General features: G+C 50.5%; 1 protein-coding gene across 1 annotated transcript; it reads right to left on the bottom strand.

Moving 5' to 3' along the window:
* Positions 1 to 1404: 1404 nt before the first annotated feature.
* Positions 1405 to 35205, bottom strand: LOC148139366 (uncharacterized). Its single transcript, XM_087980726.1, has 7 exons — positions 35128 to 35205; positions 34986 to 35031; positions 34674 to 34878; positions 26806 to 26940; positions 6703 to 6862; positions 6519 to 6616; positions 1405 to 1959 (listed from the first exon to the last, which is right to left on the bottom strand). Exons 1-7 carry the CDS (start codon positions 35135 to 35137, stop codon positions 1795 to 1797), a joined length of 819 nt encoding a protein of 272 aa, XP_087836852.1. The 5' UTR covers positions 35138 to 35205; the 3' UTR covers positions 1405 to 1794.
* Positions 35206 to 65285: the final 30080 nt, after the last annotated feature.

Consider the following 65285-nt stretch of genomic DNA (forward strand, 5'->3'; position numbering starts at 1 on the left):
GAGTGCCGCACTGTTGGAAAGTCAGTGCTGAGTGAGCGCCTCACTGTCAGAGGGTCAGTGCTGAGGGAGTACCACACTGTTGGAGGGCCAGTGCTGAGGGAGTGCCAAACTGTCGGAGGGTCAGTGCTGAGGGAGCGCCGCACTGTCGGAGGGTCAGTGCTGAGGGAGTGGGCACTGTCGGAGGGTCAATGCTGAGGGAGTGCTGCACTGTCGGACGGCCAGTGCTGAGGGAGTGCCGCACTGTCGGAGGGTCAGTGCTGAGGGAGTGCCGCACTGTCGGAGGGTCAGTGCTGAGGGAGTGCCGCACTGTCAGAGGGTCAGTGCTGAGGGAGCGCCTCACTGTCGGAGGGTCAGTGCTGAAGGAGTGCCGCACTGTCGGTGGGTCAGTGTTGAGGGAGCGCTGTGCTGTTGGAAGTCTCCTCTTCCATGTGAACCATTTTTCCTAGGTAATTTTTCTCCCTCAGTTATAGAGTCATAGAGGTGTACAGCATGGAAACAGACCCTTCGGTCCAACTCGTCCATGCCAACCAGATTTCCTAACCGAATCTAGTCCCATTTGCCAGCACTTGGCCCATATCCCACTAAATCCTTCCTATTCATAGACCCATCTTGTTGCATTGAGACATGGACTGCTTCAGTAGCTGAAATGTTATGAATGGTGTTGAACGTTGTGGAATTATCAGCAAACATTCACACTTCTGACCTGAAGATGGAGGGAAGGTCATTGATGAAGCAACTGAAGATGGTTGGACTTCAGACACTACCATGAGGAACTCCTGCAGTGATGTCCTGGAACTGAGATGACTGACCTCCAACAAATACCTATCCTCCTTTTCTACCTGCTATGGCTCGAACCACAGAGAGTTCTCATCTTTGATTCCCATTGATTCCAGGTTTGCTAGAACTCCTTTGTGGTGAAGTTGGCCAAATGGGACTTGGATGTTAAGGGCAATCACTCTCACCTCCCCTCCCCTCTGGAATTCAGCTCTTTTGTCCATGATTGAACCAAGGCTGTAATAAGGCAGCAGCTGAGAGACCCTGGTGGAACCCAAATTGTGTCAATGAGCAATGGTAAAAGCCACACAACACCAGGTTACAGTCCAACGTGTTAATCTGAAAACACCAGCTTTCGGAGTACTGCTCCTTCATCAGAATCTGGTATTGTGTGATTTTTGACCTTGTCCAACCCAGTCCAACACTGACACTTCCACATCACAAGCAATGTTAAACTTTGTTCTCTCTCCCTCTCCACAGATGCTGCCTGTAAAATGGAACATTTCCAGCAGTATTAGTTTTCCGACTTCCTGTAAAATTGTTTCCTTTTTAGCTGAGCTGACACAAGTCTTTTTTTTAAATTTAAAAGTTACATTTCATAATGAAAGAAAATAACTCACACAAAAGACAAAGGAGAAAAGCCTATTTATTATATTTGCAATAAGATGAAAATTACAGCACTTTTATGCTCAAGGTGAAGGTGATATTATTCTTGGCAAATCTGGATTACTTTATGAAAACATGGAGGATGCATTGGCAACTGGAATAAATTGAATAGCATTTTCACAGAGCTAGCGCAAGGATGGTGTCCTGAATGGCCTCCTTCTGTACTGTTTGAATCTATCAGTCTTAAACACATACAGAAAACATATATAACTTCTCATTCCAAACACACAAACTGTCGATTTCGAAAACACACTTGACAGTCTATTCAATTTTCAGGTTGACCGGAGTGAGTTAGTCACGGTAAGACTGAACTTGTAATTGTCACGCAGGTCTGTACAAGGTTAGAATTGCTCACTAATGCATCGCTTTGAAAAACAGATCCAGATTTCTGACCATATTATCCAGTACGTACAAGGCAAGAACAGCTTTGGTCATCTCTATGTTTCCACCTTTCAAATCATTCGAAATGGCAAACATGACACGTTTCTCTATCTTGATGTCTTCAGACAACTGTGAAAACTAAGGGAAAAGGGAGAAACAGGGTTTTAAAACAGTACTTATAAACCAGCCAAACTGATTCTACATCACTAACAAGAACAGATCATGTGATCATTTGTCTCTCTGCAAACAGTGGGAAGGTGCGGTGAACAAATTGGCAACCATGTTTCCTATATTACAACAATAACCACATTTCAGTGACCATTAACTGCTCTGAGATATCCTGAGGTTGGAAAATTATATCACACATATTCCATATTTTGGTGTTAGTGGATAAATGTTCACCAGTTTAAAGGGAATCCACCAATTAAACAGCTGCTATGTCACCTTTTATATTTATCTTAGCGAGTAGATAGTTTATGGAAGACTCGAGCAGTGAGGCAATATGGGCAGAGGTCAGAAATAGGAAGGGTACAGTAATAATGTTGGGGCTGTACTACAGGCCTCCCAACAGCCAGTGTGAGATTGAGGTACAAATATGGAAACAGGTTATGGAAAGATGTGGAACAACAGGATGGTGGTGATAGGAGATTTTAATTTTCCCAACATTGACTGAGATTCACTTAGTGTTAGAGGATTAGATGGAGCAGAATTTGTAAGCAGAACCCAGGAGGGATTTCTCAAGCAGTATCTAGATAGTCCACCTTGGGAAGGAGCCATCCTGAACCCGGGTGTTGGGGAACAAGTCTGGCAAGGTGGCTGAAGTTTCAGTCGGGGATTACTTTGGGAATAGTGATCACAATTCCATGAGTTTTAGAATACTCATGGACAAAGATGACAGTGGTCCGAAAGGAAGAGTGTTAAATTGGGGGAAGGCTATAGCAAAATTCACCAGGAGCTGGAAAATCTAGATGAGGAGCAGCTATTTGAAGGGAAATCCACATTCAAAAAAAGGGGGGGGGAGGTTGGGTGCTGTTAAAGAGAGGTTGATTAGAGTACAGGAGAGATATGTTCCTGTGAAAATGAGAGATAGAAATAGCAAGATTAAGGAACCATGGATGACAGGTGAAATTGTGAGACTATCCAAGAGGATAAGGGAAGCATTCATAAGGTCAGCCGACTGAAGACAGACAGAAATTTGAAAGAATATTGGGAACGTAGGATCAATCTGAATTGAGGAATTAAGAGGGCGAAAAGGGGTCATGAGTTATCTTTACAAAACAGGGATAAGGAAAATCCCAAAGCCTTTTATTCATATATCAGAAGCAAGAGGATAACCAGAGAAAGGGTTGGCCCAATCAAGGACAAAGGAGGAAAGATATGCATGGAGTCAGAGAAAATGGGTGAGATTCTTAATGAGAACTTTGCATCGGTATTCGCCGAGGAGAGGGACATGGCAGATGTTCAGGTTAGGGATAGATGTTTGATTAAGAGAAAGTGACGGCTGCAGATCAGAGTCGAGAGTATGGTGCTGGAAAAGTGCAGCAGGTCAAGCCGCATCAGAGGAGCAGGAGAATTGATGTTTCAGGCATAAGCCCTTCATCAGGAATGAGGTTTGTAGGCCATAACCGGGAGGGGTGTGGGCCTGCAGGGAAGTAAGTTGGGAATGCGATAGGTAGATGAAGGTGCTAGGTCAGAGAGGAGGGTAGAGCGTACAGGTGGGACCATTCAAGAGGGTGGTGCCAAGTTGGAAAGTTGGATTTGGATAAGGTGAGGGAAGGGGAAATGAGGAAACTGGTGAAATCCACATTAATCCTGTGTGTTTGGAGGGTCCCAAAGTAGAAGATGAGGTGTTCTTCCTCCAGGCGTCGGGTGGTAAGGGAGTGGTGATGGAGAAGGCCCAGGACCTGCATGTCCTCGGCAGAGTGGGAGGGTGAGTCGCAGTGTTTAGCCATGGGGCAGTGGGGTTGGTTGCTGTGGGTGTCCTGGAAATGTTCTCTTAAGTGCTCTGTGAGAAGGCGTCCGGTCTCCCTAATGTAGAGGAGACCGCACTGGGAGCAACAGATACAGAAAATGACATTGGTGGAAGTGCAGGTGAAACTTTGATGGATGTGGAAGGCTCCTTTGGGGCCTTGGACAAAGTTGAGGGTTGAAGTGTGGGTGCAGGTTTTGCAATTCCTGCAGTGGCAGAGAAAGTGCCTGGAATGGGGTGTGTTTTGGTGGAGGACCTGATGAGGCAGTCGCGGAGGGAATGGTCTTTATGGAACACAGATAGGAGTGGGGAGGGAAATATATCTCTGGTGGTGGAGTCTGTAGATGGCAGAAATAGTGGAGGATGATGCAAATGTATCCGGAGGTTAGTGGGTGGAAGGTGAGGACCAGGCGTTCTGTCCTTGTGGTTGTGGTTGGAGGGGTGGGGTTTGGGGGCAGAGGTGTGGGAAGTGGAGGAGATGTGCTGGAGGGCATCATCAACCACGTAGATGGGGAAATTGTGGTCTTTGAAGAAGGAGGCCATCTTGTGTGTTCTGTGGTGGAACTGGTCCTCCTGGGAGCAGATACGATGCAGGCAGAGGAATTGGGAGTAAGGGATAGCATTTTTACAGGAGATGGTGGTAGGAAGTGTAGTCCAGGTAGCTGTGGGAGTCAGTGGGTTTGTATAAGATGTCTGCGTTGAGTCAGTCACTGTTGATGGAGATAGAAAGGTCCAGGAAGGGGAAGGAGATGTCTGAGATAATCCAGGTGAATTTGAGGTCGGGGTGGAATGTATTGGTGAAATTGATGAACTGTTCAACCTCCTCGTGGGAGCAGGAGGTGGCACCGATACAGTCATCAATGTAGCTGCGGAAGAAGTGGGGAGTGGTGCTGGTGTAACTCTGGAAGATGGACTGTTCCAGGTAACCGATGAAGAGGCAGACATAGCTGGAGTCCATACCTAAACTGATCAGAGAGCAACTGCTGTAGAGAGGGAAACTCAGAGAGCTAATTGCCCATCTAACATTTTGGTCTTAAAGAAATAGAAAACCACTCTCTCTCAAGGGTACCTTTTCATCTGAAACATACACGTTATAAAAAGAAAGACAACAACCCAGGAAAATCAGCAGACAGAAGAGTGAAGACACTGAAGATGACAGATACTGTGTGGTTTTGAAATTATGTTGAAGTAATATTAATAAGTGTTTTATTGGAACAGCATATTGTTATAGAGTTGGAGGCAGATAGAAAGCAATTAAGACTTAGACTCTCCCTATAAGTCAGACTGATTAGTCCTGGCAACATCCTGGTAAATCATCTTCACGGCCTTTCTGGTTTAACTATGTCTTTCCTATAACAGGGTGACCAAAACTGTACACAATATTCCAAGTACGGCCTCACCAACAACTTATACAACTGTAACAAAACGTCCCAACTCCTGTACTCAATGCCTCGATCGATGAAGGCCAGCATGCTAAATGCCTTCTTCATCACCCTGTCTACCTGTGAGGACACTTTCAACAAACTATGTACTTGTATTTCTAGGTCCCTGTGTTCCACAACACTCCTCAGGACTTTACCATCTACTGTATAAGTCCTACCTTGGTTTGACTTTCCAAAGTGCATCACCTCATACTTCTCTGTACTGAATTCCATTCACCAATCCTCAGCCCACTTCCCCATCTGGTCAAGATCCCTCTGTCGTTTTTGATCACCTTCCTCGTTATCAATGATACCTCCTAATTTTGTACCATCCACAACCTTACTGATCATGCCTTGTACATTCACATCTAGATCATTCACGTATATAACAAATAATACAGCTCCCTGCACTGACCGCTGTGACACACCACTAGTCACAGGTCTCCAGTCTGAGAAACAACCTCCAACCATCACCCTCTGCTTCCTACCACTGAGCCAATTTTGAATTCAATTAGCTAGCTCTCCCTGGATCCCATGTGACCTAACCTTCATGGTCAACATGCTGTACAGGACCTTGTCAAAGGCCTTGCTAAAGTCCATATGGACAACATCCACTGCCCTACCCTCTTCTACCCGCTGGATTATCTCTTTGAAAAACTCTAAGAAGTTTGTCAGACATGACTTGCCACGCACAAATCCACACTGACCAGACCTAATCAGACCTTGACTATCCAAATGTTGGTTGGCCCTGTCCCTAAATATCCTCTCCAACAACTTGCCTACCCCTGATGTCAGGCTTACTGGCCTGTAGTTCCCTGGCTTATCTTTGCTACCTTCCTTAAACCATGGGACAACATTAGCCATCCTCCAGTCTTCCGGAATTTCACCTGTGGCTAAAGATGAAGCAGAAATCTCTGCAAGGACTTCTACAATTTTTTCCCTCATTTCCCACAACATCCGAGGATGGAGTTGATCAGCCCCAAGGGATTTATCCACCTTGATGTGCTTTAAGGCTGCAAACACCCCTTCTCTGGTAATATGTACGTGGTCCAAAACACCATCAATTCCAAGCTTCACAAGTTCCTCACTGAGATTGCCATTCCTTCACTGGCACTGAGCCCTTCCCAACAGTATCGAGAGTTTACCTTCAGTGGTTCAAGAAGGCACCTTACCACCACCTTCCCAAGGGCAATGAGAAGCTGGAGTAAATGCTGAACTCACTTCCAATGCCATATCCATGAACAAATGTTAAAATAATAGAATGAATACAATTAACCAGATTTTACAAATTAAAATATTCTTGTTACCTTCGCCTGCAGTTTCTTATATTGATAAATGTAAGCTTCTTCATTCTTTGGTATTCCTATTCGATCAAAATGGGTCCCAATCACAATCCTGTAAAGGTCTGAAGAGATTTGCGATAAGCTTGTGGATATTAAGCAGGGATGGTGACAAAGGTGGCATTGTGAAAAGACAAAAGCAGGGACTTACATTTCTGTCCCACAAGGGTTTGTAGTTTAGTAAACTGATTTTGTACATCAGCAGGAAGATTCTCCACGGTATCCAAATTAAAAACGAATGCAACTCCATGCATTTTATTTTCCTCAATGACTGGATACTTGCATTCCAAATCAGGATCGAGATCTTTTATCTAAGTCAGAAGAATGAATTAGTTATTTTGAAAGCCATGAATGGTATAAATTTTCAAGGTTGTTGGAAGGGTTCCATCTGTCACACCTCACTGGAGTAACACACTGCAAATCAAGCCCTGTTATTCCAAGAGTTGTCATAAATTGAATGATTTTAAATTTGCAAAGTTTAAATTTGCAAAATACCCTTGAGGGAAGGAACCTGCCATCCTTACCCGGTCTGGCCTAAGTGAGACTCTAGACCCACAGCAATGTGGTTGACACTTAACTGCCCTCTGGGCAATTAGGGATGGGCAATAAATCCAGGGCCTGGACAGCAACCCCCTCATCTCGTAAATGAATAAATGAAAAAGGTTTCTCTTCTGGAGTGTTCACTTTGTTGCAATTACTCTGTCGCAATTTTTTATTCCTCACCTGTTCACTAATATCAATAATTTGGATTTGAATATGGGAGGTATGGTGAATACATTTGCAGGTGACACCATAATTGGTGATGTAGTGGACACTGAAGATTATTTCAGAGTACAATGGGACCTCGATCAGATGGACCAATGGGCTAAGGAATGACAGATGGAATTGAATTTCGATAAATTTGAGGTGCCGCATTTTATTAAGGGGCAATCCAGGGCAGAGCTTATACACTTAGGATTCTGGGTAATCCAAGATGGAGGACAGGAAGAATTTTTGGCTGTAACATCTGCTCCTTTTTGGAGGTATTTTAGCTATTGGTGGTGATTTCCTCAAATTCCAGGAGCAGCAATTACTGTTTTATATGCTGTTACATTGTTTTGGAACTTTGGGAAAAAAATCAAAACAACAGCAGTTTTAAAAGGAAGAAGAACAGCCAAAGGAAGCACATGATGAGGTCAGTGCAAGAGAGAGAGAGAGACAGACAGACAGAGACAGAGAGAAAGAAAGAAACTGACACCACAGTTACTGCCTTTGCTGTTTGAACTCATGTATCGCTGGACATCGGAGTGCGTCTGGGAAAATGAACAAACAGTGAAATTTGCAACTGATCTTTGAGGAACTGTTTGGGCGAAGTTCACAGCACAGAATCAGATAAGTTAATTATTTTAAGTGGCCTACAGAAAGTCTGCAATAGTGAGTAGAGTGGGTTCTTTCTTGCTTATATGTTTTTTGAGATATGTCTCTTGATTAAACTTAAAATATAAGCCATAACTATTAATCTAACTTGGGGCTGTGTTTTGTAGAGGAATATGACAGTGTTATTTTCTGAGTCTGTAGATTGTGAAAGAGCAAAAATGGTCTTTAGTAGAGTGATATGTGCTTCTTGTCAGATGTGGGACAGGGTTGGGGGGACGGTGTTGGACAGAGTTGGGGGGCAGTGTTGGATGGAGTTGGGGGGCGGTGTTGGACAGGGTTTGGGGGGCGGTGTTGGACGGGGTTGGGGGGTGCAGTGTTGGACGGGGTTGGGGGGCAGTGGTGGATGGGGTTGGGGGCGGTGATGGACGGGGTTAGGGGAGAGGTTTTGGACGGGTTTGGGGGGCAGTGTTGGACAGAGTTGAGGGGGTGGTGTTGGGTTGGGGGGCGGTGTTGCACGGGGTTGGGGGCGCGGTGTTGGACAGGGCTTGGGGGGCAGTGTTGCACGGGATTTGGGAGGGTGGTGTTGGATGGGGTTGGGGGGGGGCGTGTTGGCCAATTTTGGGGATTCGGTGTTGGAGGGCGGTGTTGGATGGGGTTGGGGGGGCGGTGTTGGACAGGGTTTTGGAGCGGTGTTGGACGGGGTTTCGGGGCAGTGTTGGACAGGGTTTGGGGGTGCGGTGTTGGACGGGGTTTGGGGGTGCGGTGTTGGACGGGGTTTGGGGGCGGTGTTAGACAGGGTTTCGGGGCGGTGTTAGACAGGGTTTGGGGGGGCGGTGTTGGACGGGGTTTGGGGGGGCGGTGTTGGACGGGGGTTGGGGGGGCGGTGTTGGACGGGGGTTGGGGGGGCGGTGTTGGACGGGGGTTGGGGGGGCGGTGTTGGACGGGGGTTGGGGGGGCGGTGTTGGACGGGGGTTGGGGGGCGGTGTTGGACGGGGGTTGGGGGGGCGGTGTTGGACGGGGGTTGGGGGGCGGTGTTGGACGGGGGTTGGGGGGGCGGTGTTGGACGGGGGTTGGGGGGGCGGTGTTGGACGGGGGTTGGGGGGGCGGTGTTGGACGGGGGTTGGGGGGGGCGGTGTTGGACGGGGGTTTGGGGGGGCGGTGTTGGACGGGGGTTGGGGTGGTGGTGTTGGACGGGTTTGAGGGGTGTGGTATTGGATGGGTTTGGGGGCAGTGTTGGACGGGTTTGGGGGGGTGAATTGGACGGGGGCTTGGGACAGTGTTGGACGGGGCTGGAGAGCGGTGTTGGTCGGGGCTGGAGGGCGGTGTTGGACGGGGCTGGGGAGCGGTGTTGGACGGGTTTGGGGGCGGGGTGTTGGAGAGCGGTGTTGGATGGGATTGGGGGCGGTGTTGGATGGGGTTGGGGGGCGGTGTTGGATGGGATTGGGGGCGGTGTTGGATGGGGTTGAGGGGCGGTGTTGGACGATGTTTCGGGGCGGTGTTGATGGGGTTTGGGGGTGTGGTGTTGGACAGGGTGGGGGAGCGTGTTGGATGGGGTTTGGGGGTGCGGTGTTGGACAAGGTTGGGGGGAGCGGTGTTGGATGGGGTTGGGGGTCGGTGTTGGACAGGGTTTCAGGGTGGTGTTGGATGGGTTTTGGGGGTGCGTGTTGGATGGGGTTGGGGTGCGGTGCTGGACAGGGTTGGGAGGCAGTGTTGGACGGGGGTTGGGGGTGCGGTGTTGGATGGGGTGGGGGGGGCGGTGTTGGACGGGGTTGGGGACGGTGGTTGGACGGGTTTGGGGGGTGGTGTTGGATGGGGTTTGGGGGCGGTGTTGGACGGGGTTTGGGGGGCGGTGTTGGACGGGGTTTGGGGGGCGGTGTTGGACGGGGTTTGGGGGGCGGTGTTGGACGGGGTTGGTGGGGCAGTGTTGGGGGTCGGAGTTGGATGGGGTTGGGAGCCAGTGTTGGACGGGGTTGGGGGGCGGTGTTGGACGGGGTTGGGGGGCGGTGTTGGATGGGGTTGGGGGGTGTGGTGTTAGACTGGTTTGGGGGGCGGTGTTGGACAAGGTTAGGGGGAGGTGTTGGATGGGTTTGGGGGCGGTGTTGGATGGGGTTGGGGGCGCGGTGTTGGACAGGGTTTGGGGGGGCTGTGTTGGACGGGGTTGAGGAGCGGTGTTGGACGTGGTTGGGGGGGCGGTGTTGGACCGTGGGCTTGGGACAGTGTTGGACGGGGCTCGAGGGCGGTGTTAGATGGGGCTGGAGGGCGGTGTTGGACGGGGCTGGAGGGCGGTGTTGGACGGGGCTGGAGGGCGGTGTTGGACGGGGCTGGAGGGCGGTGTTGGACGGGTTTGGGGGCGCGGTGTTGGAGGGCGGTGTTGGACTGGGTTGGTGGGGCGGTGTTGGAGAGCGGTGTTGGATGGGATTGGGGGTGGTGTTGGACGATGTTTCAGGGCGGTGTTGGACGGGGCTGGGGGGCGGTGTTGGAGGGTGGTGGTGGACTGGGTTGGTGGGGCGGTGTTGGATGGGATTGAGGGCGGTGTTGGACAGGGTTTGGGGGGGCGGTGTTGGACCGTGGGCTTGGGACAGTGTTGGACGGGGCTCGAGGGCGGTATTAGATGGGGTGGGAGCCAGTGTTGGACGGGGTTGGGGGGCGGTGTTGGATGGGGTTGGGGGGTGTGGTGTTGGACTGGTTTGGGGGTGGTGTTGGACAAGGTTAGGGGGAGGTGTTGGATGGGTTTGGGGGCGCGGTGTTGGACAGGGTTTGGGGGGGCTGTGTTGGACGGGGTTGAGGAGCGGTGTTGGACGTGGTTGGGGGGCGGTGTTGGACCGTGGGCTTGGGACAGTGTTGGACGGGGCTCGAGGGCGGTGTTAGATGGGGCTGGGGGGCGGTGTTGGACGGGGCTGGGGGGCGGTGTTGGACGGGTTTGGGGGCGCGGTGTTGGATGGGATTGGGGGCGGTGTTGGATGGGGTTGGGGGGCGGTGTTGGACGATGTTTCGGGGCGGTGTTGTATGGGGTTTGGGGGTGTGGTGTTGGACGGGGCGGGGGGGGCGTGTTGGATGGGGTTTGGGGGTGCGGTGTTGGACGGGGTTGGGGGGAGCGGTGTTGGACGGGGTTGGGGGGACGGTGTTTCAGGTTGGTGTTGGATGGGTTTTGGGGGGGCGGTGTTGCACGGGGTTGGGGGCGGTGTTGGACAGGGTTTGGGGGGCAGTGTTGCACGGGATTTGGGAGGGTGGTGTTGGATGGGGTTGGGGGCGCGGTGTTGGAGGGCGGTGTTAGATGGGGCTGGAGGGCGGTGTTGGACAGGTCTGGGGGGCGGTGTTGGACGGGGCTGGGGGGCGGTGTTGGACGGGGCTGGGGGGCGGTGTTGGACGGGTTTGGGGGCGCGGTGTTGGACGGGATTGGGGGCAGTGTTGGATGGGGTTGGGGGCGGTGTTGGATGATGTTTCGGGCGGTGTTGTATAGGATTGGGGGCGGTGTTGGATGGGGTTGGGGGGGCGGTGTTGGATGATGTTTCGGGCGGTGTTGTATGGGGTTTGGGGGCGGTGTTGGACGATGTTTCGGGGCGGTGTTGTATGGGGTTTCGGGGCAGTGTTGGACAGGGTTTGGGGGTGCGGTGTTGGAGGGTGGTAGTGGACTGGGTTGGTGGGGCGGTGTTGGAGAGCGGTGTTGGATGGGATTGGGGGCGGTGTTGGACGGAGTTGGGGGGGCGGTGTTGGACCGTGGGCTTGGGACAGTGTTGGTCGGGGCTCGAGGGCGGTGTTAGATGGGGCTGGAGGGCGGTGTTGGACGGGGCTGGGGGGGGCGGTGTTGGACGGGTTTGGGGGCGCGGTGTTGGACTGGGTTGTGGGGCGGTGTTGGAGAGCGTTGTTGGATGGGATTGGGGCGGTGTTGGACGGGGCTGGAGGGCGGTGTTGGACAGGGTTTGGGGGGCAGTGTTGCACGGGATTTGGGAGGGTGGTGTTGGATGGGGTTGGGGGCGCGGTGTTGGAGGGCGGTGTTGGATGGGGTTGCGGGGCGGTATTGGACAGGGTTTCGGGGCGGTGTTGGATGGGGTTTCGGGGCAGTGTTGGACAGGGTTTGGGGGTGCGGTGTTGGACGGAGTTTGGGGGGCGGTGTTGGACTGGGTTGGTGGGCGGTGTTGGAGAGCGGTGTTGGATGGGATTGGGGGCAGTGTTGGACGGGGTTGGGGGGCGGTGTTGGACCGTGGGCTTGGGACAGTGTTGGACGGGGCTGGAGGGCGGTGTTAGATGGGGCTGGAGGGCGGTGTTGGACGGGGCTGGGGGGCGGTGTTGGACGGGTTTGGGGGCGCGGTGTTGGACTGGGTTGGTGGGGCGGTGTTGGAGAGCGGTGTTGGATGGGATTGGGGGCGGTATTGGACGGAGTTGGGGGGTGGTGTTGGACGGGGCTCGAGGGCGGTGTTAGATGGGGCTGGAGGGCGGTGTTGGACAGGTCTGGGGGCGCGGTGTTGGACGGGATTGGGGGCGGTGTTGGATGGGGTTGGGGGGCGGTGTTGGATGGGGTTGGGGGGCGGTGTTGGATGGGGTTGGGGGGCGGTGTTGGACGATGTTTTGGGGAGGTGTTGTATGGGGTTTCGGGGTAGTGTTGGACAGGGTTTGGGGGTGCGGTGTTGGACGGAGTTTGGGGGGGCGGTGTTGGACGGGGTTTGGGGGCGGTGTTAGACAGGGTTTCGGGGCGGTATTGGACGGGGTTTGGGGATGCGGTGTGGGACGGGGATTGGGGGAGCGGTGTTGGACAGAGTTTGGGAGGCGGGGTTTGGGGGGCGTTGTTGGACGGGGCTGGGTGGTAGTATTAGACGGGGGTTGGGGGGCAATGTTGGATGGGGTTGGGGGCGGTGTTGGACAGGGTTGGGGGCGGTGTTGGACAGGGTTGGGGGCAGTGTTGGACAGGGTTGTGGGGCGGTGTTGAGCGGGGTTGGGTGGCAGTGTTGGACGAGGTTGGGTGGGGGGTGTTGGACAAGGGTGGGGGGAGGTGTTGGACGGGTTTGGTGGGTGGGGGGTGTTGGACGGGTTTTGGGGGGGCAGTGTTGGACGGGTTTTGGGGGGGCGGTGTTGGACGGGTTTGGGGCGCGGTGTTGGACAGGGTTTGGGGGGGCAGTGTTGGACGGGGGTTGGGGGGCGGTGTTGGACGGGGGTTGGGGGTGGTGTTGGATGGGTTTTAGGGGGCGGTGTTGGACGGGTTTGGGGGTGCAGTATTGGATGGGGTTTGGGGGTGCAGTGTTGGACGGGGTTGAGGAGCGGTGTTGGACGGGGGCTGGGGACAGTGTTGGATGGGGCTCGAGGGCGGTGTTAGATGGGGCTGGAGGGCGTTGTTGGACGGGGCTGGGGGGCAAAGTTGGACGGGGGCAGGGGGCGGTGTTGGACGGGGGGCAGGAGGCGCGGTGTTGGAGGGCGGTGTTGGACTGGGTTGGTGGGGCGGTGTTGCAGAGCGGTGTTGGATGGGGTTGGGGGGGCGGTGTTGGACGAGGTTTCGGGGCGGTGTTGGTTGGGGTTTGGGGGGGCGGTGTTGGACGGGATTGGGGGGTGTGGTGTTGGATGGGGTTGGGGGGGCCGTGTTGGACGGGGTTTCGGGGCGGTGTTGGACGGGGTTTGGGGGTGTGGTGTTGGACGGGAATTGGGGGAGGTGTTGAGCGGGTTTTGGGTGCGGTGTTGGATGGGGTTGGGGGGGCGGTGTAGGACGGGGTTTGGGGGGGCGGTGTTGGACGGGGTTGGGGGCGGAGTTGCACGGGGTTGGGGGGGCGGTGTTGGACGGGGTTGGGGGCGGAGTTGCACGGGGTTGGGGGGGCGGTGTTGGACGGGGTTGGGGGGGGCGGTGTTGGACGGGGTTGATGGGGTGTTGTAGGAGGGCAGAGTTGGATGGGGTTGGGGGCAGTGTTGGATGGGGTTGGGAGCCGGTGTTGGACGGGGTTGGGGGGCGGTGTTGGATGGGGTTTGGGGGTGTGGTGTTGGACGGGTTTGGGGGCCGGTGTTGGACAAGGTTAGGGGGAGGTGTTGGATGGATTTGGGGGTGGTGTTGGATGGGTTTGGGGGCGCGGTGTTGGACAGGGATTGAGGGGTGGAAATGTGTTGCTGGAAAGGCGCAGCAGGTCAGGCAGCATCCAGGGAACAGGAGAATCAACGTTTCGGGCATAAGCCCTTCTTCAGGGCTTCTTCCTGGAGAAGGGCTGATGCCCGAAACGTTGATTCTCCTGTTCCCTGGATGCTGCCTGACCTGCTGCGCCTTTCCAGCAACACATTTCCAGCTCTGATCTCCAGCATCTGCAGACCTCACTCTCTCCTCAGGGATTGAGGGGGCTGTGTTGGACAGGGTTGAGGAGCGGTGTTGGGCGGGGTTGGGGACAATGTTGGACGGGGCTCAAGGGCGGTGTTAGACGGGGCTGGAGGGTGGTGTTGGACGGGTTTGGGGGCGCGGTGTTCGAGGGCGGTGTTGGACTGGGGTTGGGGGGGCGGTGTTGGACGAGGTTTCGGGGCGGTGTTGGATGGGGTTTGGGCGTGTGGTGTTGGACGGGGTTGGGGGGCGTTGTTGGATGGGGTTTCGGGGTGGTGTTGGACGGGTTTCGGGGGACGGTGTTGGACGGGGTTTCGGGGCGGTGTTGGACGGGGTTTGGGGGTGCAGTGTTGGATAGGGTTTGGGGGTGCGGTGTTGAATGGGGTTGGGGGTGCGGTGTTGGATGGGTTTTGGGGGTGCGGTGTTGGATGGGGTTGAGGTGCGGTGTTGGACAGGGTTGGGAGGCAGTGTTGGACGGGGGTTGGGGGTGCGATGTTGGACAGGGTTGGGGGGCGGTGTTGGACAAGGTTGGGGGCAGTGTTGGACGGGGTTGGTGGCGGAGTTGCATGAGGTTGGGGGGATGGTGTTGGACGGGGGTTGGGGGGCGGTATTGTACGAGGGTTGGGGGGCTGGTGTTGGACGGGGGTTGCTGGGGCGGTGTTGGACGGGTTTGGGGGGTGGTGTTGGACGGGTATGGGGGGCGGTGTTGGATGGGGTTTGGGCGGCGGTGTTGGATGGGTTGGGGGGGCAGTGTTGGACGGGATTGTGGGAGGCGGTGTTGGACGGGGTTGTGGAGTGCGGTGTTAAACGGGTTTCGGGGACAGTGTCGGACGGGTTTGGTGGGGCGGGGTTGGATGGGGTTGGGGGTCGGTGTTGGACGGGGGTTGAGGGGCGGTGTTAGATGGGGCTGGGGGCAACATTGGATGGGGCTGGGGGGCGGTGTTGGACGGGGTGGTGTTGGATGGGTTTGGGGGGGCGGTGTTGGAGGGCGGTGTTGGACGGAGTTGGTGAGGCAGTGTTGGAGAGTGGTATTGGATGGGGTTGGGGGGCGGTGTTGGACAGGGTTTAGGGGTGTGGTTTTGGACGGGATGGGGGAGGTGTTGAGCGGGTTTTGGGGTGCGGTGTTGGAACGGGTGGGGGAGTGCGGTGTTGGGGGGGCGGTGTTGGACGGGGTTTCGGGGTGGTGTTGGATGGGTGTTGGGGGGCGGTGTTGGGTAGGGTTTGGGAGGCGGTGTTGGACGGGGGTGGGGGCGGTGTTGGACGGGGTTTCGGGGTGGTGTTGAACGGGTTTTGGGGGGCGGTGTTGGACGGGGTTTGGGGGTGCAGTGTTGGATGGGGTTTGGGGTGCGGTGCTGAATGGGGTTGGGGGTGCGGTGTTGGACGGGATTGGGGGATGTGGTGTTGGATGGGGTTGGGAGGCAGTGTTGGACAGGGGTTGGGGGTGCGATGTTGGACGGGGTTGGGGGGCAGTGTTGGCCAAGGATGGGGGCAGTGTTGGACAAGGATGGGGGCGGTGTTGGACAGGGTTGGGGGCGGAGTTGCATGGGGTTGGGGGGCGGTGTTGGACGGGGGTTGGGGGGCGGTGTTGGGCGGGGGTTGGGGGCGGTGTTGGACGGGTTTGGGGGAGCAGTGTTGGACGGGTTTGGGGGAGCAATGTTGGACGGGTTTGGGGGAGCAGTGTTGGACGGGGTTTGGGGTGCGGTGTTGGATGGGGTTGGGGGGGTGGTGTTGGACGGGGTTGGGGGAGGCGGTGTTGGACGGGGTTGGGGGAGGCGGTGTTGGACAGGTTTCAGGGACAGTGTCGGGCGGGTTTGGGGTTGCGGTGTTGGATGGGGTTTCGGGGTGGTGTTGGACGTGGTTTGAGGGTGCAGTGTTGGATAGGGTTCGGGGGTGCGGTGTTGAATGGGGTTGGGGGTGCAGTGTTGGATAGGGTTTGGGGGTGCGGTGTTGAATGGGGTTGGGGGTGCGGTGTTGGACGGGTTTTGGGGGTGCGGTGTTGGACGGGTTTTGGGGGTGCGGTGTTGGATGGGTTTTGGGGGTGCGGTGTTGGATCGGGTTGAGGGGCGGTGTTGGACAGGGTTGGGAGGCAGTGTTGGACGGGGGTTGGGGGTGCGATGTTGGACGGGGTTGGACAGGTTTCGGGGACAGTGTCGGACGGGTTTGGGGAGTGGGGTTGGATGGGGTTGGGGGCAGTGTTGGACGGGGGTTGGGGGGTGGTGTTGGACGGGGTTTGGGGGTGGTGTTAGATGGGGCTGGGGGCAACGTTGGACGGGGCTGGGGGGCGGTGTTGGATGGGGCCAGGGGGCGGTGTTGGACGGGGCCAGGGGGCGGTGTTGGACGGGTTTGGGGGCGCGGTGTTGGAGGGCGGTGTTGAACTGGGTTGGTGGGGCGGTGTTGCAGAGCGGTGTTGGATGGGGTTGGGGGGGGCGGTGTTGGACGAGGTTTCGGGGCGGTGTTGGATGGGGTTTGGGGGTGTGGTGTTGGACGGTGTTGGGCACGGTTTTGGATGGGGTTTGGGGGTGCGGTGTTGGACGGGATTGGGGGGTGCGGTGTTGGATGGGGTTTGGGGGGACGGTGTTGGACGGGGTTTTGGGGTGGTGTTGGACAGGTTTTGGGGTGGCGGTGTTGGACGGGGTTTCGGGGCGGTGTTGGACGGGGTTTGGGGGTGCAGTGTTGGATGGGGTTTGAGGGTGCGGTATTGAATGGGGTTGGGGGTGCAGTGTTGGATGGGGGTGCAGTGTTGGATGGGGTTGTGGGGCAGTGTTGGACAGGGTTGGGAAGAGTGTTGGACGGGGGTTGGGGGTGAGATGTTGGACAGGGTTGGGGGGCGGTGTTGGACAGGGTTGGGGGCGGAGTTGCATGGGGTTGGGGGTGCGGTGTTGGACGGGGGTTGGGGGGTGGGGTTGGATGTGGTTGGGGGGCGGTGTTGGACGGGGGTTGGGGGGTGTTAGATGTGGCTGGGGGCAACGTTGGACGGAGCTGGGGGGGGCGGTGTTGGACAAAGCTGCGGGGCGGTGTTGGATGGGTTTGGGGGGGCGGTGTTGGAGAGCGGTGTTGGATGGTGTTGGGGGCAGTGTTGGACGGGGTTTTGGGGCGGTGTTGGATGGGGTTTGGGGGCGTGGTGTTGGACGGGATTGGGGGGAGGTGTTGAGCGGATTTTGGGGTGCGGTGTTGGACGGGGTGGGGAGTGCGGTGTTGGGGGGCGCGGTGTTAGATGGTGTTGGGGGCAGTGTTGGACGGGGTTTCGGGGTGGTGTTGGATGGGTGTTGGGGGGCAGTGTTGGACAGGGTTTGGGGGGCGGTGTTGGACGGGGGTTGGGGGGCGGTGTTGGACGGCGGTTGGGGGGCGGTGTTGGACCGGGTTTGGGGGGCGGTGTTGGACGGGGTTGGGGGCGGAGTTGCACGGGATTGGGGGGCCGGTGTTGGTGGGGTGGTGTTGGAGGGCAGAGTTGGATGGGGTTGGGGGCGGTGTTGGATGGGGTTGGGAGCCGGTGTTGGACAGGGTTGGGGGGGCAGTGTTGGATGGGGCTTGGGGGTGTGGTGTTGGATGGGGCTTGGGGGTGTGGTGTTGGACGGGTTTGGGGGGCGGTGTTGGACAAGGTTAGGGGGAGGTGTTGGATGGGTTTGGGGGTGGTGTTGGATTGGTTTGGGGGCGCGGTGTTGGACAGGGTTTGGGGGAGCTGTGTTGGAGGGGTTGAGGAGCGGTGTTGTACGGGGTTGGGGAGCGGTGTTGGACGGGTCTGGGGACAGTGTTGGACGGGGCTCGAGCGCGGTGTTAGACAGGGCTGGGGGGCGGTGTTGGATGGGGCTGGGGGGCGGTGTTGGATGGGGCTGGGGGGCGTTGTTGGACGGGGCTAGGGGGCGGTGTTGGACGGGGCTAGGGGGCGGTGTTGGACGGGGCTAGGGGGCGGTGTTGGACGGGGCTAGGGGGCGGTGTTGGACGGGGCTAGGGGGCGGTGTTGGACGGGTTTGGGGGCGCGGTGTTGGAGGGCGGTGTTGGACTGGGTTGGTGGGGCGGTGTTGGATGGGGTTGGGGGGACGGTGTTGGACGAGGTTTCGGGCGGTGTTGGACGGGGTTGGGGGGCGGTGTTGGACGGGGTTGAGGGACGGTGTTGGATGGGGTTTCGGGGTGGTGTTGGACGGGTTTTGGGGGGGCGGTGTTGGGCGGGGTTTCGGGGCGGTGTTGGACGAGGTTTGGGGGTGCAGTGTTGGATAGGGTTTGGGGGTGCAGTGTTGGATAGGGTTTGGGGGTGCGGTGTTGAATGGGGTTGGGGGTGCGGTTTTGGGGGTGCGGTGTTGGATCGGGTTGGGGGGGGTGTTGGACAGGGTTGGGAGGCAGTGTTGGATGGGGGTTGGGGGTGCGATGTTGGACGGGGGTTGGGGGTGCGATGTTGGACGGGGTTGGGGGGCGGTGTTGGACAAGGTTGGGGGCGGTGTTGGACAAGGTTGGGGGCGGAGTTGCATGGGGTTGAGGGGGCGGTGTTGGACGGGGATTGGGGGTGGTGTTGGATGGGGTTTGGGGGTGTGGTGTTGGACGGGGTTGGGGGGGCGGTGTTGGATGGGGTTTGGGGAGCGGTGTTGGATGGGGTTTGGGGGGTGGTGTTGGACGGGGTTGGGGGAGGCAGTGTTGGACGGGGTTGGACAGGTTTCGGGGACAGTGTCGGACGGGTTTGGGGAGTGGGGTTGGAGGCAGTGTTGGACGGGGGTTGGGGGGTGGTGTTGGACGGGGTTTGGGGGCGGTGTTAGATGGGGCTGGGGGCAACGTTGGACGGGGCTGGGGGGCGGTGTTGGACGGGGCCAGGGGGCGGTGTTGGACGGGTTTGGGGGCGCGGTGTTGGAGGGCGGTGTTGGACTGGGTTGGTGGGGCGGTGTTGCAGAGCGGTGTTGGATGGGGTTGGGGGGGCGGTGTTGGACGAGGTTTCGGGGCGGTGTTGGATGGGGTTTGGGGGTGTGGTGTTGGACGGGGTTGGGGACGGTGTTGGATGGGGTTTGGGGGTGCGGTGTTGGATGGGGTTGGGGGAGGCGGTGTTGGATGGGGTTGGGGGGACGGTGTTGGACGGGGTTTCGGGGTGGTGTTGGACGGGTTTTGGGGGCGGTGTTGGATGGGGTTGGGGAGACGGTGTTGGACGGGGTTTGGGGGTGCAGTGTTGGATGGGGTTTGGGGGTGCGGTGTTGAATGGGGTTGGGGGTGCAGTGTTGGATGGGGTTGTGGGGCAGTGTTGGATAGGGTTGGGAAGATTGTTGGACGGGGGTTGGGGGTGCGATGTTGGACAGGGTTGGGGGGCGGTGTTGGACAAGGATGGGGGCGGTGTTGGACAGGGTTGGGGGCGGAGTTGCATGGGGTTGGGGGTGCGGTGTTGGACGGGGCTTGGGGGGCGGTGTTGGACGGGGCTTGGGGGGTGGTGTTGGATGGGGTTGGGGGGTGGTGTTGGACGGGTTTGGGGGAGGCGGTGTTGGACGGGGTTGGGGAGTGCGGTGTTGGACAGGTTTCGGGGACAGTGTCGGACGGGTTTGGGGGGGCAGGGTTGGATGGGGTTGGGGGGCCCCCGTGTTGGACGAGGGTTGGGGTGCAGTGTTGGACGGGGTTTGGGGGGGTGTTAGATGTGGCTGGGGGCAACGTTGGATGGGGCTGGGGGGCGGTGTTGGATAGGGCTGCGGGGCGGTGTTGGATGGGTTTGGGGGGCGGTGTTGGACGGGATTGGTGGGCCGGTGTTGGAGAGCGGTGTTGGATGGTGTTGGGGGCAGTGTTGGACGGGATGGGGGAGGTGTTGGATGGGGTTTGGGGGTGTGGTGTTGGATGGGTTTGGGGGCGTGGTGTTGGACAGGGTTTGGGGGGGCTGTGTTGGACGGGGTTGAGGAGCGGTGTTGGACGGGGTTGGGGGGCGGTGTTGGACGGGGGCTGGGGACAGTGTTGGACGGGACTCGAGCGCGGTGTTAGACGGGGCTGGAGGGCGGTGTTGGATGAGGCTGGGGGGCGGTGTTGGACGGACTAGGGGGTGGTGTTGGACGGGTTTGGGAGCGCGGTGTTGGAGGGCGGTGTTGGACTGGGTTGGTGGGGCGGTGTTGCAGAGCAGTGTTGGATGGGGTTGGGAGGATGGTGTTGGACGAGGTTTCGGGGCGGTGTTGGATGGGGTTTGGAGGTGTGGTGTTGGACGGGGTTGGGGGGCGGTGTTGGATGGGGTTTGGGGGTGCGGTGTTGGACGGGGTTGGGGGGTGCGGTGTTGGATGGGGTTGTGGGGATGGTGTTGGACGGGGTTTCGGGGTGGTGTTGAACGGGTTTTGGGGGGCGGTTTTGGACGGGGTTTGGGGGTGCAGTGTTGGATGGGGTTGAGGGGCGGTGTTGGACAGGGTTGGGAGGCAGTGTTGGACGGGGGTTGGGTGTGCGATGTTGGACGGGGTTGGGGGGCGGTTTTGGACAAGGTTGGGGGCGGTGTTGGACGGGGTTGGGGGCCGAGTTGCATGGGGTTGGGGGGGGCGGTGTTGGACGGGGGTTGGGGGTGGTGTTGGACGGGTTTGGGGGGTGGTGTTGGACGGGGTTGGGGGGGCGGTGTTGGACGGGGGTTGGGGGTGGTGTTGGACGGGTTTGGGGGGGTGGTGTTGGACGGGTTTGGGGGGTGGTGTTGGACGGGGGTTGGGAGGTGGTGTTGGACAGGGGTTGGACAGGTTTCGGGGAGAGTGTCGGACGGGTTTGGGGGATCCGGGGTTGGATGGAGTTGGGGGGCAGTGTTGGACGGGGGTTGGGAGGTGGTGTTGGACAGGGGTTGGGGGCGGTGTTAGATGGGGCTGGGGGCAACTTTGGATGGGGCTGGGGGCGGTGTTGGACGGGGCTGCGGGGCGGTGTTGGATGGGTTTGGGGGGCGGTGTTGGAGGGCGGTGTTGGACGGGGTTTCGGGGCGGTGTTGGATGGGGTTTGGGGTGTGGTGTTGGACGGGAATTGGGGGAGGTGTTGAGCGGGTTTTGGGGTGCGGTGTTGGATGGGGTTGGGGGGGCGGTGTAGGACGGGGTTTGGGGGGGCGGTGTTGGACGGGGTTGGGGGCGGAGTTGCACGGGGTTGGGGGGGCGGTGTTGGACGGGGTTGGGGGGGGCGGTGTTGGACGGGGTTGATGGGGTGTTGTTGGAGGGCGGAGTTGGATGGGGTTGGGGACAGTGTTGGATGGGGTTGGGAGCCGGTGTTGGACGGGGTTGGCGGGCGGTGTTGGATGGGGTTTGGGGGTGTGGTGTTGGATGGGGTTTGGGGGTGTGGTGTTGGACGGGTTTGGGGGTGTGGTGTTGGACAAGGTTAGGGGGAGGTGTTGGATGGATTTGGGGGTGGTGCTGGATGGGTTTGGGGGCGCGGTGTTGGACAGGGATTGAGGGGTGGAAATGTGTTGCTGGAAAGGCGTAGCAGGTCAGGCAGCATCCAGGGAACAGGAGAATCAACGTTTCGGGCATAAGCCCTTCTTCAGGGCTTCTTCCTGGAGAAGGGCTTATGCCCGAAACGTTGATTCTCCTGTTCCCTGGATGCTGCCTGACCTGCTGCGCCTTTCCAGCAACACATTTCCAGCTCTGATCTCCAGCATCTGCAGACCTCACTCTCTCCTCAGGGATTGAGGGGGCTGTGTTGGACAGGGTTGAGGAGCGGTGTTGGGCGGGGTTGGGGACAATGTTGGACGGGGGCTCAAGGGCGGTGTTAGACGGGGCTGGAGGGTGGTGTTGGACGGGTTTGGGGGCGCGGTGTTCGAGGGCGGTGTTGGACTGGGGTTGGGGGGGCGGTGTTGGACGAGGTTTCGGGGCGGTGTTGGATGGGGTTTGGGCGTGTGGTGTTGGACGGGGTTGGGGGGCGTTGTTGGATGGGGTTTCGGGGTGGTGTTGGACGGGTTTTGGGGGGGATGGTGTTGGACGGGGTTTGGGGGTGCAGTGTTGGATAGGGTTTGGGGGTGCGGTGTTGAATGGGGTTGGGGGTGCGGTGTTGGATGGGTTTTGGGGGTGCGGTGTTGGATGGGTTTTGGGGGTGCGGTGTTGGATGGGGTTGAGGTGCGGTGTTGGACAGGGTTGGGAGGCAGTGTTGGACGGGGGTTGGGGGTGCGATGTTGGGCGGGGTTGGGGGGCGGTGTTGGACAAGGTTGGGGGCAGTGTTGGACGGGGTTGGTGGCGGAGTTGCATGAGGTTGGGGGGATGGTGTTGGACGGGGGTTGGGGGGCGGTATTGTACGAGGGTTGGGGGGCTGGTGTTGGATGGGGGTTGGTGGGGCGGTGTTGGACGGGTTTGGGGGGTGGTGTTGGACGGGTATGGGGGGCGGTGTTGGATGGGGTTTGGGCGGCGGTGTTGGATGGGTTGGGGGGCAGTGTTGGACGGGATTGTGGGAGGCGGTGTTGGACGGGGTTGTGGAGTGCGGTGTTAAACGGGTTTCGGGGACAGTGTCGGACGGGTTTGGTGGGGCGGGGTTGGATGGGGTTGGGGGTCGGTGTTGGACGGGGGTTGAGGGGCGGTGTTAGATGGGGCTGGGGGCAACATTGGATGGGGCTGGGGGGCGGTGTTGGACGGGGCGGTGTTGGATGGGTTTGGGGGGGCAGTGTTGGAGGGCGGTGTTGGACGGAGTTGGTGGGGCAGTGTTGGAGAGTGGTGTTGGATGGGGTTGGGGGGCGGTGTTGGACGGGATTTGGGGGTGTGGTTTTGGACGGGATGGGGGAGGTGTCGAGCGGGTTTTGGGGTGCGGTGTTGGAACGGGTGGGGGGGTGCGGTGTTGGGGGGGCGGTGTTGGACGGGGTTTCGGGGTGGTGTTGGATGGGTGTTGGGGGGCGGTGTTGGATGGGGTTTGGGGGTGTGGTGTTGGACGGGTTTGGGGGCCGGTGTTGGACAAGGTTAGGGGGAGGTGTTGGATGGATTTGGGGGTGGTGTTGGATGGGGGTGGGGGCGCGGTGTTGGACGGGGGTGGGGGGCGGTGTTGGACGGGTTTGGTGGGCGGTGTTGGACGGGGTTGGGGCGGTGTTGGACGGGGTTGGGGCGGTGTTTGACGGGGTTGGGGGTGCGATGACGGACCGGGTTGAGGGAGCAGGAGGAGGGTAGGCATGGGGCAGGCAGGGTTGGGGGGGAGAGGCAGGGTTGGGGGGGAGAGGCAGGGTTGGGGGGGACAGGCAGGGTTGGGGGGGACAGGCAGGGTTGGGGGGGAGAGGCAGGGTTGGGGGGGACAGGCAGGGTTGGGGGGGACAGGCAGGGTTGGGGGGGACAGACAGGGTTGGGGGGGACAGACAGGGTTTGGGGTCGGGCAGGGTTGAGGAGCGGGTAGGGCCTTGTGTGCACTGTGCTGCTGCCTTATCTCCTGAACGGGGAGCAGACATTACAGAAAACTCTTGAGTCCCAGAGGAAAGGCATTGAATCGATTTACCGAATAATCAATTCTCCGAACGAAATAGTGCCCTTCCATCTCATTTGGATAATCGAGGTTCCTCTGTATCTCTAAAGGTACACTGCACGGTTACCGAATATTCTTGACACAAGTAAATGACTGAGAAGGAATTCTGAGAATAAAAGATTTACAGAGAATCAACAGAGAGGACAAGGAGCACTCCAGAGCATCAATTCTGTCTGAATTTGAGAGACTAAGTTTTAATTTATTGTTCTTATTAATTAGATTTATATAAGCGGGACCTATCGTTATTGAAACACATGCCAAAAGAATTTAATTCAGTTAGAGGATAGGAAGTAGTTTGGGAGGAATCGTTGAGATTCGGAGGAATTCTGTTAATTTGTTCACTGTTGGAGTTAGATAAATAAATCATTACTTGTTAATTATAGAATTAGTGAAAGGATTCCATTTCATTTAACCACTCCTTTATAACAGATTGGAGTGAGGGGTGAGAAGTAGGTTATACCCCTTGTCACACTTCTTTATCAGATTCTGAGGCGAGGTGCTCCCCTCTGAGTGTTTTGATTTTAACCGTCAGAGGGATGTTGACCTCCCCTTTGGAACAATACCAACAACTGCCAAATTCCAGACGCTATCCGACAACTCATCCGTTTCATCAGTGACTACAACATCTTCAGTTTTGACAACCAGTCCTTTATCCAGACACAAGGAGTGACGAAGGGGACCAAACGCACATCCTAAAATGCCACCATTGTTACACACAGGTTTGAGCAAGACATCTTCGCTACGCAGCACATCCAACCACCGCTACACACAGGTACATCCATGATATTTGCTTCCTTTGGACTCATGGTGAGGATTCACTAAAATAACTGACACAACGATATCAATAAGTTTCAACTCGCCAACAGACTTACCATGGACTGCTCTTCAGAATCAGTCTCGTTCTTGGACAGAAAAATTTCCATCACCATGGACACCTCAGTACCTCACTTCACCGCAAGTTCATGCATAACCTCACAATGCTGCACTTCTCTAGCTTCCACACTAAACATATGAAAACAGCCATCCTCTACGGACAAGCCCTGCCCAGGCACCAGATCTACTCAGATGAGGACAAATGCAACGGACACCTAAAGTCTTTGAAGCACACCCCCATAACAAAGAGATACATTGCTCAACTCATCGATTGTCAGTTTTGATGTGCCACAGTGAAAAACCACAACATACTCCTCAGAAAACAGACACAGGATTGATAGAGTGCCCTTCATCATCCAGTACTACCCTGGAACAGAGAGGCTACGCCATGTCCTTCACAGCCTTCAACACGTCACTGATGACAACAAGCATCTCAGGCTTCCAGTTCTCACCTTCAAACAACCACCGAACCTTAAACAGACCATCATTCACAGCAAAGATGTGCAGGTCAGGTAAATTGGCCATGTTAAATTGCCAATACTGTTAGGTGCATTAGTCAGAGGGAAATATAAGGTAAGGGAATAGGTCTGGGTGGGTTACTCTTCGGAGAGATGGTGTGGACTTGTTGGGCCGAAGGGCCTGTTTCCACACTGTAGAGAATCTAATCAAACTTCCCAGCTTTCAGTTTAGCATTAACCACAACACCACACAACCCTGACACAGTACCCTCTGCAAGACATGTCAGATCATCGATGTGGATACTACCATCACATGTGGGAACACCACCCACCACATATATGGCAAATATATGTGATTCAGCCAATGTTGTCTACCTCACACGCTGCAGGCAAGGATGTCCCAAGGCATGGTATATTGGTGACACCAGGCAGACGCTATGGTAACGGATGAATGAACACTGTGCAGCAATGGCCCAATCAGGAATGTTCCCTCCCAGTCAGGGAACACTTCAGTGCTCAAGGACAGTCAGCCTCCGATCTTCAGGTAAGTGTCCTCCAAGGCTAACTTCGAGGTACACAACAATGCAGAATCAGCCAGCAGAAACTGATAGCCAAGTTCTGTACCCATGAAGGAGGCCTTGGGTTCATGTCGCGCTATGTGTGACCCCACCGTACTGTTCTGTATCTGTAAAATCTTCCTTACTGTCCTGTTTTGACATCACTACCTTAATAACTTGTTATGATCTCTCAACCTTAATTAGTGTGTCCAGTTTTGGATTACTTGTTACTTTGGTTAGACCTTCAGCATGTGACTCTTATACCGAGCATGTTATTCCAGCTGCTTGGTTATCTAAAGCACCACCTTTTATTTGTATTTCGTTATAATTATCTCTCGGCCTTATTTAATCAGATTATAGGTCATCCCTTCACTTGTAATTCAGCTGTTGACACTACTCACATCCTCTAACACTTTTGGTCACCTGCAGAGACTTATTATTCCCCACTTCACTCACACCATTTGCATGATCTTTTGATCTCTCTGCCCCCCCCCCACCCCCTCGATCTCTCTATGTCTGTGAGCTTCCCTCTCTCTTCATCTGAGGAAGGGGCTATGCTCCAAAAGCTTGTGATCTCAAATAAACTTGTTGGACTATAACCTGGTGTCGTGTGATTTCTGACGTTGTCCACCCCAGTCCAACACCAGCACCTCCATATCATAACATTCAACAAATGTAGAGACGTGACATTCTGTGCCATTGCTAAGTGTCGTTAATAAATAATGACAATTTCGATATTTTCTATAATTTACACACACTATTTAAATGACTATTTACCACAAAAAGATCAATTCTAATCACAATCCTTCCATTCTTCTTAACCCTGAGTCTACTTCCATTTACTTGTGGGTTCCAGGGAGAAAGGAAAGATGAGCATTTACAATGTGCTGTTCATCATGACAGAATCTTCCAAAACATTTTCCTGCCAATGGAATGCTGTTCCTTTAGAAATGGGAAACACAGCCAATAATTTTCACACATCAAGCTCCCGCTATCAATTGGGTAATAACCCAGAGAATCTGTTTTTGTCAGGGTTACAATAAATATTGGACCAAGCATTAGGGCTAACACCTCTCCTTTACTTCAGAGCAGTGCTGACACCATCTGTTCCGCACACCTGAAGGGATAAACTCTGTTTATTGTCTTTCAACTTGCCTTAGGTTCAAGTTCAAGAGTGGGGCTTCAATTCAGAAATTTCTCACTCAGAGACTGGTCACACTGGAAATTATTTCATGTAAAAGTTGCTACTTTCTCTCAGATACATTTTTATTAAAAACTCTATTGAGATTCTCTAAAATAGCACCAAACAAAAATGCAAAATGCTCATGTAGACGCACCTTGGTTTTTGGTGGTAATCTACCGTCCAGGATCATTGTTAAGATTTTTTCGGCCTTGTTTTCATAATCTTTTGAACACAAACCAGGTGCATCCCAAAACCTGAAATTCAATCTCTCCGGCGTGAAACTCCGCAACTGTAAAATCATATTTAAAAGTAACAGCATATCCATAACACCTTGCAGAACATCAGAACACCCAAAGTGTCATGACTGAGAATCAAGTTTGAAGCATCAGCATTGTGGTCAAATTGGAAATCCAGAGGTAATTTTTCACAGCAAGATCAGAAAATTATATCTGTGATGGTGATCAGAAAGTCTCCATGAAAAGCGGTAAATAAAAGATAAATCTCAGGATAAAACACAGGTGCTCCTTCCAACAGAGAGGGGAAAATTACCTCATGGAAACAGTTTGATGAAAGACAACACCACTAATAGTGTGACACTCCCTCAGCACTGACCCACCGACAGTGCGGCGCTCCCTCAGTACTGACTGTCTGGGTGTGTGGAAGTGAAGACTGCAAATGCTGGAGATCTGCCCTCTGCTCCGCCCTCATCAATCTTCTGAAGAAGTAACAAAGAAGATTGATGAGGGTAGAGCAGTAGATGTGATCTATATGGACTTCAGTAAGGCATTCGACAAGGTTCCCCATGGGAGACCGATTAGCAAGGTTAGATCTCATGGAATACAGGGAGAACTAGCCATTTGGATACAGAACTGGCTCAAAGGTAGAAGACACAGGGCGGTGGTGGAGGGTTGTTTTTCAGACTGGAGGCCTGTGACCAGTGGAGTGCCACAAGGATCCGTGCTGGGCCCACTACTTTTATGTAAATGACAAAATGATTTGGATGCGAGCATAAGAGGTACAGTTAGTAAGTTTGCAGATGACACCAAAATTGGAAGTGTAGTGGACAGCAAAGAGGGTTACCTCCGATTACAACAGGATCTGGACCAGATAGGCCAATGGGCTTAGAAGTGGCAGATGGAGTTTAATTCAGATAAATGCGAGGTGCTGCATTTTGGGAAAGCAAATCTTAGCAGGACTTATACACTTAATGGTAAGCTCCTAAAGAGTGTTGCTGAACAAAGAGACCTTGGAGTGCAGGTTCATTGCTCCTTGAAAGTGGAGTCACAGGTAGATAGGATAGTGAAGAAGGTGTTTGGTATGCTTTCCTTTATTGGTCAGAGTATTGAGTACAGGAGTTGGGAGGTCATGTTGCGGTTGTACAGGACATTGGTTAGGCCACTGTTGGAATATTGTGTGCAATTCTGGTCTCCTACCTATCGGAAAGATGTTGTGAAACTTGAAAGGGTTCAGAAAAGATTTACAAGGATGTTGTCAGGGTTGGAGGATCTGAGCTACAGGGAGGGGCTGAACAGGCTGGGGCTGTTTTCCCTGGAGCATCGGAGGCTGAGGGGTGACCTTATAGAGGTTTACAAAATTATGAGGGGCATGAATAGGTTAAGTAGACAAAGTCTTTTCTCTGGGGTGGGAGAGTCCAGAACTAGAGGGCATAGGTTTAGGGTGAGAGGGGAAAGATATAAAAGAGACCTACGGGCAACTTTTTCACACAGAGGGTGGTACATGTATGGAATGAGCTGCCAGAGGATGTGGTGGAGGCTGGTACAATTGCAACATTTAAGAGGCATTTGAATGGGTATATGGATAGAAAGGGTTTGGAGGGATATGGGCCGGGTGCTGGCAGGTGGGACTAGTTTGGGTTGGGATATCTGGTCGGCAGGGACGGGTTGGACCGAAGGGTCTGTTTCAATGCTGTACATCTCTATGACTCTATCAACAGTTGAGAGTGTGGTGGTGGAAAAGCACAACAAGTCAGGAAGCATCTGAGGAGCAGAGAATCAAAGTTTTGGGTATAAGTCCTCATGACGAATGAGGCTGGGAGCCTGGGGGGGGGGGGGTGGGTAGAGTGATAAATGGGAGGGATTTGGGGCTGGGGGGGGGGGGAAGGTTGCTGAGAATGCGATAGGTAGATAAAGGTGGGGGTGATGGTACTGGTCAGAGAGCAGGGTGGAGCAGGTAGGTGGGAAGGAAGATGGACAGGATGGACAGTTCAAGATGGCAGTGCTGATTTGGAAGGGTGAAACTGGTGAAATCCACATTGATCCCATGTGGTTGGAGGGTCCCAAGGCAGAAGATGAAGTGTTTTTCTTCCACAAGTTAGGTGGTAAGGGAGTGGCGATGGAGGAGGCCCAGGAACGGCATGTCCTTGGCAGAGTGGGAGGAGGAATTAATGTGTTAACCACAGGGCGGTGGGGTTGGTTAGTGCAGGTGTCGCAGAGATGTTCTCTGAAATGTTCTGCAAGTTGGCGCCCTGCCTCCCTCGTGTCGAGACCACATTGGGTGCAATGGATGCAGTAGATGACGTTTGTGGAAGTGCAGGTAAATTGGCCTTGGATGGAGGTGAGGCGGGAGGTGTGGATGCAGGTTTTGCACTTCTTGTGAAGCGTCTTCCAAGGATGCCTACCTTGGAGAAGTTCTCCTCCTCTCTCCACAAGGATCTCAGTGAATCGCTCTCTCACTGCAACCCCAAGTCATCTCCTCTGCCTTGAAGCTCTTCAGCCATGTCCTGAAACAGACTCACTGCCACAGCCACATCTCCTTCCTCAGCGCTTGCCTACAGAACTGATTGATCCTACAGAGACTCCGGACTACATTCAGACCATCACAATTTGGACCTGAACAGGACAACCAGTACCTACAACAAATCCAAAACCTCCACAAACTGTTCTCCCTCCTGATTCTCCACTCCATACTAACAGCCATGCAACACCACCTATTCTCCCTTGTCAGCCTTGTCTCAGCTCAAGGCCACACTCTCCAAGAACTGCAAAGGACCTCTGCTGTTCTTCATCCTTAGAAGAATTCACACACTGAACAAACACTTTTTCTACACCATTTTGGACATCAAGGAACATAAGTGCATCAAACTTTCATGTACCAACCTCAATACTCGGGATTCCTTGACCATATCAGAAGCTTTTCCAGGCCTCCTGAACTGCTCGGACACCAACAGCCACCACCGCTGTGGTGAACAATGACGTCAATTCCGCCCTCGCAATCGTTGGCCAGACAACCGCCTATAAAATCCACCACCCCATTGTTACCGCCGCCACCACAACTTCCGCCCCTATCGACATCACCCACCTGAACACCGCCAATGTCACTTCTGCCCCCTCACCCCCTCACGTGTGTTTGTGACATCACCCTCCATTATAACCAGTGACAGTCTCCACCCCATTCCCAGCTCCAGCCCCACACCAGGTCCAAGTCCCCAGCCCTGTCATGTTTTTACTATCCCCCTAGACTTCCCCTTCACTGAGGATGAACGATCAGTCCTCAATAAAATCTTCACCTTCAACCCACAACGATCCCAGATCAATGAGTTCAACAGACATTGTGATATTGAACATTTCTTCCACCGCCTCCGCCTCCAGGTTTATTTTTTCCATTGAGATTCCCGCCCACACTCCGAAGATCCCTTCTCCCTCCTCCAGCACACCCTATCCACCTGTACACCCCATGCTAGTCTGTTACCCGCCCTCGACCTCTTAATTTCCAACTGTCGCCAGGACACTGACCGCCTCAACCTGTCCACCCCCCTCACCCACTCCAACCTCCCGCCCTCACGACGCGCAGCCCTCCACTCCCTCTGCTCCATTGTCAACCTCACCATCAAACCCACAGAAAACGTGGGGGGGTGGGGTGCAGTGGTAGTTTGGCGCACTGACCTCTGCACCGCTAAAGCCAGGCGCCAACTCAAAGACACCTCCTTCTACTGCCCCCTCAACCACGGCCTTACTCCCCCCCCATCACCAAACCATCATCTCCCAGACCGTACACAATCTCATCATCTCAGGAGATCTCCCATCCACAGCTTCCAACCTCATAGTCCGGGAACCCCGCACTGCCCGGTTCTATCTCCTACTCAAGATCCACAAGCCTGACTACCCTGGCCGACCCATCATCTTGACCTGGTCCTGCTCCACCAAATTAACCTCCACATACCTTGACACTGTCCTGTCCCTCTTACTCTGGGAACTCTGCACCTACGTTCAGAACACCACCCATGCCTTCCGCATCCTCCAAGACCTTCATTTTCTTGGCCCCCAATGCCTCATCTTCACCATGGACATCCAGACCCTGTACACATCTATCTGCCATGATCAAGGCTTCCAAGCCCTCCATTTCTTCCTCTCATGCCAACTCAACTGGTACCCTTCCACTGACACCCTCATCCACCTGGCTGAACTGGTCCTCACCCTCAGCAACTTCTCCTTCCAATCCTCCCACTTCCTCCAAACCAATGGGGTAGCCATGCACACTCACATGGGCCCCAGCTATGCTTGCCCCTTTGTCAGGTACATGGAAGAGTCCACCAACACCGGTACAATTCCCCACCTTTTCCTCCACTATATCGATGACGGTATCAATGCTACTTCATGCTCCTGCGAGGAGGTTGAACAGTTCATCAACATAACAAATACTTTCCACCCCGACCTTAAATTCACCTGGACCATCTCAGACACCTCCCTCCCCTTCCTGGACCTCTCCATCTCCATCAACTCAACACAAACATATTATACAAACCCACCAACTCCCACAGCTACCTGGATTATACCTCTTCCCACCCTACCTCCTGCAAAAATGCCATCCTGTATTCCCAACTCCTCTGCCTCCGCCATATCTGCTCCCAGGAGGACCAGTTCCACCACAGAACACACCAGATGGCCTCCTTCTTTAGAGACCGCAATTTCCCTTCCCATGTGGTTAAAGATGCCCTCCAACGCATCTCGTCCACATCCCACATCTCCGCCCTCAGACCCCATCCGTCCGACCGTAACAAGGACAGAACGCCCCTGGTGCTCACCTTCCACCCTACCAACCTGCATATAACCACCCTTCCTTCCGCTGCCATCGCAAGAAATCCAAAACCTGCGCCCACACTTCCCCCTCACATCCATCCAAGGCCTCAAAGGAGCCTTCCACATCCATCGAAGTTTCACCTGCACTTCCACACGTCATTTATTGTATCCATTGCGCCCAATGCGGTCTCCTCTACATTGGGGAGACTGGACGCCTCCTCGCAGAGCACTTGAGAGAACATCTCTGGGACACCCGCACCAATCAAACCCACCAACAGTGTCTGAACACTTTAGTTCCCTCTCCCACTCCACCGAAGACATGCCATTCCTGGGCCTCCTCTTATCACCTGCCGCCTGGAGGAAGAACGCATCATCTTCTGCCTCGAGACCCTCCAACCACACGAGATTAATGTGGATTTCACTAGCTTCCCCATTTTAACTCCCTCCATTTCATCCCAGTCCCAACCTTCCTAACTGTCAATCCCCCTTCCCACCGATCCTCTCCACCCCCCTCCATCACCATCACCCCCACCTCCATCCACCTACTGCATTCCCTCAGCTGCGGCGCTCCCTCAGCACTGGCCCTCCGACAGTGCGGCGCTCCCTCAGCACTGACCCTCCGACAGTGCGGCGCTCCCTCAGCACTGACCCTCCGACAGTGCGACGCTCCCTCAGCACTGACCCTCCGACAGTGCGACGCTCCCTCAGCACTGACCCTCCGACAGTGCGGCACTCCCTCAGCACTGACCCTCCGACAGTGCGACGCTCCCTCAGCACTGACCCTCCGACAGTGCGACGCTCCCTCAGCACTGACCCTCCGACAGTGCGGCGCTCCCTCAACACTGACCCTCCGACAGTGCGGCACTCCCTCAGTACCGACCCTCCGACAGGGCAGCACTCCCTCAGCACTGGACCCAACGACAGTGCGGCACTCCCTCAGCACTGGCCCTCCGACAGTGCGGTACTCCCTCAGCACTGACCCTCCGACAATGCGGCGCTCCCTCAGCACTGACCCTCCGACAGTGCGGCGCTCCCTCAGCACTGACCCTCTGACAGTGCATCACTCCCTCAGCACTGACCCTCTGACTGTGCGGCACTCCCTCAACACTGACCCTCCGACAGTGCGGCGCTCCCTCAGCACTGACCCTCTGACAGTGCCCACTCCCTCAGCACTGACCCTCCGACAGTGCGGCACTCCCTCAGTACTGAACCACCGACAGTGCGGCACTCCCTCAACACTGACCCTCCAACAGTGCGGCACTCCCTCAACACTGACCCTCCGACAGTGCGGCACTCCCTCAGTACTGACCCTCCGAAAGTGCGGCGCTCCCTCAGCAATGGCCCTCCGACAGTGCGGCACTCCCTCAACACTGACCCTCCGACAGTGCGGCACTCCCTCAGTACTGACCCTCCGACAGTGCGGCACTCCCTCAGTACTGACCCACCGACAGTGCGGCACTCCCTCAGTACTGACCCACCGACAGTGCGGCACTCTTTCAACACTGACCCTCCGACAGTGCGGCGCTCTCTCAGCAATGGCCCACCGTCAGTGCAGCCCTCCCTCAGCACTGACCCTCCGACAGTGCGGCGCTCCCTCAACACTGACCCTCCGACAGTGCGGCGCTCCCTCAGCAATGGCCCACCGTCAGTGCGGCACTCCCTCAGCACTGACCCTCCGACAGTGCGGCGCTCACCCTCCGACAGTGCGGCACTCCCTCAGCACTGACCCTCTGACAGTGCGGCGCTCCCTCAGCAATGGCCCACCGTCAGTGCGGCACTTCCTCAGCACTGACCCTCCGACAGTGCGGCGCTCCCTCAGCAATGGCCCACCGTCAGTGCAGCACTCCCTCAGCACTGACCCTCCGACAGTGCGGCACTCCCTCAGCACTGACCCTCCGACAGTGCGGCGCTCACCCTCCGACAGTGCGGCACTCCCTCAGCACTGACCCTCCGACAGTGCGGCACTCACCCTCCGACAGTGCGGCACTCCCTCAACACTGACCCTCCGACAGTGCGGCACTCCCTCAACACTGACCCTCCGACAGTGTGGCACTCCCTCAGTACCGACCCTCTGACAGGGCAGCACTCCCTCAGCACTGACCCTCTGACAGTGCGGCACTCCCTCAGTACCGACCCTCCGACAAGGCAGCATTCCCTCAGCACTGACCCTCTGACAGTGTGGCACTCCCTCAGTACCGACCCTCCGACAAGGCAGCACTCCCTCAGCACTGACCCTCCGACAGTGCGGCACTCCCTCAGCACTGACCCTCCGACAGTGCGGCACTCCCTCAGTACCGACCCTCTGACAGGGCAGCACTCCCTCAGCACTGACTCTCTGACAGTGCGGCACTCCCTCAGCACTGGCCCTCCGACAGTGCGGCACTCCCTCAGCACTGACCCTCCGACAGTGCAGCACTCCCTCAGCACTGACCCTCCGACAGTGCGGCACTCCCTCAGCACTGACCCTCCGACAGTGCGGCACTCCCTCAGCACTGACCCTCCGACAGTGCGGCACTCCCTCAGCACTGACCCTCCGACAGTGCGGCACTCCCTCAGCACTGACCCTCTGACAGTGCGGCACTCCCTCAGCACTGACCCTCCGACAGTGCGGCACTCCCTCAGCACTGACCCTCCGACAGTGCGGCACTCCCTCAGCACTGACCCTCCGACAGTGCTGCACTCCCTCAGCACTGACCCTCCGACAGTGCGGCACTCCCTCAGCACTGACCCTCTGACAGTGCGGCACTCCCTCAGCACTGACTCTCTGACAGTGCGGCACTCCCACATTGTGTCTGTTATTATAAATAGTCAGTCAGCAATCACCAATGTCCTGTACGGAAGGATATCTCTTACCAAGTGTGCCCCAGACTAAGATGGTTAGTTCAGAACTAATCTGTGAGGAAACCTCACAAGCCCCATTTTGTCCAGATGCCCATTTACTAACGTTCACATTCTGCGAATTAATTGATAAAACAGGAAAGGGTACCTCGAGTGTAAAAGATCGATAGTCGTTCCCACTTGGGGCAATGTTCAGCAACTTTCCTTCTGGGTCCAGAGCGGAGAAGAATGTGTTAATGGTGGATGATTTACCAGCTCCCACCATTCCAAACAGCAAGATGTTGAAATAACCCCCCACACATTCTCTGGGAGGGTTGTACGAGCGCAGGTAGCTCCTCAGCGACTCCAGATTCCTGCCAAACCCAGAAAGAAGGGGAAGAGTGAGATCTCATGGTGAAGTAAAGGGTTCTGTCTCACGGTGACTAGTCCTAAAGCTCACTTCCTGATCAAGGCCACTCACCGCTGGTCGATAATTGGGTTGTGAACAGCATCTTCCTTCGAATAAGCTGAAAAATATAGAAGGAGAAAAGTGAAGATTTTAAATTACATATTTTCAAATTCGGGACTGTGATCACAGAAAGAGTGTAAAGTTTTAATCTTACAGCTTCCCATCTCCGACCTCCCTGCGCAGTTCAAACTCAGGAACTGGTGAAAGTGAAACTAAGTGTATCAGCTTTGGAAATCCCCGAATCGGCTCAGCGCTGGGTGGGTCCCGGAAACAAACCTCCTGCTGTGTCTCAGTGAGACAACAACACTCCAAATAGAAATCTCAGGCCAGGGGACAGATCTCAGGGATGTCACGAATCCATTCCCCCGCCCCCCAGGGTCACATTGAGAATGGGATGGAGGTGTACATTCCAGTACCATTTTACTTCAACTAAAACCTCCATCCTCCCGCAACTCTCCGAAATACCCAGCTCTTTGTCCAACACTCATCAAATTGTTCAATGTTCTGAATAATTCCTGCTAATTATTCCATCGGATGGTTTGAAATCCGGCCTGAGTGACAGTGAGCAACATCCTTGTCAATCTTTTCTGAGCCCTTTCAAGTTTCACAACACCCTTCCTATAACAGGGAGACCAGCATTGCACACGATATTCCAAAAGTGGCCCAACCAGTATCCTATCTAGTCTTCTATTGGTCAACCAACCCTGGATCCAGACATGGAAATGTGTTGCTGGAGAAGCGCAGCAGGTCAGGCAGCATCTAGGGAACAGGAGAATCGACGTTTCGGGCATTAGCCCTTCTTCAGAAAGGGGAGGATTGGAAAGAGAAGTTGTTCAGGGTGAGGACCAGTTCAGTCAGTCGAAGGAGGGTGTCAGTGGAAGGGTACTGGTCGGTACGGCGGGAAAGGAAGAAGCGGAGGGCTTTGAGTCCTTCGTGATGGGGGATGGAGGTGTACAGGGACTGGATGTCCATGGTGAAAATAAGGCGTTGGGGACCGGGGAAGCAAAAATCATGGAGCAGGTGGAGGGCGTGGGTGGTGTCCCGAACGTAGGTGGGGAGTTCTTGGACTAAGGGGGACAGGACGGTGTCAAGGTAGGCGGAGATGAGTTCGGTGGGGCAGGAGCAGGCGGAGACAATGGGTCGGCCGGGGCAGTCAGGTTTGTGGATTTTGGGCAGGAGGTAGAAGCGGGAGGTGCGGGGTTGTGGGACTATGAGGTTGGATCCAGACAGACAGATTTCCCTGGATCCCATGACAGTATATTGCTAGAAAAGCACAGCAGATCAGGCAACATCTGAAGAGCAGGAAAATTGACGTTGTGGGCTGGACCTCTTCTTCAGGAATCTGAAGAGGGCCATTCCTGAAGAAGGGCGACAGCCCGAAACGTTGATTTTCCTGCTCTCGGATGCTGTCTGATCTGCTGTGCTTTCCCAGCAACATACTGTCAACTCTGATCTCCAGCATCTGTAGATCTCACTGTCGTCTTTCCCTGTACCCCATGCCTCCTTACTTTCTGAATGAGCCTACCATGGAGAACGCCTTGCTAAATTCCATCTACACCACATCCACTGCTCTATCTTCATCAATGTGCTTTGTCACACCCTCAAAGAATTCAATAAGGTTTGCAAGGCATGACCTGCTCCTAACAAAGCAATGATGACTATTTCTAATCAAACTATGGTTTTCCAAGTAATCATTAATCCTATCTCTCAGAATCCTCTCCAATACTTTGCCCAACACAGATGTAAGACTGACTGATTATAATTCCCAGGATTATCCCTATTCCCTTTCTTGAACAAGGGAATAACACTTGCCACCCTCCAATCATCTGGCACTATTCCAGTGGACAGCGAGGATGCAAAGATCATCACCAAAAGCACAGTAATCTCTTCCCTCATTTCCTGTAGTTACCCAGGGTATATCCCATCTGGCCCAGGGATTTATCTATTCTTACATTTTTCAAAATCTTCAGCACACCTTCCTTAATATCATCAACCTGTTCTAGCATAGCAGTCCATTTCATGCTGTCCTCAGCAACACTACTGAGAAGGTCTCTCGCAGTAGTGAATACTGAAGCCAAGTATTCATTAAGGACCCCCCATACTTCCTCCGACACCAGGCGCAAGTTCCCTCCACTATCCCTGATCGTCCCTATCCTCACACTGGCCATCCTCTTGTTCCTCACATAAGTGTAGAATGTGTTGGGATTTTCCTTAATCCTATCCGCTAAAGCTTTTTCATGCCTCCTTCTAGCTGTCCAATGTCCATTCTTCAGTTCCTTCCTGGCTATCTTGTGACCCTCGAAAGCCCTGTCTGATCCTTGCCTCCTCAACTTTACATAAGCTTCCTTCTTCCTCCTGACTAGATTTTCCACATACCTTGTCACCCAAGGTTCCTTCACCCTCCCATCCCTTCCTTGCCTCAGTGGGACAAACCTGTCCAGCACTATCAGCAAGTGCTCCCTAAACAGCCTCCACATTTCTTTCATGCATTTTCCTGAGAACATCTGTTCCCAATTTAGGTGCCCCAGTTCCTGCCTAATAGCGTTGTAATTTCCCCTTCCCCAAATAAATCATGAACCATGCCATCTACTCCTATCTCTTTTCATGAGTATAGTAAAGGTCTCACTATCACTGAAATGTGAGTTGTGATCACTATCACCCAGGGAGAGATCTGACACCTGGCAGAGGTTCCAATCAATATTAGGGAAATTGAAGTCACCCATGACAACAACCCTGTTACTTAGAGTCATAGAGATATACAGCATAAACACAGACTGTTTGGTCGGCACCTTTCCAAACACTGCCACCCAGTGTGCTCCTTTGTCTCTCTTTTGCTATTGGGGGTCCTGTAGAAAACTCCTAATAAAGTGACTGCTCTTTAAAACAATCAAATTTGAAAGACACCATTTTCCACTCAAAAGGCTGTAAAATACATGTAAATCTTGTTTTTCCTCCAACAACTTTCTCACCATCAATGTCAGGTTCACCGGCCTAAAGTTCCCTGGTTTGTCCTTATCATCTTTCTTAAACAGTAGCACCACGTTAGCCAACTTCCAGTCTTCCAGCACCTCACCTATGACTATCGATGATACAAATATCTCAGAAAGGGCCCAGCAATCACTTCCCTAGCCTCCCACAGAATTCCAGGGTCCACCTGATCAGATCTGGAGGATTTATTCACTTTTATGCATTTTAAGATGTCTAGAACCTCGTCCACTGTAATGTGGACATTTTTCAAGATATCACTATTTATTTCCCCACATTCTCTTTCTTCCATATCCTTCTCTACGGTAAGCATTGATGCAAATATTCATTTGGTATTTCTCCCATCTCCTGCAGTTCCACACAAAGGCTGCTTTGCTGATCTTTAAGAGAATCGCATTTCGGGTATGAGCCCTTCTTCAGGAATGAGGAAAGTGTGCCAAGCAGGCTAAGATAAAAGGTAGGGAGGAGGGACTTTGGGGAGGGGTATTAGGTGGAAGGAGGTTAAGGTGAGGGTGATAGGCCGGAGAGGGGGTGGGGGCGGAGAGGCCGGGAAGAAGATTGCAGGTCAAGAAGGTGGTGCTGAGTTTGAGGGTTGGGACTGAGATAAGGTGGGGGGAGGGGAAATGAGGAAGCTGGAGATATCTGCATTCATCCCTTGTGGTTGGAGGGTTCCTAGGCGAAAGATGAGGCGCACTTCCTCCAGCTGTCGTGTTGCTATGGTCTGGCGATGGAGGAGGCCAAGGACCTGCATGTCCTTGGTGGAGTGGGAGGGGGAGTTGAAGTGTTGAGCCATGGGGTGGTTGGGTTGGTTGGTGCGGGTGTCCCAGAGGTGTTCTCTGAAACGTTCCGCAAGTAGGCGGCCTGTCTCCCCAATGTAGACGAGGCCACATCGGGTGCAGCGGATGCAGTAAATGATGTGTGTGGATGTGCAGGTGAATTTGTGGTGTACATGGAAGGATCCCTTGGGGCCTTGGAGGGAAGTGAGGGGGGAGGTGTGGGCGCAAGTTTTGCATTTCTTGCAGTTGCAGGGGAAGGTGCCGGGAGTGGAGGTTGGGTTGGTGGGGGGTGTTGACCTGACGAGGGAGTCGCAGAGGGAGTGGTCTTTCCGGAACGCTGATAGGGGAGGGGAGGGAACTATATCCTTGGTGGTGGGGTCTGTTTGGAGGTGGCGGAAATGACGTTGGATGATTACGATGTATCCGGAGGTTGGTGGGATGGTAGGTGAGGACCAGTGGGGTTCTGTCCTGGTGGCGATTGGAGGGGCGGGGTTCAAGGGTGGAGGAGCGGGAAGTGGAGGAGATGCGGTGGAGAGCATCGTCGATCACGTCTGGGGGGAAATTGCGGTCTTTGAAGAGAGAGGCCATCTGGATTGTCTTTGAAGAAGGAGGCCCACTCCTCCGCCCCAAAGCTATCTTATGTTCCCTTTTCTCCCTCCTGATTTCCCTCTTAAGTATACTTCTACTGCCTTCTAAGGATTCACTCAATTTCTGCTGTCTACCTGACATATGCTTCGTTCGAATCTTAAACAAAATCTCAATTTCTCTAATCATCCAGCATTCCCTACATCTATCAGCCTTTCCTTTCACCTAACAGGAATATACTTTCTCTGGACTCTCGTTATCTCATTTCTGAAGGCTTCCCATTTTCCATCCGTCCCTTTACCTGTGAACATGTGCCTAATACTGTCAAAATTAGCCTTCCTCCATTTCAGAGTTTCAACTTTTAGATCTTGTCTATATTTTTCCACCACATTTTAAAACTAATAGGATTCTGGCCCAAACTGCTCTCCCCACTGACACCTCAGTCACCCACCCTGCCTTATTTCTCAAGAGTAGGTCAAGTTTTGCACCATCTCTTGTAGATACATCCACATACTGAATCAGAAAATTTTCTTGTACACCCATAACAAATTCCTCTCCATCCAAACCCTAAACATTATCGCAGTCCCAGTCTATGTTTGGAAAGTTAAAATTCCCTACCATAACCACTATTATTTTTATAGATAACTAAGATTTGTAGCTCAGGTTGAGGTTCTGGATGTAGGTTTGCTTGCTGAGCTGGAAAGTTCATTATCAGACGTTTCGTCACCATACAAGGTAACATCTTCAGTGAGCCTCTGGACAAAGCTTCATCTGGTGGCTCAATGAAGATGTTACCTAGTATAGTGATGAAACGTCTGAAAATGAACCTTCCAGCTCAGTGAACAAACCTACATCCATAACTGAGATCTCCTTACAAATTTGTTTCTCAGTTTCCCACTGACGACTGGGGAGTTTGTAGTACAACCCCAATAAGATGATCATCCCTTTCTTTTTTCTCAGCTCCACCCAAATAACATCCCTTGTTATATTCCCAGGAATTTCCTGCCTAAGTACAGATGTAATGTTATCCCCAATCAAAAACGCTACTCCCCCTTCTCTCTATCCTTCCTATAGCATCTATACTCTGGAACATTAAGCTGCCAGTCCTGTCCATTCCTGAGCCAATGTTTCTGTAATTGCTATGATATCCCAGTCCCATGTTCCTAACCATGCCCCGAGTTCATCTGCCTTCCCTGTTAGGCCCCTTGCATTGAAGTAAACGCAGCTTAATATATCAGTGCTACTTTGTTCTCTGCTTTGTTCTTACCTGCCCGGACTGTTTGACTGTCTCCTTTTCCCAACTGTACCAGTCTCAGATTGATCTCTTTCCTTACTATTTTGCTGGGTCCCATTCCCACCCCCCCCCCCCCCTCCCCTCTACCATCACCACCTTACTAGATTAAATCCTCCCAAGCAGTTCTCGCAAATCTCCCTGTCAGCATATTCATCCCCTTCCAATTCAGGTGCAATCTGTCCTTCTTGTAGACGTCATTTCTACCCCAGAAGAAATTCCAAAATTCCAAAAATGTGAACCCTTCTTCCCTTCACCAGCTCCTCAACCACACATTCATCTGTTCTATCCTCCTATTCCTACCCTCAGTTGGCTTGATTGTTGATTTGCAGAGCAGAGTTATGCCAACAGCATGGGTTCAATTCCCATCACCAGTTTGAGGTTATTATGAAAGAATGTCCTTCTCAACCTCTTCCCTCTCCTGAGGTCTGGTGGCCCTCAGGTTAAATCACCACCAGTCGCTTCTCTCTAATAAGACAGCAGCCCCTATGGCAATGCAACAAAAAAAGACCATTGTTACCTTGTGGCACCATATGAGCAATCTATATATTACTACCCTCAAGGACCTATGTTTTAGCTTCCTGCCTAACTTCCTATATTCTCTCCCCAGTACCTCATCCTTTACTCTTTCAATGTCTTTTCTTCCAATATGTTCAATGACCTCAGGCTGGTCCCTCTCCCTTTGAGAATATTCTGCACCCTCTCCAAGATACTGTTGATCCTGGCATTAGGGAGGCAACACAATCTGATATCTTCTGTCAGATGCAGAAATGTCTGTCTGTGCTAGAGAGAGGGAGCAACAGTCCCCTATCACAATCAATCACTTGGAACCTAACGTACCCCTCGTTACAGTGGAGCTATTCTCGGTACCAGAAACTTGGCTGTTGGTGCTGAATTCCCCTGAAAGCTCATCACCACCTACATTTTCCAAAGCAGCATGAAATGGAAAATTGTTTCACAGAGGGATAGCCACAGGAGACCTGCTGAAGCTCCTCAGATGCTGCCTGAATTGCTGTACTCTTCCAGCACCATTGATCCAGAATCTGGTTTCCAGCATCTGCAGTCATTGTTTTTACCCTGTACTACCTGCCTCTCTCTCCTACTTATCTGACTGTATCTGTGCTTTTTCCTCTTCTCCTGCAATTGCCATCCTCCTAGTTCCTATAAATTCCTCTTTACCTCGAACTGCCACCCCAACCAATCATAAAATCCTGATGGTGTGGAAACAGGCCAGTTGGCCCAATGCATCCATACCAACAGCACCCCACCCAGACCCACTTCCCTATCCCTGTAAACCCTGCATTTCCCATGGCTAACCCACACATCCCTAGACAAATGTGGCAGTTTAGCACAGCCAATCTATCCTAATATACACATCTTTGGACTGTGGGAAGAAACCGGAACAGACAGGGGAGAATGTGCAAACTCCACACAGACAGTCTCCTGAGGCTGGAATTGAACCTGTGTCCCTGGCAGTGGGAGGTATCCGTGCTAACCACTGAGCCACCATGATGCCCATGATCTGAGGTGATTCACAACCAAAGTCGCTTCCTGCAGACATAATCATTAATAACATGGAAACTCTCCCTAATCTTCCATATTTGACAGGAAGAGCACATCACTCCACTAAAGACCATCTTTGCACCTTAATAATGTACAGACCCAGAAAATAGCTCTAAAAACATTGCTCCAGGCTAACGTTGTACCTACATTTTCATATTTTTTCAAGTTTAATCAAGAGACAGATCTCAATAAAAAAAAACAGAAAGATCCCACTCTACTCACTTTGTAAATTTACAAAAAATGTAAGACTATTCTTTCAAAGTATCCATTTGGGGGATCCAAGATGGCGAGAATCTAGGAGGATCTCATTGCAGAGCTCCACACCGCAGCACAAGCTGGACAAACTTCTAACCCACCCAACCCAGACCACTGCGATATTTTGGGACTTTGGAACGGTCGTGGAGTCCCAGGAAATTGTGGAAAATCAACTTTCTTCGGTTTTCGCCGTCCAAGGATGCTGAAGAAGGGTGGAAGAGCGTCCAAGGCCAGGCCTGTGGCCCAGCCTGCAGGATCTTTGGACTCAATTACCTACCAGGTCCTTGTGAAATCTCGTGAGATATTGGGCAGGCAGATAGAGGAGAAGCTGGCCCCGATTTCTATACACTGCAGAAGCATGAACAGCAGCTGGGAGACCTGGAAAAAGGGATAGATGGTGGAAGGGGATACCAGTCCCTCCAAGGATAGGATCCAAGCCCTGGAGACGCAGGTCTGTAATTTGCATGAACAAGTGAATAATCTCGTGAACAGGGGCAGGAGAAAAAAAATTTGGATCTTTGTTCTGCCGGAGGGTTAGGAAGGTGAGCAGTCGGCGGAATTTATTGAGGACTGGTTGCTGAAATTCCTTAACCCTGAGGCTGGAATGAAAGGCTTCAAGATCGAGAGGACTCACCGGGTCATGGCGCCGAGGTCAGATCTGGATTAACATTCTTGTCCTCTCTTGGTGTGGTTTCATCATTATAGAGATAAGGAGAGAATAATGGAAGCTTCCAGAATCCAGGGGAAGGATCAGAAGGCTTTAATTTACAAGAGTTCTAAGATTATGTTCTTCCAGGACCTCTCAGCAATAGTGATCCAGAAAAGAAAATCCTATGACTGTGTCAAGAGAAGACTGAGGGAGCTCGGGATCCAATACTCTATGAGGTATCTGGCAGTGCTTGAGTCACCTTAAATAGGTGGGTACATCTCTTTGACATGTTGGAGAAGGCAAGAGACTTTGTGGATAAATTAACTTAATCTGACCAATTTAGTATTTACAAATATTGGTGTTGTTTGGGTATGTCTTTGTTTTTTTCTTTTAAAAAAAAGAGGAAGTCCGGTTGGAGCTTTCTTTTCCTCTTTTTATATTAGTAATAATCTGGTCTAAACTATGTTTGGGGGCAGTTGAGATGTGTACTTTCAATTTCAAAGTTAAGTTAGACCACAGAATGGGTGGGGTATTCACCCCCTTTTTTAAAAAAAATGTGTTTATTCACATTGTTATTTCATGATGTATTTTATTTCTTTTCTGCTTGTGTTTGCGGTTCGGCTCCAGCCAGGAGAAGGAAATTGGTTGGAATGGCTAGATGCCAACTTATGGGCAGTTTATATCCGGTTCAGATATTGAAATGCCTGGGCTGCAGTCTTGGCAGTAGGATGGGAAGCTGGGTTTTTGGATGCGTAGTTGCCCCCTTTGGGTTGAGTTCCCCTATTCAGCGCCGTTGGCATTTTATATGTTGATTTGATTTTTGTTTTTATTGTATATAATCTTTAATAGCTTTGTAGGTTTGTTAACTGTAGTGGTTTTAGTTTATATAGATTTTATGTTCGATGGATCTTGTGACACTAAGGCTCAGCAATTTGTGGTTCGAGTTTCTCTGGAATTTAAATGTTATTGCAGAAGGTTTTAGCAAATGACTTGATTAAATGGTGTACCTGGAACATCAAGGGAAGTCACTCACCAATTATGAGGAAGAAGGTACTTTTGAGTCTTAGAAAGGAGAAGGTGGATATTGCTTTGTTACAGGAGACACTTTGAATGAATGAGAGCATTTGAACCTACAGCAGAATGGCTTTGATCGGATTACTTTTCATCTTTTAGTACCAGAAGTAGGGGAGTGGCTATGCTGATCAGGAGAAATCTCACATTTAAGTTACTAAAGTGTGTTAAAGACACACATGGGAGGTTTGTAATTCTCAAAGTCCTAATAAAAGGGGAAGATCATGGCATTTTAAATGTTTACTGCCCTCCGGCCCATCCTCTTAAATTGCTGGTAGATGTGTTCTCTAAACTGATCAGTCTCAACTCCCAGCATATCATTAAAGGGGGAGATTTTAATTGACTCATGGATCCTACAGTAGACAGGCTGCCCAAAGGCACCCCAATACCCTCTGTACAAACCAAACAAGCAGTAGATTTGTGTGTGGAGTTCGGGTTGGTGGACATCTGGAGGCATCTCTACCCTACAGACAGGGATTTTACAATTTTTTCCAATCCGCACAGATGTTACACCAGGATTGATTTTTTTCTGACCCCCATGGCAACCCTGGACTTGGTGGCATCTTGTACAATTGGTAATCTCATCTACGATCACGCTCCAGTGTACCTATTGGTTAAGATTAAGGACATTACAGTGGGTTTGAAGCACTGGCGAATGGATCCCTTTATCCTCAAGGATAATAAGTTTGTGGAGTATTTCTCTAGGGAATTTTGGACGTTCCTTGACATTAACTCAGGCTTGGTTAGTAGCCCATCCGTCCTTTGGGAAACTGCCAAAGCCTATGCCAGGGGTTAGTTATTTCCTACTCTGCCAGTAGGAAGCGGCAGAGGGTGAGCAGCAACGTCTCTTCGAAGCATGGTTGAAGGCAGCTGAGAAGGCTTACTTTGACAGGCCTTCGTTGGTCAAGCTACAGAGGATTACGGCGCTGCTGTCTGCACTGAATTCTGTGCTCACGCACACAGCAAAGAAGGAGCTTACATTTGCAAAGCAAAGGTTATATGAGCATGGTGACAAGTCAGGCAAATACTTAGCATATCTCACCAGGAAGAGGAGTGCCCATCAAGCCATTACGTCAATTAGGGAAGGTCTGGGAACTTAACATGTGACTCTAAAAAGATTAATGTGGCATTTCAGAGAGTTTAGTCTAAGTTATACCAATCTGAGGGTTGTGAGTGGGGGCAGGCCAAAATGGAGACTTTTCAAGGATCTGGAGTTCCCAGACATGACCCCCCGAACAAAAGTCTTTTCTCAATGCCCCCTTAATCAGAGGTGCAGGAGGCTGTGAATTCTATAAGGAATTTATAAACATATTGTCAGGCTCAATATGTTCAATGACTCAGACAGCCATGATTGTCTCCCGCCATCTCTGAGAGAGGCCAATATTTCACTTATTCACAAAAAAGGGAAGGTCCTGGAGGACTGTGCTTTGTACAGGCTCATTTCACTCTTAAATGTGGACTTTAAAATCCTCTCTAAGATTCTCACGTTAAAGCTGGATACTGTGTTACCTTCTATTGTTAAAGAAGACCAGATGGGCTTCATAAAGAGCCGCAGATCCTCCAATAATATTAGGCGGCTGCTTAATGTAATTCAAGCATGTCAATAACAGTCAGTATAGGGACTGGTGATTTCTTTAGATGCAGAGAAGGCATTTGACCGAATTGAGTGGCCGTACCTTTTTTATATTCTGGAGCAGTTTGGCTTGGATGAAGTCTTTATAAATGGGTAAAGCCTCTCTACAGTGACCCTCTCGCTGTGGTCATCACCAATGAGGTGCGATCAAGCAATTTTAACATTGTTAGGGACAGGCGACAGGGCTGTCTGTTTTCGCCATTAGCTTTTTACATTAGTGATTGAACCATTGATGGAGGCCATCATAGGGATCCCAGTATATTGGCTTCAGAAGTGGGGCCCAAATTACATAAGATTTAGTTGTACGTGGACCACGTCCTTATTTTTTGTCAAATCCAGCAGTTTCGGTGTCTCGTCTGATACAACACATCAGTGCGTTTGACGCCTTTTCGGAGCACAGGATTAATTTTGCAAAATCAGAGGCGATGCCTATGGGTGGTGTTACAAAGGTGCTAGGTCTTGAGGGTGAATATTGATTCCCATTTAAGTGGTCACAGGGGGGTTTTGTGTGTATTTGGGCATATTCATTATTCCAGTTCTAGATCAGTTGTTCAAAGCCAATTTTGTTCAATTATTTGACGAAATCAAGCATGACCTTCAAAGATGGGAGGCACTTCCGGTCTCATGTCGTGGTTGGGTTGGATTGCGCTTATTAAGATGAATATTTGCCCCCATTTATTGTACCCTATAAGGTTGCTCCCCCTGATATTTGATAAGCAAACATTCAGGAAACTGAATGGGTGGTTCAGCTCTTTTATTTTGCATCGTGAGCAGTCCCTTATTAAATTAGCTAAACTTCAATTGGGGAGACTGGATCTCCCGGACATTAAAAGCTACCAACTAAGTTCACCTACGTGGGTGATTGGGCCTGTGGGGACTCTCTTTCAATATGGTTAGATATCCCAGGCAAGGTGCTCCCTTATTAATTCGCTGTTTTGGACAAAATGAGGGCAGTTAGGGAATATTGCCATAACCCAATAGTTATCAATACTGGTAAAGCATGGAGGGCAATTCGGCAGAGGGAAGGCAATGTTGGTAAATATCTTTTCTTACACCTATAGTGGGTATGCTGGATTTTTGACTGGGGATGATGAATTCAGAATTCAAACATTGGGGAGCTAGAGGTGTGTCTTGCACGGGCAATCGATTTGAGGGAGACACAACGATGCCCTTTGATCAGTTAGCATGGAAATACGAACTAACAGGGACCTCTTTCGTTTTTTTTTGAGTTAAGAATTTTATTCAAAGAAAGACGACACTTTTGACTGATCCCTATAAATCCGACATAGAGAGGACGGTGCTCAGTGCTAAGAGTACGCTTTCTATTCGCACTTTACATTATCAATTGGGGGGGGGGGGTGGGGGCACCTCCTCAGATGAGTTTGATCGACTCTGCAGTGTGTGGGGAGAGAGAGCTCAGCATTGAGGTCTCCTCAAACACATGGATAGATATTTGGGAAAACACAAGAAAGATATCAATTTGTAACCTGCAACATCCTTCAGCACTATCTACAACTCCACCGACCTTCGTGTCATCCGCAAATTTACTAACCCATCCTTCTACTCCCTCACCCAGGTCATTTATAAAAGTGACAAACAGCTGTGGCCCAAAAACAGATCCTTTCGGTACACCACTGGTAACTGAATTCTAGGATGAACATCTCCTATCATCTCCCACCACTCTTTGTCTCCATTCAGCTGGTCAATTGCTGATCTAAAGAGCCAAATCACCCTCAATCTCATGCCTCCATATTTTGTACAATAGCCGACCGTGGGGAATCTTATCAAAAGTCTTACTGAAATCCATATACACCACATCAACCGCTTTACCTTCATCCACCTGTTTGGTCACCTTCTCAAAGAACTCAATAAGGTTTGTGAGGCAGGACCTACCCTTCACAAACCGTGTTGACTATCTCTAAGCAACTTATTCCTTTCTAGAGAATTATAAATCCTATCTCTAATAACCTTTTCCAACATTTTACCCACAACTGAAGTAAGGCTCACTGGTCTATAATTACCAGGGTTGTTTGTACTCCCTTTCTTGAATGAGGGGACAGCATTTACTATCTTCCAGTCTTCTGGCACTATTCCTGTAGACAATGATGACATAAAGGTCAAAGCCAAAGGCTCTGCAATCTCTTCCCTGGCTTCCCAGAGAATCCTAGGATACATCCCATCTGGCCCGGGACCGATCTATTTTCACACTTTCCAGAATTGCTAACATCTCCTCTTTGTGAACCTCAATCCCATCTAGTCTAATAGCCCGTATCTCAGTATTCTCCTTAACAAAAATGTCTTTCCCAGTGTGATTACTGACAAAAAATATTCATTTCATGCCTTTCCTATCTACTCAGACTCCATGCACAACTTTCTGCTACTGTCCTTGATTTGCCCTAATCTTACTCTAGTCATCCTTTTATTCCTGACAGACCTATAGAAAGCTTTAGAGTTTTCCTTGATCCTAGCTGCCAACAACTTCTCATGTCTCCTCCTGGCTCTCCTTAGCTCTCTCTTTAGGTCCTTCCTGGCTAACTTGTAACTCTGAAGCGCCCTAATTGAGCCTTCATGTCACATCCTAACATAAGCCTTCTTCTTCCACTTGACAAGAGATTCAATTTCTTTAGTAAACCACAGCTCAATCACTTTCTCCTTTCCTGACAGATACATACTTATCAAGGACACGCAGAAGTTGTTCCTTGAACAAGCTCCACATTTCAATTGTGCCCATCTCCTGCAGTTTCCTTCCCCATCCTATGCATCCGAAATCTTGCCTAATCGCATCATATTTGCCTTTCCCTCAGCTTGCCCTGCAGTATATACCTATCCCTTTCCATCGCTAAAGTAAACATAACTGAATTGTTGTCACTATCACTAAAGTGCTCACCGACCTTCAAGTCTAACACCTGGCCTAGTTCATTATCCAGTACCAATTTCAATGTAACATCACCCCCTTGTTGGCCTGTCTACATACTACTGTCAGGAATCTCTCCTGCACACATTAGACAAAAATTGACCCATTAAAAGTACTCAAACTATAGTATTTCTAGTCAATATTTGGAAAGTTAAAGTCCCCCATAACAACTACCCTGTTAATCTCACTCTTATCCAGAATCATCCTTGCTATCCTTTCCTCTACATCTCTGGAAAACTGATCTAAAGTACTTGACTGTAGTATTTCCAGTTGATATTTGAAAAGTTAAAATCCCCTGTAACAACTCCCCTGTTGCTATCGGTCCTATCCAGAATCATCTTTGCTATCCTTTCCTCAACATCTCTGGGACTTTGTGGAGGTGTGGACGCAGGTTTTGCATTTCTTGCGGTTGCAGGAGAAGGTGCCAGGAGTGGAGGTTGGGTTGCACCCAAAACCTGCGCCCACCTCCCCCCTCACTTCCCTCCAAGGTCCCAAGGGATTCTTCCATATCCGTCACAAATTCACCTGCACCTTCACACACTGCATCCGCTGAACCTGATGTGGCCTCCTCTACATTGGGGAGACAGGCCGCCTACTTGCAGAACATTTCAGAAAACATCTCTGGGACACCGCCACCAACCAACCCAAATGCCCCGTGGCTGAACACTTTAACTCCCCCTCCCACTCCGCCAAGGACATGCAGGTCCTTGGCCTTTTCCATCGCCAGACCATGGCAACATGATGCCTGGAGAAAAAGTGCCTCATCTTCTGCCTAGGAACCCTCCTACCACAAGGGATAAATGCAGATATCTCCAGCTTCCTCATTTCGCCTCCCCCAACCTTATCTCAGTCCCAACCCTCAGACTCAGCACCACCTTCTTGACATGCAATCTTCTTCCTGACCTCTCCGCCCCCATCCCCTCTCCGGCCTATCACCCTCACCTTAACCTCCTTCCATCTATCGCATTCCCAACACCCCTCCCCCAAGTCCCTCCTCCCTACCTTTTATCTTAGCCTGCCTGGCACACCTTCCTCATTCCTGAAGAAGGGCTCATGCCCGAAACGTCGATTCTCCTGCTCCTTGGATGCTGCTTGTCCTGCTGCGCTTTTCCAGCAACACATTCTCCAAAATGGCCACAACATCAAAGTTCCAGGTATCAACCCATGCTGCAAGCTCACCCACCTTATTCTGGATATTCCTGGCATTGAAGTAGACACACTTCAAACCACCTTCCGACTTGCCGGTGCACTCTTGCAACCTTGAAACCTCCTGGACAGTGGAACTACAATTTAGGTTCCCAAGCCCCTGCTGAACTAGTTTAAACCCTCCTGAAAAGCATTAGCAAAATCCATCCATCCATCCCCCCAGGATATTGGCACCCTCTGGTTCATGTGTAGACCATCCTGTTTGTAGAGATCTACCTACCCCAGAATGAGCCCCAATTATCCAGGTATCCAAATCCCTCCCTCCTCACCATCCCCGTAGACACATTTAACTCCTCTCTCTCCCTATTCCTTGCCTCGCTAGCACGTGGCATGGGTAACAAACCAGATAACAACACGGCTTGTTCTAGCTCTAAGCTTCCACCTTCACTCCCTGAATGTCTGCTTTAAATCCCCATCCCTTTTCTTACCTATGCCATTGGCGTCTATGTGGACCATGACTTGGGACTACTCCCCAGCCACTTAAGAATCCTGAAAACACGATCCAAGACATCCTGAACCCTGGTACCTGGGAGTCAGCACACTAACCGTGAGTCTCTCTCATTTCCACAGAACCTCCGATCTGTGCCCCTATATTTGGAGTCCCCAATGACTAATGTCCTGCTCCTCTCCCCCTTTCCCTTCTGAGCAACAGGAACAGACTACGTGACAGAGATCTTTACCCCATGGCTTAACCCTGGTAAGTCATCCCCCGAGACAATATCCAAAACGGTACACTTGTTACTGAGGGTAACAGCCACAGGGGATCTCTGCACTGCCTGTCGGTTCCCTTTCCGTCCCCTGACTATAACCTGAGGTGTGACTAAATCCCTGTAACTCCTTTCAATAACCCTCTCCATTTCCTGAATAATCTGAAGTTCATCTAGCTCCAGTTCCCTAACACTGTTTTCGAGGAGCTGGAGTTGGGTGCAATTCCCACAGAGGAAGTCAGCAGGGACACTAGTGGTAACCCTTAACTCTCACCTTCTGCAGGAGCAATGTTCACTGCCTGAATCATCATTCCCACTATGCTAAATTACCAAAGAGATTAACAAAAATAAAATAAAAATTAGTTACCTTACCAATCATGTAATTGCAGATCCATTAGAATGTCAAATAGTTAATAATGTTAAATAAATGAAAGCTTTAAGAAATGCTTTGATTGTATAATATATATAATTGAGGGGTGCAAGGGGAGGGGAAGTAAATGGATTGAAGTATTTTGTTTTGTTACATATTTTGGAAGAAAACATTTTTGAAATGGGATTTCATTTTCACAGGAGGAGTGGCATGTAAAATCTGTAACTTATTATTTATTTATTGTGGACTGCAATAGGAAAAAGACTGTTTAAAATTAGTATCATTGAAGGATCATTGCATTTATTTAAGAATAAAACAGGTCAATTGATATTCATTGAAAGTTCTGTACTGTGATGATGCTGTGGCTTAAAGAGGTTGTTTTGTCCTGGGTTTATTGATAATAAAAATGGAGAATTGAACAATAGATACTGAGCACCCTGGAAGAGATTAAACGGCATGCCAGGCTTTGGGAATTTTTTTTTAAGTTGGAACAATAGAAACAGCCGGAATGGGTGTGGTCAAACTCCCACAGAACCAACACCTTTAGTTACTTTAGTTTTTAATGATGTGGAGGAGCCGGTGTTGGACTGGAGTGGACAAAGTTAAAAATCACACAAAACCAGGTTATAGTCCAACAGGTTTATTTGGAAGCACTAGCTTTTCGAGCGTTGCTTCTTCATCAGGTGGTTATGGAGTATAAGATCACAAGGCACAGAATTTAAAGCAAAGGATTACAGTGTCATGCAACTGAAATGATTTTCAAAGTTTGGGAGAAGATTTGTAGCTCGGGTGCTCGTTGTTGTGGTTCTGTTCGCCAAGCTGGGAATTTGTGTTGCAAACGTTTCGTCCCCTGCCTAGGTGACATCCTCAGTGCTTGGGAGCCTCCTGTGAAGCGCTTCTGTGATGTTTCCTCCGGCATTTATAGTGGTTTGTCTCTGCCGCTTCCGGTTGTCAGTTCCAGCTGTCCGTTGCAGTGGCCGGTATATTGGGTCTAGGTCGATGTGTTTGTTGATTGAATCTGTGGATGAGTGCTATGCCTCTAGGAATTCGCTGGCTGTTCTCTGTTTGGCTTGCCCTATAATAGTAGTGTTGTCCCAGTCGAATTCATGTTGCTTGTCATCTGCGTGTGTGGCTACTAAGGATAGCTGGTCGTGTCGTTTCATGGCTAGTTGGTGTTCATGGATGTGGATCGTTAGCTGTCTTCCTGTTTGTCCTATGTAGTGTTTTGTGCAGTCCTTGCATGGGATTTTGTACTATTAGTTTTGCTCATGCTGGGTATCGGGTCCTTCGTTCTGGTGAGTTGTTGTCTGAGAGTGGCTGTTGGTTTGTGTGCTGTTATGAGTCCTAGTGGTCACAGTAGTCTGGCTGTCAGTTCGGAAATTCTCCTGATGTATGGTAGTGTGGCTAGTCCTTTGGGTTGCGGCATGTCCTCGTTCCGTTGTCTCTCCCTTAGGCATCTGTTGATGAAATTGCGCAACCCAAAGGACTAGCCTAGACAGGGGACTAAACGTCTGCAACACAAATTCCCAGCTCGGCGAACAGAACCTCAACAACGAGCACCCGAGCTACAAATCTTCTCCCAAACTTTGAACACCTATGGGCGAGAGACGCTAAGACAAGTCAGGAAATGGGAATCCTGTACCAACCACCTAAGCGCCACATACGAACAACTCGGGTTCCTGCATGAATGCCAAAAGAATCGAATCCTTCCACCATGTGTCAGATAGAGACCACCAGTCAACAATCCACAAGCCAGGGACACAGCCAGACAGAACAGATTCAGGATGATCTAGGTAATGATTACAGACACTCACAACAGACTTCACAAATACAGACAAGAACCGTTCATTTCAAAAACCACCAATCAGGAATGGACCCGGACCATAGAACAGGCCGTCACCATAGGACAGAACAGGACCATACACCGCAAAAAAACGGCACTAAAAGAAAAAAATGGCCAAACTCACACACAACAAAGAGGACACCACAACACACACCTGGGTTAAAAACCTCTCCCACAGACAGCTCACAGATACGGAAAGAACAATACTGGCCCAGGGACTCAACGACAACCACAGGGACGCCAAGACAGCAGACTTCCTAGCAGCACTAGAATGCACACTCAGGAACAATGGAGTGACAGAAGAGACACAACAAACAGTGAGACAAAGTATCGTACCTCTGATAACAAGGAAAAGGCAAACACATAACCTCAACACCAAGGAGAGGGAAGCACTAAAATCACTAAGAAACGATAAGAACATAATCATACTACCAGCAGACAAAGGCAGAATGACAGTCATCCTGGACAAAGCAGAGTACATCCAAAAAGCACAACAACTACTTGCAGATATCAACACCTACCAAAACAGGGAGTTTGACCCCACCCCACAGCTCACCAATAGGATAAACAACACACTGAGGAATCTACAAAAAAAACGGACAGATAACCAGGTCTGACCTACAAAGAATGAAACCTGAAAGCAACAACACCCCCAGAGTCTATGGACTACCTAAAATGCACAAACCAGACATCCCACTCAGACCCATAGTATCACTACCAGGGATGAAAATGTGTTGCTGGAAAAGCGCAGCAGGTCAGGCAGCATCCAAGGAACAGGAGAATCGACGTTTCGGGCATAAGCCCTTCTTCCTGAAGAAGGGCTTATGCCCGAAACGTCGATTCTCCTGTTCCTTGGATGCTGCCTGACCTGCTGCGCTTTTCCAGCAACACATTTTTAGCTCTGATCTCCAGCATCTGCAGTCCTCATTTTCTCCTATCACTTACCAGGGACACCATCACACAAACTGGCTAAAGAACTACAGCAGAAACTGAAACACCTGATCAGCGGATCCAGACAATCTATACAATCAACACAGGAATTCTTGGACATCATCAGAAATATACACATAGACAAGGAAAAAAACCATGGTCTCATTCGATGTAACGGCACTGTTCACCTCTATTGACAAAACCCTAGCCAGAGAAACAATAGCCAACCTGCTGGACATACAGAACAGACAACAGGACGTTGAACCAATCAACAAAGACGGCATACGTAAACTACTGGACCTGTGCCTCAAAACACACTTCACATTCAACAACCAGATATACGAACAAATCAACGGAACACCCATGGGCTCACCCAACTCTGGACTCATAGCAGAAGCGGTAATGCAAAGGTTAGAACAAACAGTCTCACCGCAAATTCAACCCAAACTCTGGGTCAGATTTGTGGATGACATTTTTGTAATCATTAAAAACACAGAAATAGAGAACACACACCAGATCATCACCACCACACTCACAGGAATCCGATTCACTAGAGAGGAAGAAAAGGACAACCAACTCCCATTCCTAGACGTGATGGTACAGAGAACACCGAACGGAGAATTCACCACAAAGGTACACAGGAAAGCCACCCACACAGACCAAGTCCTGAACTATGAAAGCAACCACCCCAACACACACAAAAGAAGTTGCATCAAGGCACTATTCAAAAGGGCCACAACACACTGCAGCACACCAGAACTGCAAAAAGAGGAAGAGGAACACCTATACAATGTATTCGCCAAAAACGGATACCCGCGCAATTTCATCAACAGATGTCTAAGGGAGAGACAACGGAACGAGGACATGCCGCAACCCAAAGGACTAGCCATACTACCATACATCAGGAGAATTTCCGAACTGACAGCCAGACTACTGCGACCACTAGGACTCATAACAGCACACAAACCAACAGCCACGCTCAGACAACAACTCACCAGAACGAAGGACCCGAAATCCAGCATGAGAAAAACCAATGTAGTGTACAAAATCCCATGCAAGGACTGCACAAAACACTACATAGGACAAGCAGGAAGACAGCTAACGATCCGCATCCATGAACACCAACTAGCCACGAAACGACACGACCAGCTATCCTTAGTAGCCACACACGCAGATGACAAGCAACATGAATTCGACTGGGACAACACTACTATTATAGGGCAAGCCAAACAGAGAACAGCCAGCGAATTCCTAGAGGCATGGCACTCATCCACAGATTCAATCAACAAACACATCGACCTGGACCCAATATACCGGCCACTGCAACGGACAGCTGGAACTGACAACCGGAAGCGGCAGAGACAAACCACTATAAATGCCGGAGGAAACATCACAGAAGCGCTTCACAGGAGGCTCCCAAGCACTGAGGATGTCACCTAGACAGGGGACAAAACGTTTGCAACACAAATTCCCAGCTCGGCGAACAGAACCTCAACACTGAAATGATATAACAAACAATCCAGGTTTGTTTAATAAGTCTTTCAATCTTTTAGAATGGGTATGCAAGTATCAGTTCATTAATATGTAAATCCCATAACTTCTTTTAAGTCACTTTCTCAAGATAATTTAAGGTGTTATAACAAAAGGTGACATCTTAGCTCAGACAATGCATTTAAGGTGTCTGAGTCTGTTTCCCAATCTTGAGTCAATCTGGTTCTATTTCCAAAGTGGAATTTACGAAATGTGACATATATTGAGTGCCTGCAGATTGTTTTGCTCAAGAAAATGCACAATGTATCTGCAAATACAAATATATTTGGTGTTTCTGCCATTATCTTTTCCAGTGCCTTGATCAATACCAGGTTGTCCATTCGGTTTTTTCTTGAGACCTTGTGGCAATTGTTTTAAGTGGCTTGCTAGGCCTGAGAGTCAACAACATTGCTGCAAGTCTGGAGTGACATGTAGACCAGACCAAGTGAAGGCGATAGATCTCCTTCCCTGAAGGACATTAGTGAGCCAGACGCGTTTTTCCAAAAATTGACAATGGTTTCATGGCCATCAATATAGACTTAAGTACAGTTTTTTTTTTAAAATCGAATTCAAATTCCACAGCAGGATTTTAATCCAGGGGCGGCACGGTGGCTCAGTGGTTAGCACTGCTGCCTCACAGCACCAGGGTCCCAGGTTCAATTCCATCCTCGGGCGACTGTCTGTGTGGAGTTTGCACATTCTCCCCGGGTCTGTGTGGGTTTCCTCTGGGTGCTCCGGTTTCCTCCCACAATCCAAAGACGTGCAGGTCAGGCGCATTGGCCATGCTAAATTGCCCGTAGTGTTTGGTCCATTAGTCAGAGGGAAATGGGTCGGGTGGGTTACTCTTCGGAGGGTCAGTGTGGACTGGTTGGGAATCTGATCACCAAAACATTAACTGAGTTTCTGTATTAAAAGCCACATGACACCACCAAAACCATCGTCACCGCCAACACCACCACTATTCTCCAATCCTGAACATGATTATTGACAAGGTGAAGGCAATCTGTTTGCATTGTGGAGATATTAATAGTTACTGTGAAGTGCTGAGCAACAATTCAACATGTTATCCTTCAGGCTAAAAAATTTAGACATGAGTTTACCACCATAAGCGGAAATCATGTGTAGGACAACCTTGCCAAGGCATCATCTACCAAACCTCTCAGGAATACAGTAGAAACATTTCAGAAAAAAATGGAAATGAAGGCTGTGTAAACAAGATTCACTTGTGGAACTACATAGTCTTGTATGGAACAAGAGTATATCACTCAGCATTCATCATGTCGAGAACACACCCCAGAATGAACCTGGAGAGTAAAATTGTGGAAGACTATCCTTAAAACAATCAGTACTTCAATACTATAATAGGATGGCAAGGCACCCACAAGTTAAAAGCTCAGAAAAAAATCAGTCTAGATGTCGGGAAGATCATACTGTCACAAGATCTGAAAGGTTTAGTCAATCACTGTGGGTTATACAGATTCAGAGTAGGTGGAGGTCTAAGTTCTGTGCAGATACTCATTGCAATCACCCTACAACGTACATTTTATCTTCTTTAAACCCCAATTATAAGTTAGTTAGCCTGATAAAGTCATAGTCATAGAATAATTGAGTCATACAGCATGGAAACAGACCATTCCATCCAAATCAGTGCACATCCATGTTCTCAAACTACTCCCTCTTAACTGTGTTTGGCCCATATCACTCCAAATCTTTTCTATTAATGTACTCATCCACAGGTCTTTCAAATGTTGTAACTGTAGCTGCGTCCATCTCTTTCTCTGGCAGTTCATTCCACACGCAAACTGCACTTTCTATAAAAATGTTGCCCCTTATGTACTTTTTAAAGCTCTTGCCTTAAATATATATCCCCTAGTTTTGAACTCCCCTACCCGGGGGAAAAGCCCCTTGCTACTCACCTTCTCCAAGGCCCTCCTGATATTAGACACCTTTGTAAGGACATCCCTCTACCTCCTATGCTCCAATGAAAGAAGTCCCAGTCTCTTCAGCCTATTTTTATAATTCAACCCTTCATTCCCAGCATCATCCCTGTAAGTCCTTTCTGAACATCTCAAATTTAATAATATCCTAGCATGATGACTAGAACTGCACACTGTACAGTTTTGAGGAGGTCATAGAGATATACAACATGGAAACAGACCCTTCGGTCCAACCTGTCCATGCCGACCAGATATCCCAACCCAATCTAGTCCCACCCACCAGCAGCTGGCCCATATCCCTCCAAACCCTTCCTATTCATATACCCATCCAAATGCCTCCTAAATGTTGCAATTGTACCAGCTCCACCACTTCCTCTGGCAGCTCATTCCATACACGTACCACCCTCTGCGTGAAAACGTTGCCCCTTAGGTCTCTTTTATATCTTTCCCCTCTCACTCTAAACCTATACCCTCTAGTTCTGGACTCCCCGACCCCAGGGAAAAGACTTTGTCTATTTATCCTATCCATGCTCCTCATAATTTTGTAAACCTCTATAAGGTCACCCCTCAGCTTCCGACGCTCCAGGGAAAACAGCCCCAGCCTGTTCAGTCTCTCCCTGTAGCTAAAATCCTACAACCCTGGCAATGTCCTTGTAAGTTTTTTCTGAACCCTGTCAAGTTTCACATCTTTCCGATAGGAAGGAGACCAGAATTGCACGCAATATTCCAACAGTGGCCTAACCAATGTCCTGTACAGCTGCAACATGACCTCCCAACTCCTGTACTCAATTCTCTGACCAATAAAGGAAAGCATACCAAACGCCTTCTTCACTATCCTATCTACCTGGACTCCGCTTTCAAGGATTTATGAACCTGCACTCCAAGGTCTCTTTGTTCAGCAACACTCCCTAGGACCTTACCATTCAGTGCATAAGTCCTGCTGAGATTTGCTTTCCCAAAATGCAGCACCTCGCATTTATCTGAATTAAACTCCATCTGCCACTTCTCAGCCTATTGGCCCATCTGGTCCAGATCCTGTTGAAATCAGAGGTAACCCTCTTCGCTGTCCACTACACCTCCAATTTTGGTGTCATCTGCAAACTTACTAACAGTACCTCTTATGCTCGCATCCAAATCATTTATATAAATGACAAAAAGTAGAAGACCCAGCTCCGTTCCTTGTGGCACACCACTGGATACAGGCCTCCAGTCTGAAAAACAACACTTCACTACCACCCTCTGTCTTCTACCTTTGAGCTAGTTCTGAATCCAAATGGCTAGTTCTCCCTGTATTCCATGAGATCTAACCTTGCTAATCAGTCTCCCATGGGGAACCTTGTCGAATGCCTTACTGAAGTCCACACAGATCACATCTACTGCTCTACCCTCATCAATCTTCTTTGTTACTTCTTCAAAAAACTCAATCAAGTTTGTGAGACATGATTTCCCACACTCAAAGCAATGTTGACTATCCCTAATCAGTCCTTGCCTTTCCAAATACCTGTACATCCTGTCCCTCAGGATTTCCACCAACAACTTGTCCACCACCGAGGTCAGGCTCACTGGTCTATAGTTCCCTGGCTTGTCTTTACCGGCCTTCTTAAACAGTGGCACCACGTTTGCCAACCTCCAGTCGTCCGGCACCTCACCTATGACTATCGATGATACAAATATCTCAGCAAGGGGCCCAGCAATCACTTCTCTAGCTTCCCACAGAGGTCTCGGGTACACCCGCTCAGGCCCTGTGGATTTATCCACCATTAACCATTTCAAAACATCCAGCACTTCCTCCTCTGTCAATCTGGACATTTTGCAAGATGTCACCATCTATTTCCCTACAGTCTATATCTTCCACATCCTTTTCCACAATAAATACTGATGCAAAATATTCATTTAGTATCTCCCCCATTTTCTGCGGCTCCACACGAAGGCTGCCTTGCTGATCCTTGAGGGGCCCTATTCTCTCCCTAGTTACCCTTTTGTCCTTAATATATTTGGAAAAGTCCTTTGGATTCTCCTTAATTCTATTTGCCAAAGCTATCTCATGCCTCCGTTTTGCCCTCCTGATTTCTTTATACTCTAAGGATTCACTCGATCTATCCCGACTGTACCTGACATATGCTTCCTTCTTTTTCTTAACCAAACTCTCAACATCTTTTATCATCCAGCATTCCCTATACCTACCAGCCTTCCCTTTCACCCTGACAGGAATATACTCTCTCTGGATTCTTGTTATCACATTTCTGAAGGCTTTCCATTTTCCAGCCATCCCTTTACCTGCGAACATCTGCCTCCAATCAGCTTTTGAAAGTTCTTGCCTAATTCCATCAAAATTGGCCTTTATCCAATTTAGAATTTCAACTTTTAGATCTGGGTCTATCCTTTTCCATCACTACTTTAAAATGAATAGAATTATAGTCGCTGGCCCCAAAGTGCTCCCCCACTGACACCTCAGTCACCTGCCCAGCCTTATTTCCCAAGAGTAGGTCAGGTTTGGCACCTTCTCTAGTGGGTACATCCACATACTGAATCAGAAAATTGTCTTGTACGCACTTAAGAAATTCGTCTCAATCTAAACCTTTAAAACTCTGGCAGTCCCAGTCAATGTTTGGAAAGTTAAAATCCCCTACCATAACTACCCTATTATTCTTACAGATAGCTGAGATCTCCTTACAAGTTTGTTTCTCAATTTCCCTCTGACTATTCGGGGGTCTATAATACAATCCCAATAAGGTGATCATCCCTTTCTTATTTCTCAGTTCCACCCAAATAACTTCACTGGATGTATTGCCAGGAATATCCTCCCTCAGCACAGCTGTAATGCCATCCCTTATCAAAAATGTCACTCCCCCTCCTCTCTTGCCTCCCTTTCTATCCTTCCTGTAGCATTTGTATCCTGGAACATTAAGCTGCCAGTCCTGCCCATCTCTGGCAAATTTCCCTGCCTTTTATATATGAGTCCCCTTCCAATTTAGGTGCAATCCGTCCTTCTTGTACAGGTCACTTCTACCCCAAAAGAGATTCCAATGATCCAAAAATGTGAATCCTTCTCCCATACACCAGCTCCTTAGCCATGCATTCATCTGCTCTAACCACCTATTCCTGCCCTCACTAGGTCGTAGCATTGAGAGTAATCCAGATATTACTACCCTTGAGGACCTCCTTTATAAATTTCTGCCTAACTCTCTAATCCCCATTCAGAATCTCAACCTTTTCCCTTTCGATATTGTTGGTTCCAACGTGGACAATGACCTCCTGCTGGCCCCTCTCCCCCGTGAGAACATTCTGCACCCTCTCTGAAACATCCTTGATCTTGGCACCAGGGAAACAACACATTATTCTGCTTTTTCTCTGCTGGCCACAGAAATGTCTGTCTGTACCTCAGACTACAGAATCCCCTAACACAATTGATCTCTTGGAAGCCGACATACTCCTCGTTGCATTAGAGCCAGTCTCAATACCAGAAACTTGGCTGTTCGTGCTACGTTCCCATGAGAATCCATCACCCCCTATATTTTGCAAAACAGCATACCTGATTGAAATGGGTATATCCACAAAAGACTCCTGCATTAGCTGCCTACCTCTCTTACCCTGCCTGGAGTTAACCCATCTATGTGACTGTATTTGAGACCTCCCCCCTTCCTATAACTGCCATCCATCACATACTGTTGCTGTTGCAAATTCCTCATCGCTTCTGTCAGTCTCTCCAATTGATCCATTCGATCTGATACGATTCGCATCCAACAGCATGATGATGGAGGTGATTGAGGGTAGAGCAGTGGATGATGTCTACATGGACTTTCATAAGGCTTTCATGGTTGGCTCATCCAGAAGATTAAGATGCATAGGGTTCCAAGGTGATATGGCCATTTGGATTAAGAATTGGTTTGCCCAAAGAAAGCAGAGGATAGTGGTGGAAGAGTGTTTGCTTTTCTGGCTGGATGTCTGTGACCAGTAGTGTTCAACAGTGATCCATACTGGGACCTTTGCTCTTTGTAATATATATAAATGACTTCAATGAAAACGTAAATGAATGACTTAGTTAGCTTGTGGAGCTGAGAAGTTGTGGATTCTTTAGAAGGTTGGCAAAGGGTACTGCGGAATATAGATCAGTTGCAGATATTGGCAGAGAAATGACAAATGGAGCTTAATCCAACTAAATGTAAAGTGCTGCACTTTGGGAGATCAAATGTTAAGGAAAAGTATCCAATTCACGGCAGAACCATGAACAGCATTCATTTACAGAGGGATCTTGGGATTCAAGTACACAGCCCCCTGCAAGTGTCCACACAAGTAGATAGGGTGATAAAGAAGCTGTATAGCTTGCTTGCCTTTATTGGTCAGGGAATTGAGCACAAGAGTCAGGGATGTCATGTTGCAGTATTCTCAGACTTTGTTAGGCCACACTTGAGTATTGCATTCAATTCTGATCACCACATTATAGGAAGGATGTGGAGGCTTTGGAGAGGGTGCAGAAGAGGTTTACTGGGATGCTGCATGGATTACAGGGTGTGAGCTATGAGGAGAGACTAGAAAACTCAGATTTTCTTTGGAGTGGCAGAGGCTGACAGGACTTGATGAACAAGTATAAAATCATGAGATGCATAGATAGAGTTGATTGAGAGAACCTTTTACCCATTGTTGAAATGTCTAATTCTAGGAGGCATGCATTTAAGGCGAGGGCGAGTTCAAAGGAGATGCAAGGCGCAAGATTTTCTTACAGATTAGTAGGAGTCTGGAATGCACTGCCAAGCGTGGTGGTAGAGGCAGGTACAATAGGAGCATTTAAGAAACTTTTACATAAACTCATGAATAAGCAAGGAACGGAGGGATATGGACCAAGGGCAGGCAGAAGGGAATCGTTTAATTTGGTGTTATGTTTGGCTTAATATTGTAGGCCGAAAAACCCATTCCTGTCCTGTACTGTTCTATATATTCCAGTAGTGGCATCACAAATCTCAACATGATATCCTCACTCCTACAATCAAAGTTGTGAGCTATAATGGCAAGCAAGCTAAACACCTTTTTTAAACACCCTGGGAAAGTGTTGACATATATTAGGAAAGTCAATTTCAATTTACTTTGAAAATCAAACTCAACATAATTTTACGAAAATGAGTGTTTTGCACACTTAATAGTATCTAAGGACGTAACTCATAAGCCGGATAAATGGAAAATTGGTCGATATAACGTATTGGTATTTTCAAAAGATATTCAGTCAGGTTACAGCAAAGGATCAATGCACAGAAGTGAGTAGGGGGCATTGGAAAAGTTTAGAAGAATGAGAAGAGATCTAATTGAGATATATAAATGCGAGAGGAGATTGACAAAATAGATGCAGAAAGGATGAATCCTCATCTGGGACAATGTAGTATGAAAGATCATAGTTTTAGGATAAGGGGTGGCAGATTTAAAAAACCGATGAGGAGAAATTACTTTTCTCAAAAGGGTCACAAAACTGGAATCAACGACAATGTTTACAAGACATTTAGATAGAAGTTCTTGAGAAAATTTGTAATTCAGGTTGTGAATGAGGTTGTTGATTTGCTTGTTGAGCTGGTAAGTTTGTTTGCATGGAGGTGTACTGATGATGTTACCCGTATAGTGATGAAACATCTAAAAACAAACTTCCCAGCTTCGCAAGCAAAATCAACAACTTCAAACACTTAGATAATTACATGAATAAGAAATGTCTGGAGAGAAATGGGCCAAGCTCAAGCAGGAGGGACTACTTTAGTTTGAGATTATGGTCTGCATGGACTAGTTAGATCGAAGGGTCTGTTTCCATGCCTTATGACTCTATGACTAACTCAGGGTGTGGTGAACACTGGTACACAGAGTAAATTAAAGGAGGAGATAGACAGATTTGTACTTTATAATAAATTAAAGCATGGAATAAAGTATGAAGGAGACTTTTCAATGAATAGCCCTACAGGCCATGGTGCCTATGCATGGCCTGATGGCAGCACCTATGCTGGTGAGGATGTAAATGGAATATGCCATGAAAAGGAATTTTCACAAATACTGACCAATTAATTTCTTACTCAGAAGACTTTCAACAAGCTAAAACATATGGGAAGGTAAGAGCAGACGTTTTGCTTTTGTTATTGCCTTTTGAGGAAGAGATCCAAAGACCCTTTGAGAGAAAAAAAGATCTGTTCATCTCTGACTTAAATGGGAAGAATGACCCCAATTTTTAAATTTTTTAAAAAATGGTGAATTGTTATTGATAGTATCAAGTTTAATGACCTCACTTAATGAAGGATTTTAAATTTCTTTTAATAAATAACATGGGAGTGCAGGTTCATAGCTCCTTGAAAGTGGAGTCGCAGGTGGATAGGATAGTGATGGCGGCGTTTGGTATGCTTTCCTTTATTGGTCAGAGTATTGAGTACAGGAGTTGGGAGGTCATGTTGCGGTTGTACAGGACATTGGTTAGGCCACTTTTGGAATATTGCTTGCAATTCTGGTCTCCTTCCCTTCGGAAGGATGTTGTTAAACTTGAAAAGGTTCAGAAAAGATTTACAAAGACGTTGCCAGGGTTGGAGGATTTGAGCTACAGGGAGAGGCTGAATTTTTCCTGGAGCATCAAAGGCTGAAAGGTGACCTTATAGAGGTTCATAAAATCATGAGGGACATGGATAGGGTAAATAGACACAGTTTTTTCCACAGATTGGGGGAGTCCAAAACTCGATGGCATCGGTTTAAGGTGAGAGAAAAAAAATTTAAAAGGGACCAATTGACAACTTTTCCACGCAGAGGGTCGTGAGTGTATGGAATGAGCTGCCAGAGGAAGTGGTGGAGGCTGGTACAATTATAATACCTAAAATATAAGAACTAGGAGCAGGGGTAGGCCATCCGACCCTTCCAGCCTGCTCCACCATTCAATAAGATAGAACATAGAAGAATACAGCGCAGTACAGGCCCTTTGGCCCTCAATGTTGCGCCAATCCAAGCCCACCTAACCTACACTAGCCCACTATCCTCCATATGTCTATCCAATGACCGCTTAAATGCCCATAAAGAGGGAGAGTCCACCACTGCTACTGGCAGGGCATTCCATGAACTCACGACTTGCTGAGTAAAGAACCTACCCCTAACATCTGTCCTATACCTACTACCCCTTAATTTAAAGCTATGCCCCCTCGTAATAGCTGACTCCATACGTGGAAAAAGGTTCTCATGGTCAACCCTAAGTAAACCCCTAATCATCTTGTACTCCTCTATCAAGTCACCCCTAAACCTTCTTTTCTCCAATGAAAACAGCCCCAAGTGCCTCAGCCTTTCCTCATACGATCTTCCTACCATACCAGGCAACATCCTGGTAAACCTCCTCTGCACCTGTTCCAGTGCCTCCACATCCTTCCTATAGTATGGCGACCAAAACTGCACACAATACTCCAGATGCGGCCGCACCAGAGTCTTATACAACTGCAACATGACCTCAGGACTCCGGAACTCAATTCCTCTACCAATAAAAGCCAGTACGCCATAGGCCTTCCTCACCGCACTATTTACCTGGGTGGCAACTTTCAGAGATCTATGTACATGGACACCAAGATCCCTCTGCTCATCCACACTACCAAGTATCCGACCATTAGCCCAGTACCCCATCTTTTTGTTACTCTTACCAAAGTGAATCACCTCACACTTACCTACATGGAACTCCATTTGCCACCTTTCTGCCCAGCTCTGCAGCTTATCTATATCCTGCTGTAACCTGACACATCCTTCCTCACTGTCAACAACTCCACCGACTTTTGTATCATCCGCAAACTTGCTCACCCAACCTCCTAGCCCCTCCTCCAGGTCATTTATAAAAATGACAAACAGCAATGGTCCCAAAACAGATCCTTGTGGAACACCACTAGTAACTGCACTCCAAGATGAACCTTTACCATCAACTACTACCCTCTGTCTTCTTCCAGCCAGCCAATTCCTAATCCAAACCTCCAACTCACCCTCAATGCCATACCTCCGTATTTTCTGCAGTAGCCTACCATGGGGAACCTTATCAAACGCCTCACTAAAATCCATATACACCACATCTACCGCTTTCCCCTCGTC

This window comes from Chiloscyllium plagiosum, unplaced genomic scaffold (genome assembly GCF_037043375.1).
Source record: "Chiloscyllium plagiosum isolate Xiang-an unplaced genomic scaffold, Cpla_swu_hap1 HiC_scaffold_38, whole genome shotgun sequence".
Taxonomy (NCBI): domain Eukaryota; kingdom Metazoa; phylum Chordata; class Chondrichthyes; order Orectolobiformes; family Hemiscylliidae; genus Chiloscyllium; species Chiloscyllium plagiosum.

What these genes read in the sequence shown, in the direction of transcription:
- LOC148139366 (XM_087980726.1), bottom strand. An exon ending in GATTACCACCAAAAACCAAG is followed by an intron (nt 6,863 to 26,805) that starts GTGCGTCTACAT and finishes CTTCTGACTTAG; the next exon opens with ATAAAAGATCTCGATCCTGA. An exon ending in AACCCTTGTGGGACAGAAAT is followed by an intron (nt 6,617 to 6,702) that starts GTAAGTCCCTGC and finishes AAATCTCTTCAG; the next exon opens with ACCTTTACAGGATTGTGATT.